The 72,089-nt window shown below is 33.7% G+C and overlaps 2 annotated features.

Annotated features, from left to right (window-relative positions):
• Positions 43,170-43,676: an enhancer, noted in NCBI's record as "OCT4-NANOG-H3K4me1 hESC enhancer chr13:58626281-58626787 (GRCh37/hg19 assembly coordinates)". NCBI's record gives its function as "activates a minimal SCP1, AML or CMV promoter by ChIP-STARR-seq in primed H9 embryonic stem cells {active_cell/tissue: H9 hESC(primed)}" and the evidence as "EXISTENCE:reporter gene assay evidence [ECO:0000049][PMID:30033119]".
• Positions 43,677-44,184: an enhancer, noted in NCBI's record as "OCT4-NANOG-H3K4me1 hESC enhancer chr13:58625773-58626280 (GRCh37/hg19 assembly coordinates)". NCBI's record gives its function as "activates a minimal SCP1, AML or CMV promoter by ChIP-STARR-seq in primed H9 embryonic stem cells {active_cell/tissue: H9 hESC(primed)}" and the evidence as "EXISTENCE:reporter gene assay evidence [ECO:0000049][PMID:30033119]".

Below are 72,089 nucleotides of genomic sequence, written 5' to 3'. Positions count from 1 at the left end.
ATTTTGCATGTATAAGGTTCAGGTATTGTCCGAGAGCATAAAAAGAGAAGCAAAGGGATGGAGAATTGGAAGCAAGACAGGTGGTATTAACATGATGTGAGTGACCATCAGGTTGTGCTTGCATAAGGGCAGTCAGAACCCACATAGACCTGCTCCTTACAGGGTCAGGTAGAACAAGAAACAGATGAGCCAAGAGAATTTGAAGTGGTGTGTAAGAGGCACTCTTTTGTCGTGGAGCCCTGATGTAGGTGGTTCACTCAGCCTGGAAAACACTTCCTCTCATACTGGCCAATTTCTACTCATGCTTTGGGATTCATCTCAAAGGTTACTTTCTTAAAGAAGTCTCCCATGACTTTCCCCTCTTCCTGTTTGGGAGCCTTAACAGCTTTCTTATCAGACCTTTATGTCCTCTCCTCTATCTAGCAAATATCAGAATTTGTTTTGATGTGTGCATTTGTAAAAATCTTTACTCAATATAAATCTCATTCTTCAGTTGGAAGATCCTTGAGGGAAGACATCATTTTTATTTAACAATATAGCCACCATAGCAATAAATGTTTGGAATTTAACAGATGATTAATGAATATTTGTTAAATTAATAAGCTAATTATATTTATAATAATTATACCTTTACCTTAATCTTCATAAAGAAAATAAAAAATATGTATAAAATATGTTTATATAAAATAAATTGCCTATTTAGCTTCACTTCATGTACAATATCAGGTGAATTTGGTACACAGTTAAGGCATGACTACGTATGATTTGTTTACAGGTAAATTCTGATAATTACATAGTACTTCTTGATGTCTTATGAAAAAAAGTCTTCTCACACAAGCATTCAAAGATTATCATTATGTTGATGAACATTATAGTGGCAGCAATCATTTTGATTTTTAATATTGTTATCAAAGGTAATTGCTGGCATTCTTTCAAGTTCTAAGAATAGAACTAATAACAAGATATATTATTGATTCAAATGAGAAAATAAAAATGAAAATACGTTTTCCTTTAATAGTATCTGTTGTTAAAATTAACTATTTAACTGCAGGTAAAACAATGATAAAATGATTATTGTAATCATTACATAAGTTGTAATGTTGAAAATATTACATACAAATAATATGTGGGAAAGTATTATAGGATAACTCGTTAACTTGTATCAGTGTAAAGATATCACAGAGTCCTCTGTTGGAATCTTCGTTCTAAAACTTGTTAGTTATTTCACTTCAATCAGGCTTATTAGCCTCTCTGATATTCTTTTTTTTGTATGTACAAAATTCACACTGCTGCATTTCTAGTACTCTAAGATGCCATAGAATGTAGGCCACATCATTGTTTTACACATCATTAATAAAAAACAAAAGGCCAATAATTACACTATGGTATTCCATCAATTTTAACATGAATCCTGATTTCAGAGATGTTAATAGAAAAAAGAATAAGAAATGATTACTGTATTTAAATTGATGAAATACGGTAGGCTTTTTTGATAATTAAATGAGATAATGAATGCACAAAGCTTAACACATGCCTGAAATGTCAATCTCAGTAATATCAGCAACACAAAAATATTTGGAAATCTCTACTATCTTTAAAATAACTGGGAAATATAATATAACCTGTCTAAATTTGGGGGTTGGGCATTCATATGTATTTTTGAATATTTTCTTTATTACTGGGTATATCAGGCATTGGTATAATCATTTTGCTTTTGATCATTTAATTTCTTTTGTCCTTTTCAATTCATTTCATTTGGTTTTAGAATTCAATTGTAGTGCTTTTGACTTAACAATAAAGAGAAGTAAAAGATTACAAAAGTGAAAACATTATCTAAATGGGTTTGCATTCAAAATGTTTGATATATAAGTTTATTCATTAAGTTGAAACGTGCTTACATATTTAAATAAATCATCCATGCTTATATTCTTAATTCTTCTTTGTCATTTATATTTCTGTCATATTTGTCAAATACTTTCAAGATTCGATCTTGAGATACAATTCTACTATGATGATCATATGTATATTTTTAAGCTACATGAATTTTTGAAGATCAGTCAGTATCTAAATGAAATAACAATTCACCATATATAATTTTGTGAAGTGTTTATTATTGTAGCTGTCTAGCTGAATAAATCAGTTAGGTTTTAACTCATTGTAACAGCATAGACTGAATGACCTACTTACATTACAATGAATTACTTTTGTTTTACAAACCTTTTTTGTAATATATCAGATGTCTAAACATAACACTTTCTGAATTAGCAATAAAACAAGATAGATGTCTGGTCCCTATGAATGACCAACAAGAATAACCTTTGTTGCCAAAAATAATAACTGGTTTTACTTTTAGTGTTTTATGTTGCATAGACCACATAGATCACTTGATGCCATAGGTCAGTTCTTCATCATCTCCTTCTACTTCTATTTTTTTTTAAATTTAGATGCCTCCTCTCCTCCAAATAACTGTAGAAAGTAAATTTTTAAAAGTGTGTCATTAGAAACAAACTCTGCAGAATAACACATTTATATAATAGTATAATCTCTGTGTTTACAACCAAAAAAATCTTTGGAGCTACAATGACAAAATGCTAACCTCCATTGGAGTTATTAAAATGTTGATTATTTCATATTTGTATATTGAAGAAAATAATGACAGTTTCCATTAAAAATGAGTAATGGCTTCAGTATGAAAAAGCAGAATAGGAAAAATGAATTACCTAATTGGGGTAATATTTGTTGTTATTATCAGACTCTAGCGCCAGCATTATAAACATAGTAAATGTGTTAACCTACACATATCTAAAAACCTCACATAACATGCACTTAAATAGATTCATATAAAACGTCACATACGAAAGCATTCTTATAAATAAGAAAAAGATATATCTTTACATTTTACAATGTCTGAATGTTCTGAAAGGATTTTTATCTCAAAATGAATATTCTAAAGATCCCCTTTTCAAATGTGTTAGTGAAATAATTGGGAGTGACAAGAACCAAACGCTGTCTCTATATTTCTGTAATTTCCTTCTTTCTTGACAGTAGGACCGTACATTAATTTCTTTGCTAGGGATGTAAATCCTCTAAATAAAGACAACCAAATAGTCTGAAATCCAAAGAGAAATGGGTATCTCCAAGTAGAGATATGATGTGAACAATGGCTTACCCCTAGCAGAGTATATAAGGAGTAGACACTGAGCAATATAGAAGTAAGCAGAAAAAAAATCCTCTTTAATTAATGGCCAAAGTATGGGCAGCATAAAATAATACAATCTACTCAACAGAAGTCAATAACTGAGATAACTGCAAAATATTCCAAATACTTAGAAATTAAACTACGCTTCTAAAAATCATGACCCGAAGAAAAAAATTATGCAATAATTGAGAAAATATCTTGAATTGTAAGAAAATTAAAATGCAATATGACAAAATGTTTGAGGAGCAGCTGAAGAAATACTTAAAGATAAATTTATAGCATTAAATACTTACATAAGTAAAAGGCCCTGAGTCAGTAACCTAATTTTTTACCTTAAGAACCTAGATAAATAAGAGCAAAGTATACTCAAAGCAAGTAGAAGGAAGAAAATAATGAAGATGAGATCAAAGATAAAAAGCAATAACTTCTGAATCCGGTTATTTTTAGATCCACTTTCTTGAGATATAATTTATACACAATAAACTGCACATTTAATGTGTACAATTTTATACATTTTCATATATGTATACACCTGTGTAATGATCACCACAGATAAAATAATGAGCTTATCTGCAGTGAACAATGATCTCTTCAAGATTCTGGTTTCAATACTTTTGAAAATATATATCCAGAAGTGGAATTGTTGGATCATATAGTAGTTCTATTTTTAGTGTTCTGAGGAACTTTCATACTATTTTCCATAGTAGCTATGCCATTTTACATTCCCACAATGTACAAGAGATACAAAATGTATCTTTAGTTTTTTTGACTTGTCCTAATAAGTGTGAAGTGATAGCTTGTTGTGGTTTTGATATCTGCACTTCCATGTTTACTGCAGTATTATTTACAATAGTTAAGATATGTAAATTACACAAATGCCCACTGATGAATGAATAAAGAAAATGTGGTATGTATCTGTGAGTGTGCATGGTGGTGAGTGGGTGGGTGTGGGGGTATGTGTATATAAACACACACACAAACACATGCACACACACATACACAATGGAATACTGTTCAGCCTTAAAAAATAAAGAATTTATACCATTTGTGACAACGTGGATGAACCTGGAAGACATCATACTAAGTGAAATAACCCAGTCTCAGAAACCCAAATTTTGTGTGATTAACCTGACATGAGATACAAAAAATAGTCAAACTCATAAAAGCAGAGAATAGATTGATGGTTGTCAGGGATGTGGGAAGATTGTGATGTTGCTCAATGGATAAAAATTTTAATTTGTAGGCTGAATAAATTCTAGAAATCTGCTGTATAGATTGTCTAAGGTAGATCTCATATTAAGTGTTCTTACCACACACACACACACACACACACACACACACACACACACACACACACAAAGGGACACAAATAAACTTTTAAAGGTGATGGACTATGTTTATTACCTTGGTGTGTGAAGCATGAGCTTCAGTAGAGCTGTTAAAAATTGTGAGGATACCCGTAACTCCTAAAGTTTTTTGTGCCCACTTATAATCTGTTAGTCCCTCTACACCATATTTCCATACTCCCACATTTCCAGACAACCACTGATTTTCTTTCTATCACTATAGATTCATTTACATTTTCTAACATGTACACTAACAGAATTATACAGTATATATTTCTTATGACTCCTACTCAATATAGTCATTTGGAGGTTTATGCTGTTGTATTCTAATTCATTCATTTTTATTGCTGAATAGAATTCCATTATGTGTATATAACACAGTTTGCTTTTTCATGCCTGCTGATAGACATTATGTTGTGCCCGGGTTTTGAGTATTAGCAATAAACTGCTATGAATATTCTTACGTAAGCCTTTGCTTGGATATAAGAATTTATATTTCTAAGATAAACATTAAGAGTGAAATAACTGGGTCATATGCTAGAAGTATTTTTAAAGTTTTATGTAATTTCCAAAATGGTTTCCAAAGTGATTGTACCATCTTACATTCCTACAGCAGTGTGTGAGAGTTTGAGTCATGCCATGTTCTCAGGAACATTTAGTGTGATCAGTATTATTAATTTTAAACATCCAAATTGGATTTTCATTATATTATGTTTTGATTTACTTAAAATTTTCCTAATGATTAGTAAAATGATGTGGGAAGTAAGTGCGCTTTGCCTATTTTTATGTGCTTATTTGTTACCCATATTTTTTGTGAGGTATCTATTCAAATCTTTCTACTTGTTTTAGGTTTTTCTTTCTTTATTATTATTGAGTTTTGAGATTTCATTATCTAGCTTGGATATGAGGCCTTTATCAAATATGTGATTTTTCAGATGACTTCTCTGAGTCTGTAGTTTTTCTTTATTTTAGTGAAGTTTTATTTTGATTTGACAAAAATAATTGTATATATGTGTGGGGTACAATGTGATGTTTTGATATGTGTATACAAATTTAACATTACCTCTCCCATTTATATGTTTTATGATTAGAATGTTTAAAATCTACTATTTAAAAAAAATTTAAATATATAATGCATTATTAACTATGGTCACCAGGCTGTTCAATAGATTCTCTTAAACTTATTCCTGGCGTCAATTTGGAACTTTGTACCCCATGACTAGCATGTGCTATTTTCCCATCTTCCCCACCTCCCAGCCTCTGGTAACCACGAATATAATTCTCTGCTTCTTCTACATGTTAAACTTTTTTTTTTTGAGGTGGAGTTTTGCTCTTGTTGCCCAGGCTGGAGTACAATGGTGCGATCTCGGCTCACCGCAGCCTCCGCGTCCTGGGTTCAAGTGATTCGCCTGCCTCAGCCTCCTGAGTAGTTAGGATTACAGGCATGCACCACCATGTTCTGCTAATTTGATATTTTTAGTAGGGACGCGGTTTCTCTGTGTTGGTCAGGCTGGTCTTAAACTCCCGACCTCAGGTGATCAGCCCGCCTTGGCCTCCCAAAGTCCTGGGATTACAGGTATCAGCCACCCACCCAGCCTACATGTTAAACTTTGAAAGATGTCATATATAAGTGTAATAATGCAGTATTGGTCTTTCTGTGCTTTGATTACTTCACTTAGCGTAATGTCCTTTGGGTTTATTCATACTGTTGCAAATGGTAGAATTTTCTTTTATTTTAAAGGCCATATAGTACTATATAGACAGTATCACTTTTCTTAATCCATTCATCCATTGATGGACACAGGTTGATTTGGTAGCTTGGCTATTGTGAATAATGTTGCAGTGAACACTGGAGTGCAGATATCTCTTCAATATATCAATTTCAGTTCCTTTGGCCATTTACTTAGAGGTGGGATTACTGGATCACAAGGTAATTTAGTTTGTCTTTTCATCCCGTTAATATATTTTAAAGAATAATAGCTCTTATTTTTTAATGAAAACCAATTTATTCACTTGTTTATGTTTAAGGTTTTTACTTTTGGTGTTATATTTTCACTTATATACATGGTGAAAATTCATAATCTACTTTCATTGTACAACTTCTTCTATACTTTGTACTATATTTAAATTTTAAGCTTTAAAATTGTGAATACTAAAGGAAGAGAATAAATCCAAAATTTTATTATCTTTTTGTTTCTTGTGGACTTTATTTTTATATAGCCAAACACATCCATAGGGAAAACTGTCATTATGTCACTATGTCACCATTCTTTCTTAACTGGCATATTAGCTGGTATCTTTTTATTTCCAATCATGTATTTAACCGACCAAACCTCAAATATTACCAAACCAAGCTCCAACTTTCCAACAGAAATGTAAAAATCAAATCTAATATTACCCTTCCACCTAAAAACTTCTATGCCCATCCCAAATTGCCTAAATTCTGAAGCTTAAAATTTAAGTGTCATGACATAGCATTCTTTCTCTTTGCTTTGTCTGAAAAGCTTTGTCTGAAAGAGGATATTATGGATTGATTTACTTAGCCTGCATTCCATACTTCTGGGATATTGTTCTTTATAGAAGAAGTTGGCAATATTAAAAAAAGATCCTGAGAATCTGGATTCTGAATGGTAGTTAAGTTTTTTTTTTTTCATTCATATGTATCCATTTGAGAGTTGGAAGGTAGAAGTGAGGTAGGTAGCATTTCCTTACTGCTATTTCTGCTAGCATTAGAAGTCTTAGAGAACAGATGATCAAGTGGCTGATGTGGCAATGCCTGGACTCAACCTCTCAGGATCTAATAATTAGCTTCATGAGTATGTCAATGGCAGCTATTGTTTCAGCCAGAGATCATTTTCATGGGAACTGTCAATCAATGGGTATCAGGTGGTGGTTATGCAATGGTTAGAGCAGTTACGGCATCTCAAGATTTGAATTGCAGCTACATTAAATTGGTTGTTTTTATATTAAACCCACTTAAAAATAGACTTCAGAATTTACTTTCCTCATCTCTTCACGATTTTTGCTTGCACATAATTTTGTGCAATAAATCAATTTTTCTTTAAAACACCTTAGAAAAGTTTTATTTACTGCATCACTGTCATATCAGAAGTTCAGGCATTGATTATTTGACCTGGTTGAGTATGTGGGAGCTGAAGAACAATCCTGATGCCACCTGAAAATGAGAAACTGGTAGTCTAAGAACATGTTAGCAAAATTGTTCTGTAATCAATCCACTGTGGTCACCTGGAATAAGGTATCTAAAAAACCAACTTTGAAAAAATAGGTCAATTGCAAATTAGAGCAAAAAATATGGAAACAAATATTTGGAGACTTTGTATTTATATGAATTTTCTGGGTATATTGTGTTCTGGTGCAAATAACCCCTTCAAGGAGCACAAAGTTTCAGTGCCTGGCTCTTCCTAGCACTTAAAGATAAAGTGGCTTATAAGATTCTGGATGTTGAAGGTAGTGTCATGCATTTGATTTGTTGCTCTGACTCATTCACTGAATGACAAACAAAAGTCAGAACAAGAGAAGGCCAGCTCATCTAGATTGCAGAGCTCTAGTGTTTGATGTGCCTTTTATTTAGGAGAACTAGAAGTTATCAACACCATCTGTGATCTCATAATCATTTGTGGAAATAATGAATGCAGTTGCTCCATAGATATGCAGATACATAAACACTTCAGTAATTTTACTCTACTATCCTTCATTATTTAAGCAAAGACGTACTTTAAAGATTTGCTTCATAATTTTGTTATAGCACCCCAAGTAGATTTTGACCAAACTAAAAGATGAATAATCTTCATCTGGAGTTTATAAAGGTGACTGATAGGACTGTGAATCTTTGTTATTGTGGAGAGGGTAAGTGAACCTTTCTTTATAAAATGGGTGGTTTTATAATGCTGAAGATATTACATTGGTACTATTGCTAAATTTGAGAAGTAAAAGTACATGTGGAAGTGTATATATGGATACTGAATACTGAAAAAGATGATCAGTGGAGAATATTGTGAGTTTGTTCAATTGTTTGTCATGGATAACTTCTTATATTGAAAGGTAATTGTCTTAAAATTAGGTTCTATTAATTAAATGATTTTTTATGATATTTGATGGAAAAGGTAAAATCCATCTTTTTGCTGCCCTTTCAGTGGGCAGTAGAAGTCACAGCAAGGTGAATAGTAAGTGGAAAACTTCATTGGTTGGATTCAGCGTTCCAGTATCTGGTGACTGCTTTGTGGATATTGAAAAGTCAACACATGAGCAGTGGCTCCTTTACTTCTGAAGCACGGCTTCAATAAAATAGTTTGCCCTGGCTGTCTATACCTCCTGGGGCAGTTTCATGATATATACTTCTCTAGCCATCTCAATGAACCTGTAAACTCTTAATTTCTTTTATTAGATCCCTCCCCCTTAAATGCCAAGAGTTGATAAGTTTCTTGCACTAATTTCATCTCTTCATTTCTGAATTCAAGTCTGTCTTTACCTACACTGTCTGATTCTTCAAGTTTTGGCCTTTTCCAAAGACACAATATTGTTTCATGGCTCAAGTTTTAGCACATATTTTTACAACTGCCTCAGTATTCCTCTTTACCATCTGTAAATTATATTCTCGCTTTTAAACAAAAAATTCTTTGGTGAAGTCTTTCCTGCAGAGTTGCTATTTGTACTTTGATGTCCTTATGGCTATTTTTACACACTCATATAGCACATATATAGCTTATGCTGTCATTATTTGTTCAAATTTTTTCCCTATATTACATTTCAAATTTCTTGAGAAGAAAATCTGTGCATTATTAGCTTTGTATCTCTCAATATCTAGCACATGTCCTGGCACATAGTAATAACTCTATATTTATTTTTTTTCCTTTGAGTACCTGAGAAGATACAATTTTTAACTTTATTAGTTTTAAATGGTATTCATATGATTGTTTTTAACATTTAAAAAAGTTTACTATATTTTACTTCCCTGTTATTTACTTACTACATTATTATTCTATCTTACTTAGATATCTCAGTGATTTACCTAGAATTAGAAATTAAAGAGTTGAAAGAAAAAAAAATCTTTCTAATCAGAACCCATTTCTAATTCCAGTTAGGTCAGATGGCTAGGGTTCTGTAGGTATTATGGGGTAGGAGAGGGAGTTGTTTTGAAAATAGAAAGTAACCACGGTATGCAAACTATTAAAGTCATAGCTAGTAGGGAGTCATTCAGATGGGGAAAGGTGATTTTCTGCCAATCTCCAGTGAGGTTTTCAAGTCCTCTCCCACTGAAGCCACAGATGGTATTTATGGGCAACCACAGGAAACAATGACAGACATATTGTGAAAAGCGGATAAGAGCCGCAACTCCAGCATATTCAGAGGTGTGTGAAACAGCAAATTTGTAAAGGAACTAATTGTAACAGGCTTACCTCCAATGGACAGTCTAGGCCTCAGAGATCCTAACTGCATACATACAGATAGTATTTCATTTAATTCTCAGGCAAGAGCTATTGAGTGGGGTTGGCCCAAACTGGTCTTCTTTTTCATGATGTCATAAAGAAGGGTCTTTCTCTTTTAGTGAAATTGCGTAGGCCTGTAAAGGTGAATTTAAGATCATCTGAGAGCAATTACTGAGGGATCACATTGAGAGGCATGTCAAAGGGATCCCAAAGGCAAGCAAACCTGAAGCAAGTTTTGAGAAGCAAAATGCAAAGCCAGAGGAGAGTTTGAGAATCATGAGGCATGAGAATAAGAATCAGCTGATCAGGTCACAAAAACAGGAATCATTGTGGGTGAATGATGCAGAGAGTGGGTCATTTCACTCCACTGGGGTTTTGCGATGATTGATAGGTCCATTTACGGGAATAGCAACTTTGCAGAGTCATAAAATGTGTGTTGGAAGGAAGTGATCTGTCTGCTTTGGAAACAAATAAACAGCTTCCACACAGAAAGACCCTAACCAGAATCAATACTGAAATAATTCTCTGAAAACTTTCTGTCAAAAGGTATATCAAGTGGTTAGCATAAAGATAAAAAGCATAGCCTATAGGTCAGCTCTTTCTGTTTTTGAATTCTATATTTGTTCTGTAAACTTTGTCAAGTTGTTTAACTATTCTAAACCTCTGTTTCCTCTTATAGAAAGTGTGCTAATGCCATTAATTTCTGAATATTAATTCTAATTGCTGAACATAAACTATATATTAATGTATACTTATGATTTATCTCACAGTGTCAAATCACATATTGGCAACAATTTATTTTTGTTATTTTATAAGTTTTTGAGCTAATAGAACTCTATCAGCTAAAATCAATGTACAACTTTTTAACTGACAGAATGTGATCAACTGTTGCAGGCAAATTCCTGGTCCCCACACATGAAAAACCAGCCTAATACTATCCTTTACAAAATGATTCAAAAAAACTGTTCTTGTTTTCAGGTGCCCTTCATTACCTCAGCCATTGACCCTCAAATTATTATCCTCCTTATCTATTTAAAACTAAATATTTCTGTAGTAGCAAAATGTAATTCTAGTTACCTTTCATTACATAGTCACAGAAAATTTAATCCCTATTAAATTGAGTTGCCACTTCACTTGATGGTTCTTTGAATCATATTTACTCAAGGAGGAAGGCTAAGTTTTTCTAAGGCCAAGTATTTTCAAGTTAATTAAACTTAAATTGCAGCAGTAGAATCTCTGAGAGAACTGGAGTCATGTGAAAGAAAGTCACCATTAAGTTTAATGTTTGCTCAGACTCAAGATTAGCCCGATTTTTGGCTTTAACAAAGTGTTACAATTCAGGAACTGTGCTGTTGAACTACTACCCAATATCCAATAAAGTAAGTGGATAATCAACCAAATTCATGAAGAGTAATGGTATATTGATTAAGCAGTTCTACAATCTTTCTTTAGATTATACTCAAACAGACATTCTGAAAAGTCAATGACAAAGTGGGAGTCAAATAAAGGAAATCTTTATAGTGTTTCCATTGATTCTAGAAAGGGCTTGGAGGCTTAACGTCCATCAGAGCTCCCAGTTGGATACTTTGATCCTGGCTATCAGAGAAGTAGATCAAAATTCAAGTAAAAGTAAAATATAAATTTATAAAAGATTATCTTATATTCAAGAAATTTAAATATAAGCATAATTATTTAAGAAACTGCTTTTTGCATTTCTAGTATTTTTTTGTCAATGTGATATTACGGTATGCACAAATTGTGTTTGTTTTACAAATCAGCTGTAATTCATGCATATTTATATATAATGCATTTAAATATATATGTGTGTATGTATATATACACACATACATATAATTTATATAATATATAAAGACATGGCATATATCTTTACTCTCTGTGTCTTCTCTACTCAGGAAAGTTTGCACTGCGGAGGTCAAAACACATATATAGCATGGCATCTAGCTCTAAATACAACATACATTTGTGTCCATACTATAGACAAATATTAATGTTTACTGTTAGTACATGACAGCTCTGCAAATGCTGAGGAATATATGATATATGTGCTTATACAACACACATATACATGATCTAAGTTTCAACCAAAAGAATATAATTTGAGTATTTTCAATAATGTTTTATTTCATTTGAACTAAAGTAGAAAATATTGTGAAAATATATTTTCTGCATTTAAATTTCTAAGAAAGCTTACAAAAATCTTTTCAAAATTTGGGGGAAAATTAATAAAAAGACAGTAAACACAAGAAAAAATGGTCTATTTTCTGCTTTCTGTGTGTGTGCTACTATATGCTACTGGAATGATATAAACAGAGCAGGATTGAGATTTTAAGATGATATCATAAGTGCCCTCTGGAGATGGCACTAGAACGACTGCCCCAGCCCTCCAGCTCTTAATGGATCTCTTTTTCTAAAGATTTCTCTAGTCATGCTGATTCCAAAGTACAATGACCCAACATAGAGCCAGTTACAATAAAAGATGAAGAATTTCTACCATCCTCCATTAAATCATGGGCCAACTCTCTGCAACCACGGCAGTGTCTTTCTACTCTCAGAAGCGAAGAGAATTAGGCTTCTCATGAATATGTGTGCTGGTTAACGTAGCAGAGCTTTCTTCATTGTTTCTTAATGTGGTCATTACTATTTCATTTTAAAAAGCAATTCACCACACTAGTGACTACAATACAGTCACCCTCAATTGAAATACAGCCCATAATCATACAGATTCAGATACAACAGGAGTTAAGTCATTTCTCTCAAAACTGGTATAAAATAAAAAATGCACTGGACAAGTTAAACAGGCAAGAAGATTTTATTTTAAATTATTGCAATAGGGGTTAAGACTATTGCAATAGAAAAGAGATACTGAACTCAACTCCACTAACGGAAAAAAAGGCAGGAGAGTTTTTAAGCACTGAATGTAATCAACTGTTGCAGGCAAATCCTCCAGTGGAAAAGCACTGGAAGATGTAAGAATGGAGGGTGGTTAGTGTGATTGAGTCATCTGTATTTGTGACCTGGCACTTATTGAAGTTAGGCATCTACCTTCCCACAGAGACTGAGATAGAGACACTATCTTTCTGATGATTACTTTCAACGGGTTGGCTCTCAGGTCCTTGAGAAAGACATCACTGGGTTGTAAAACTGACAAGAGGTTGGGAGAAGGTGGACATCTCAAAGAGGCAGAGAAAGAATTTATAATGGTATGTTTTCTAAATTAAATGCCCTAACAAAGAAAATCGGGACCTATACTCAGGAAGAAAGCTGTCTGAAGTATAGTCAAGCTGAGGAGAACTTTAAGACCCTCTAGGTAACCATCATGTGAATAAAGATACTAATCTCTAGCCATAACCTAGGTAATACCTAGAGAAGGCTAAAACAAATGGAGCATTAAAAAGCCAACCTTAAACCTTCCACAGAAGATAAATGTTTTTATTTATTGTCTTATGGAATTTACTTTACATTATCCCATGCCTGCCCCCTACATAGAGTTCATTGTACCACACTTCATTTCCTCTAGATTTTTCACTGTATTCTCTCTACTTAGTTTGCACCGTAGAGGTCAGAACACACATATAGCACATAGCATGGGTATATAATTGATCATTATTACTGTGATAGGATATTGGTGCAAATCTTAAGTAATTTCACATAATGAAGTTATGGGGAAAAAGGAAAATATGTGAATAATTTTCTCAAAGTCAAAGTAAAAAAGAACAAAAGAAAAATATGAAAATTACAGTAGCCAAGTAAATGAAGAAATCCACAGGTTTGTTTGTTTCTTTTTTTTCTGAAATTTACTGGTAATTGAGGGTAATTCTTGTTTTTAATTTTGTTTTAGTTAATTAGAAAATTGTTGTAATTTGCCAATTCATTTATTTTCTTCATGTAAACAGAAATTAACTCTGCTTTAAGTTGTAAATGGAGTCAGTGAAATGAAAATTACAAAAACTTTGTCATCAACACTGTTTATCCAGTAAGTGTAACAGCTGTCAAATATTATGTACTTCAAATGTCACCCCAGAACCTAAAAAGAATTGTGGCCATGAAGAGATCTGGTGATGACTGACAAATCATGCTCAGAAGTTGTGAGTACAGCAGGTACCATCTGTGAGAAACTGAGCCTCGCAGACTTTAAAGAACATAATCAGCAGCTTATGGAGTAAATGCCCCATAAGCTGCTCTCTGAGTGAGCCCCACCTTGACATGGCAGTAGAAAGGGAAGATATTGTAATGTAAAACCCTGTATTTATATAGATCATTCCTTGAAAAGCTCTTAAATCCTTAACAGATTCTGAGCTCATCAATCCTTAAATTCCAATGGAATAAGAATTATAGACGCATGTAATCCTCAAAATAATTATTTAGTGATCCAAAAACCACAATTTTCTAGTGGCCCCTCTGTTTTATGAATAGTTATGTGATCCTGATAAGGGGATTACTTTTGTTAGAAAAACTCGATACCCAGGGAATTTAGAAAAAAAACAAAAGAGTACAGAGATTTATCCTGTTTTAATATACGTATTTGTGTAAGGTTCTTTAAATCCTTTTTTGAACTCTGTAGTAAGTAAACAAGCACACAATCACAATGGGGAATTACTACGTTTAGGTGGAATTCATGATAATTCATACACAAATGATAGCACAACTCTGCCAGACATGCTTACTGGGAGTAACACATTTCCTGAATAACTGATTAGTCATATGCAATGTTGCTAATTTGTCTTTTCTATATTTTCATTTATATCCATTGCTTATGTCATTACCGTAGCAGAGGCCCACTTAGCATCCTCATACAACACTCAGTCTCCACTACCCCGGGAATGGAATGCAAGATCCAACATACCAGAGATCTTTGTGTTTTGTTCACTAATGAATACCAAGGTGCTAAAATCATGCCTGGCTTACAATAGAGACTAAATACAAATTTGTCAAAGGAATGAACAGATGAATAAATAAGAAATGAATAAAATAATTTCCTAACATTCTGTCTTGCAACTCTACAATGCATTCTACACCTTGAACTAATATCTTCACTGTATTTATATCAAACCAGAGTCAGTATTTTGTAAGAAATTATTTTTGTCATTTTGTTTCTTTTGATTAGAATGGCTTCCCAATATCTGTTATATGTAAAAATCCAAAGAAATCTACAAGAAAAAACTGAAATTTTAAATAAACCATAATACTTTCTTACAATATAGCCCTTAAGAATCACTTTCTCTTGTCAATTTTTATTGGAATTTATAATTTATCTTCCAAATACAAATTTAACATTATTAAATTGAATATAAGATAAAGTATATGCAAATTAAAAATTATTTATATAAAAACACAAAATAAATTTTTTTCTTTGTCTTTTCTGTTTTTTAAAATAAACATGGAGACGGGGTCTCACTATGCTGCCCAGGCTGATCTCGAACTCCTGAGCTCAAGTGATCCTGCTCGGCCTCCCAAAGTGCAGGGATTAAAGGCATGAGCCACCATGCCCAGCCTCAAAATAATTTGTATACAACATCAAAAAGCCCACCACTAAGAAATTATCTTTATTAATATTTAAAGATCATCAACTTATGTGATATGCAGATGACATTTTTAAATAGAAAAAATAAGCAAATGAAAGAAAGGAGAAATTGATCTATACAAAGTATATTTTAGAAAACATTAATCATATTTTAATTTTAGTGAAAATTATTGAATTTAATTTTGCTTGCATGTAAACAAGCACCAATTAACAAAACAAAATGGAGTATATTGTGGAAGTATAATTATTTCATTGCAACGAAGTATTAATTCCTCAATCTTGTCTGCAAGGCATAGAAAAATAACTCTAGAGCCACTAATCTTTGCAAACTGCATGTCCTACATTAGAGAATATCTATTTTTCAATAAGAATAATGATGCGAAATATAGAAATTAACTATTTCCTAGTTTTCAAATACTCAATAACTTTTTCTTCTTTGAAAAACTCTGATGTCCATAATTGCTTGTCTCTGTTTCTATATGATTGTCAGTTGCTCACCCATGAATGGATAAATAGGTAGATGAATGGGTGAAAAGGATTGATGAATGCATTGATAGATATTGGTCATCCATACTTCTACCTGGATTCTATATTTCAGAATTTGTTTCTTTGATTTACCCTTTGACTGGCTAGATTTCATCATTATTTTATTTTCAAAAATGGCTCAATATATTTTTTGTTGGTTTCTGGTTTGTAAAAGGATACATAGACAGGGATCATGCTCTCCCCCTTCAGAATTTTGTAAGTAACTTTTTACTACCTTCAGATATTGCATTGTTATGCAGAATCTGAAATCCAGCTCATGAAAAAATATTTGAAGTGGCAAAAAAAAATCTTCAATAAACTGGGTAAGTTGGTTATATGAATGCAAGAATTAATATGTAGGTTTAGAAAAAAACATAAAACATAAACAGAACTTAATTTTTCTGTAGTGGATAGCATGTAGGTATATAAATATTAAACAGAGTATATAGAGATAAAGAAGACCTTATAAAGAAGGCAGAGTGGACAACTCAAAATTTTGTTTTTGAGAGAGAGAAATTTGCATAGAAATTGAGATAATAACAGTGATGTCATCCTATTAATCTTTCACAATCTGCAGAGGATAAAAACAGGCTATCAATATAGCAAACACAATAAGCAGAAAGCTTGCACCGCAAGACTTCTTTCCAAGTACACAATAGAGCATTGTTAACTATCATCATCATACTATGCATTAGATCTCCAGAAATTATCCAGCTTGCATAAGTGGAAATTTGCACCCTTTGGCTAACATCACTCCTTTTCCCTTTTCTTCCCCCATACCCTGACAACCACCATTCCTCTTTCTGCTTCTACAAATTTGACTCTTCTACTTTCCACATACAAGTAATATCATTCAGTATTTCTCTTTCTTTGTCTTGCTTACTTATAATTTGCTAAGAGGATAGATCTTAAATCTCAACACACACTTTACACACACACACATGCACACTGGTAAGTATGTAGAGAAAATAGATATGTTAATTAGGTTGATTATGGTGATCATTTCACAAGGTATATGTATATCCAAACGTCAAATTGTATATTTTAAATACATACAATTTTTATATGTCAATGACATCTCAATAAAAAAATTTCCTAAGAATTTCTTCAAGGGTTTCGTCAAAAATAGTAAATAACTTATTAGCAATGATATACAAAAACACTGTCAGGAATTCTGGCTAATCTAAGAGTCAAACTGATTTAGGACTTAAGAAAAACTTACGAGCTATAGGGAGAACTCAGAGAAGCAGAAATTTTACCATGATTATCTGCTTTCCTTAATCTCTTTACTTTTTCAATATGTAATTCTCTTCTTATATATAACAGGATTCAAAAAGGCTGAAATTAAGAGGACGATATATCTGTCACTTAGATTTTTCTATTCTGATTTACAATATCCAATATGTATTTTTTATTTAAAAAGCATGATAGATAAAAATAGTCAATTATCACAAATGTTTCGGCAGAGTGAGACAGTTTGCTCAATTTCTTGTGAGTGGTTTTGAAATATAAAAGACAAAAGAGTAAGTTTTTCACATACGACAATGTCTTTGAATTGAATAGCAACTGCCTATTGTAAAATGCACCACAAACTCAATAGTCAGATTACCTGATTTTAATTTTGAGGTTCAATTACTAGTTGCGTACTCTGCCAATCATTTAACCTTTTGGGGGTCAGTTATTTTTCTATTGATTTTTCTCCCAGTGTAACTCTGAAGGTTGAAAAATATACTGGAGATGAGAACACTTGGAAAGCGTAAAGCACTTACCAGTATACACAATAATTATGAGTATTTTTTCAGTAAAATTGTGTGTTGAGAAATGAAAATAAACTGGAATATTTTTGTAGGTTTTAATATTACTGTAGCTCAATAGAAATTTCCTATATGTTTGCTATTTAGGGAAGTTAAAGATTAAATAAAATACATATTGTTCATTATTTTTTATTTTCTATTTGATCTGTCAACAAGAGCAACTCTGCTAATAGAGAAACAGAATTAGTTGCATGAACAAAGTTGTATGAGATTTTATATTTTCTAAATAGAGATAGAAAAATTTCTACAATTGTATGAATAATTTACATGCCAGAAAGTTGCTATAGATTTGTATCCTAATTATTCAAATAATCAAGTTATTGTCCTCCAAAATGTTGAGTTTTTAAAAGTTGGGAAAAAAATCCATTCAGATTTTATGAGAAAAAAATTCTAATTTTCCTCCTTACCGATCTTAAGTATCAGCTTAAATCACATAAGTTAAATGGAAAGTTTACGTTATCTTTTACCTAAATATTGCATAAGTATCAAAATATAATTTGTGATAAATTAAATTGAAAATGTCCTAAACAGAATTATTTTCTCTCTAGTTTTACACATACATCTTTTTAATTTTAATGTGAAAATGAAATAAAGCAAAAGTCAACTAGTATTTCTATGTATACCTGTCAATTTTGAATACAGTAAACGTATAATATTACATAAAATAAAATATCTTAGCGAATTTAACATCAAGGAAAAAATGAACTACCTACCAATAGAACTGTTTTAGAATTTAATGTTTATGGAGCTTTGTTTCATGTTCTGGGGAGAATATAAAATAATTGAATTCAAGTATTCTCTCCTCAAGTAGATTAATATCTAACTAACTATATCAAACTGTTTGAGAGCAATTGAATAGATGCATTATACTATGAGAGAAAAAAGATTAGTAAAGCATGATTTAATCAAGTGCAATCTTATAGAGTAGATATGAACTGAATTTTAAAGTATTGATGTGATTTAGGCAGAAAAAGAGAAAAGGCACAGCGCATAAAAAGCTAGCAAATTTATTGGGAAATAATGAGGAGGAATTTCTTACTGGAATCGAGGGTAATATTGGAGATTCAGGAAAAATTGATTTAGGGGAAAGTTAGCATAGAAAAGATGGTTAGCCAATAAAATTCATTGAATTCAAAGGAATATAATAATGAAAATAATATATTAAGCTCTTTATCATAATGGTGAATATTTCATGTAAAATGATTATATGAAGTACGTGGTAAGGAAATGGAGACAAGCCGGCTAGGTAGGAGCTTCTGTCTCACTAGACAGCAGAATGAATACATCAATTGTGCCATTACACATAGCTCCTATTAATTTAGTACTTATAATGTGTTATGCAGTGACTGAACACATGCATGTTAATTATTTTTTTTTAATTTTTTCTAAAATTGGAAATGTAGAGGTCATTATCTTCATTTATAAGATGAGAACACTGAAAATTAGAAAGGTTTTAAGATTTTTCCGAGACTACACAGGGTTAGGTCTTAGATTTTAATCCCATCTGCTTAGTTTAAAATGCAGGCTTTTTATATCACACTTTCTGCTTCTTAACATGATAACCAATTTCTCAGTGGAAAAGGAACATCTAAGACATTTTGGAAGAAGTAAAGTAGAATATGGTGATGAATTAGATGAGGGAACTCAAACACTGGAAAGTTAAAGATGACTTGAAATCTCTCACTTTGGCTTAGAATAAATGAATGGAACTATGGCAGTAGGAGAAGAGTTGAAAAAGATATATATTCCAACAATTTTGGTAACAAAGCTTTCCGTAATATCTTGCCAACAACAATTGATGGCTGTAACTAACAATCTCTTTTAGATCCTCTTCCCTTAGAGATACAGATTCATGTGATAAATCATCTACTTCCAAAATTGCTCTGGGACAAACATTAATCAAATATTTGCCACTGGATAACAAAAATTTCCATTCTTCTAGTAAGTACGTCCCGTATTTCGAGTTATTAGATGATGGCTGCCCTAGGAAGTGTATCATCTTAGATAAGGCAGAGACCGTTCTTTCAGTTCAGGAAAATTATTGGTCAAGTCTAACATCTGAGGGCTGTCATATAGTGACACCTTCAGTGGCTGGACAAATACATCTTTAATCCTGAAAGAGAATTTGGGCACATAACACAGTGTCCACCACACTTAATATGCATTAGCTATTTTCATATTTATAACTCTTAACAATGTCAGGTATCATCATTTTCAAATTTTATACACAAGAATATTTACATTTAGAGAATTAATTTTTACTTGTTTGAGCTGTTTTAGCTAAGTAAAAGGATGAACATACATTTGGATCTTTTTTATCCAAAACTATAACTGCATTCCCAATATTTATTCTACTATATTATGTAGTCAGATACAGTCTAAGTCTGCTATAATCTATCTGTAAGATTTGAGAAATTAGGAAGGCTATGTTGTAGCATCAGATCTTATTCAGTCATGTCTCCCAGAGGGTGAGTTTTGTTGTTTTTTTTTTACTATTGGCTGGGTTCTATTGCTATTACACTACATTTTGTGATGATTTATCCATCAAAGCTAGAGTAAGAAAGAAAGCTATGGTATTATAAAACTGGCAAATTAGAAGTTAACCAGTGTTTTCTAAGACAGGCTCACAATAAAAGAATATCTAAAAGTAGATTGGAGGTTTCTTTATTTCTCAAAGACATAGACCTGAAAATTAGGGTAACACATTTCTCATGAAGTTTAAATGAGGTTTATTCTATTAGATCAGTTTTTGATGCCTTTAAAACTATTTCTCCTACTTGTAGCAGAAGGCATTCAGTTGGCCAGTCAGAAATAATTACAGATCAACAAATAGCTGTAACTATACTTTTAATTTGAGCTCTCTTTTAGACCTAGGGCTTCTTACTATATGTTTCACTATGTGACCTTTTTCTTCTCTTATTATTACCTATTTTACTATTCACCACTCTGCTTACAATTTGCAAAAACCAAGCTCTGAAGATTTTCTCACTGTGTTCCCCTAATCCTAGAATAGTATTATCCTCTCAATTAATCACACATTTTTATTCATCTTCAGATAAATTTAGAAATCTTAATAATTCCCTAAAATTATTTTGAGTAGTTCTCCAAAGGACTCATCCTTTAAAATCAACTCTTTCTATGCCAACTACTAGTGGGAAATTGTGTTCAAAAGGCTGTGCTTCTGGTTTACACTGTTATTCAACAATTTTATGTACTGTATATCTGTATGTATAATACATATGTATTAAAAATAATCTGTTTCATTATCTTTGAACATGAGGCCCTAAAGCATAATTTCTCTGTAATTTCTTTTTGCAATGCTCAATAAAAAAGAAATAATAAACAAAGAAATAATTTTAATGATGAAGTAAATTTAGATTGTATTTGAAAAAACTATACTTCTAAACAGAACATGATTATTAGAAGTACCAATGATCTGTCAAAAGGAGTATTGATTAATATAGTTTCGGCACATACCTGGAGATGGAAACATAAAGAAACTGAAACATCACAGAGGCTATTTAAAAAAAGGGGGCATGAGGTTTGAACATGGAAAGGATTGGGAGAGGAAGGGAAGATATTATGATATATTTTAGCTGTTAAGACCCTGAGGGAAAGGTTAGTATTATGGGTGAGTATAACATGTAAGGAAATTGAAAAAAGTCATGCTGTTTTAGAGGAAGGGAAAATACTAGCTTACTGGTGGATAGTTAAGTAGTTCATGGTGAGTTTTTAAGTATTTTTTAAGAAAAATTAGGAAGGTGGTGCATAAAAGAAAGAAGTGATAAGTGCTATCATAGGTAGGAAAATTCTAAATACAGTGATGGCGGGCAGCTGTGACATGGCCAAAAGCCAAATGTGAGAGCCACAATGAGGAACACAAACTTGAGACCTAGACTTTCTGGCTTCAAATTCCACTTGTGATATTGGGCATGCACTTAACTTCTTTGGCCATAGGTTCCTTATGTGTTATTTAAGAATATTAATAGTGGTACCTTATAGATACGTTCAGATTAGAGGGTAAATTATCAAATAAGACTTAGAACAATATGTGGCAAATTTTAAGCTATTTAGAAGTATTTGTAAATATATAATCAACAAATACATAAAAATAGGCAGGTAAATACATAGGTTGATGATACATAGAAAGTATCACAAATGATTCAAAAGTTTTCAGCCTAAATTTCGTATTAGATAGGAAAATGTACTGCTATGGAAGATAAAGTGATAGACTGCAAATAGGGCTCAAGGTTCTTCCCTTCCATTCCCATGACCCGTTAATTCTGTGATAACTCTGAGACTGATTTTGACCCATTTGATTTGGAAAAAAATGAGAGAAGCTCTAGCTTCTCTCAAGCTAGAGAGAGCTCAAGCATCAAACGTTCATGTGCACTAGAGCTTGCTCTTGTGGTGTGTTCATGCATTCCTTCTCGCACTGCTATAAAGAAACGCCTGAGACTGGGTAATTTATAAAGGAAACAGGATTAATTGGCTCATGGTTCTGCAGGCTGTATAGGAAGCATAGCAGCATCTGCTTCTGGGGAGGCCTCAGGGAGCTTTTACTCATGTTGGAAAGCAAAGTGGGAGCTAGCACTTTAAGTGGCTGTAGCAGGAGGAACAGAGAGGGGGGAGGTGCTACACACTTTTAAACAACCAGATCTCATGAAAACTCACTATTACCACAACAGTGCCAAGGCGGGGTTGTGTTAAACCATGACAAACTGCCCCCATGATCCAATCACCTCCCACCAGGGCCTACCTCCAACATTGGGGTTTACAATTCAACATGAGATTTGGGTGAGGGACACAGATCCAAACTATATCACTTTGTAAGCATTGGACCGTAATGTAAACAAACCTGAGCCATTCTACTAGAGTACGCAAAACTGCATGGGAGCAGAACAAACACAGCTTAGTTGTCAATCTGTCAGAAAACAAGCATGTGATTAGATGATTTTTTGTTTGTTTGTTTGTTTTTGAGACGGTGTCTTGCTCAGTCGCCCAGGCTGGAGTGCAGTGGTGCCATCTCGGCTCACTGCAAGCTCCGCCTCCCGGGTTCACGCCATTCTCCTGCCTCAGCCTCCCGAGTAGCTGGGACTACAGGCACCCACCACCACGCCCGGCTAATTTTTTTTGTATTTTTAATAGAGACGGGGTTTCGCCAAGATGGTCTTGATCTCCTGACCTCGTGATCCACCCTCCTCTGCCTCCCAAAGTGCTGGGATTACAGGCGTGAGCTACCGCGCCCGCCGTGATTAGGTGATCTTATACCACCTATCTGTAGGCTGACCAGTTGGCTAGCCAAAAACAAATGAGCACAGCAGGTATTTTTTTTTTCAGGTGGAGTCTCGCTCGAGCACAGCAGGTATTACTCCAGCTACCTCTGAACAGAAAAACCTCCTGATCCTTCCAAATCTCCCACAGAACATGAGCTAAGTGATTGTGATTTGTGGTGATTTTAGATAGAGGCTAATTGATTCAGGAACTGATGCCTAGCAGGGTAATACCATAACAAAAACCTGGAATATGTAACATTGGCTTTGTGACTTGGTAGCAGACAAAGGCTGGAGAAGTGGTGAGAAAAATATAAATCAAAGTATGAAACAAGAGATCACACACCAAAGAGAGGGGAAGAGAATTTTCAGGATGACAGAAAAGTAAGCCCAGGATGAGAGCAGTGCAAAGGACCTAGTGAGCAAATAGGTAAGACTACAGTAGGAAGTCAGAAGGCTCCAGAGGGCCACCTCCAGGAAAAAAAGTAAATAAATGGAAATGATAAGTTATCACAACAGATTTCTCCATATATCAATTTAAATGGAGATAATTTGGGTGAGTTTTTAAAAGTATAGGGAGACTATTTAGATGTGAAATTATAATTAATAAAAGAGAGGTGGTATATAATTAAATTACAATTAAACATTTTTTTGGGAAAATTTGTGTGAGAAATTTAAGAAATGGATAGTGTATCACTTGACCCAGCCGTAATGATATTCACATAGACACAGTAATTAAAATATGAAATATAAATTTAATAAAATTTGAGAGATAATTACATTGGTAGGATGAAGGATTTTATGTATAAGTAAACTAGTGTTCTTGTTTACCATCACAGAGAGTCAACACACAATGTCAAAATTGAATCTACATGTAAATGCTTATGATAATTTATAGTAGCCTGACATTAACTCCAAAGTTTAGGTGAAATGACTAAAATACTGATTTCCTCTTGGAAAGGAGATAAAATGGGAAAGCTTGGGGAACTTTTAAACATTACTTTAATTTTTAAAGTTATTTTCCTATGATACTATAAAATAAAATAAAATTGTAATTATCTACTTATAGCATATGCTGTGGATTGAATTGTAGCAATCATGCTGTAATTGAATTCATCCCTAAATTCTTATGTTGAAGCCCCATTGTGAATCCTATGTGATGGTACTTGGTGATGGGGCTTTGGAGAGGTGATTAGGTTTAGCCGAGGTCATGAGAGTGGGACCCTCATGATGGAATTAGTGTCCTTACAAGAAGATACATCAGGCCAGGTGCGGTGGCTCATGCCTGTAAACCCAGCACTTAAGGAGACTAAGGCAGAAGGATCGCTTGAGCCCAGTAGTTTGAGACCAGCCCTGGCAATATAGTGAGATAGCATTTCTATTAAAACTAAAACAAACAAAACACCACAAAACAAAAACTCAGCCAGGCATAGTGGCACACATCTGTAACCTCAGCTACTTGGGAGGCTGCAGTGAAAGGACTGATTGAGCCTAAGAGGAGGGTGAGGCTGCAGTGAGCCATGGTTGTGCCACCTGCACTTCAGGCTGGATGACAAATCAAGACCATGTCTCAAAAAAAAAAAAAAAAAAGAGAGAGAGAGAGACCCCAGAGAGAGCTTGAGCTTGCTATCTTACTCCACTAAGTGAGGAGAACCAAGGAAGAAAGTGTCAGTCTATATAACAGAGGAAGAGAGTCCTTAGCGGAATCAAACATGCTGGCATCCTGATCTTGGACTTCTAGCTTCCAGAACTCTGAGAAAATAAATTTCTGTTGTTTAAGCCACTCAACTTATGGAATTTTGTTATGGCAGCCTGAACTGACTGAAACAACATGGTAACAACATTCTAATTCAAGCTCCCCACCAAAAATAGCCAATAAAGCTAGATAAAATACAAAAATAGGTATTGGAAGGCAGTTAAGGTGGTCAGATTTGAGGAACCAAGATATTAGAAAGAGGTAAAATTTGTTGTGGTGAAGCTGACATTTTCTGCTTTTTTTTTCTTCAGTGTACTTGCTAATATATAAGGAGCAAAGAGGAAAGTCAAGAAGAGGCAGGGGCTTGGAGATTTTGTCAGTCTCACGGGTTCAGAGCATTACAGCTTGTGTTCTTTAGAGACATACACTCAGAGTTTGGGGGCAAGATACTTATAAGACTTGATGCCTGTGAAAGTAAGGTGGTGGAAGCAAGATATGTCAGAGAAAATGGTCAAAGTACAATGCAGTCTAAAAAAAGCATGAGTCAACCCAGTAGAAAGTTCTGGAGTAAGAAAAGACTGTTATTTGTTTTCTGGCTCTAGTCGAAATGGCTAGATCTCTACCCATTGCATTGCTTAGTCCCCAAAATGGGCTGCTTTGGCAAGGAGGTGATTTGCTGCTTTTCTGAAGGAAAGGTAGACACCGAGGGAGCTGCTAGCTAGAAGATAACTGCCAACAATCCCCTTCCCAAGTCTGGGCACTCGTCCTTCTTTCAAGGGGATCTTGGTACTGCACTCCCTCTTCTTTCACATTTCAACTTTTGTGCAGCCTGAATCCACTTCTCCATATACAGTGACGAAGCAGCTCCTCTCGAGGACCTGTTTTCCTGAGCAGAAACTTAGAAAGGTGAGTTTAGGCAGAAGAACCACGGTTCCTACCCCTTAGGTAGATCTGGGATCCTCAATTGACACTCATTATGTCCCAACTCCACTATCCAGTCTCAATTTTTCCTTACTGGCTTAACTGTGACCCAGACACACATCTTGGAGAGGGCTTACCTCCTCCTGGTTACCATATCCTGTTCAGGATATCCTTTCCTGAATATGGTATCAACACAATTGAGCAAGGTGATACCAAGAGGCACCCAAGTGGATCATCTTTTTTGCATACATATTCCTTCTTGGTCCTTCCCTCCTTCTGATGATCACGGTTAGTTGCCACTGCTAGGAAAGTGATTCACTTGTTGGCTTCTGGTCCATGAACACAAGGAGCCCGAAGTACTCAGTGGCAGTGGGAGTTCATGATTCATTTATATCTCCTGGACTTGCAACATTGCAGAGTCCAAAGTGGCTCACTGGGAGAGATGCTGAGTATGACCATTTCTCTTTCCACTGCTTGGTTCCTGACCCATGTATTCTTTTTATTGGCAACAAGGCCATACAATAACTTTTGACTCAATATATGTAATATCCTGGAGGATGATACCACATCCTGAGAGAGTATTGCCTTCAGTTGGGCTCCTCATTTGTGCTTTCAGCAAAGCTATCTCAACATTTTATCAAGCCAGCAACTTTTTGTGATGTGAAGGTAGAATCTTACCAGGGCATAGACACCAAATTCAGGGTTAACTCTTGCATATTCTTTCATTAAGAAGTTGATTCCCTAGTCTAACATGATATTATGTGGGAGCTCACGCTGGAGGATCAAACACTCTCTATTGCTGGTAGGTTTGACATTTTGTGATGTAGCAGCTAGATCAGGTTTGGTCACTTAAAGTTTATGCTTTTGTGCGTGTACTTAGGCTCCAATTCTGCCAGAATTTCCACTCTATTTATGGGCCCATCATGCCAGCACTGGTGGACAAAGATAAACATAGGCTGATACCAACTGGCATGGTCATTTTCTGTACATGGCTGTTTAATGCCTCTTCCACAGTAAATGATCTCTGATGGGCATTGATATGAAATGCAAAGATCATCACATTTCTAGTCCAATTTCATGGGTTTATCCATAAACCTTTCCTTTAGGTTTCCATCTCCTTGACTATCCTGACTCTCCTTTTTTCGTTAAAACTTTTGGATCCCTGACCAGCCTGCCAAGCCATTTTCCCACTGCTCATGAATCTATATATTATAATTTCAGGCCACTTATTTTTCTATTTATTCTTCCAAACCAAGTTAATGACCAGATCCACTACCTGAATTTCTGATGATTCTGAGGATTTTATCTCACAAATGTCTAAAACTGTACTCTTTAGTTGAACCGTAATGCAATGACCATACATTGTTATGGTCTGAACTCACACACTGAGGTGACAGATTTGTAAACCAAGATTGGGCACTTTCCTCTTCTTTCTCCTGGTCATAGCCATGAACAGCTTGAAGTGTGCCAGTGCTGCAGTGGTCTAGGCTGCCTGCTTATGCAGCTTGCTCATGTTCCCTGTCCCTGCTAGTGCTTGATCCTGCATATACCACTCCATCATACAATGGATTGTATGTGGACTTCCCCTGCCTTAGATCTTTGTGAGTTTTGCAGAATCCAGTTCATGACAGGTGATTTTTGCTGCATGGTTACTCAGTGTCCTGTGGTTAGAGAGTCTTTCTCTTCCAGAGTTCAATAGCACGAGGTATTGTTTTTCAAAAAGTGACAATGGCTTACAGATGACATGGACTTGCTCGAGAACCCCTGCAATGGGATTTTTCCCACTAGATCTTGCCACAAGCATCTTTTATCACCACTGATACTTCTAAAATCATAGGGTCAGTGAGATTGTACGACAAAGCTGCCTCCACCTTATTTTGGACCCAGAACAAAGTCTTTCTTGCTCTGAGTCCCATTCAAACAAAGCTGGCAGATTTTTGTGTCATTCAAAAAATGGAGCAGGTAAGTGTCCCCATGCATAGAACAGACTGACTCTCATCATAAAGAAGCACACCTGGGACTGTGATTTGTTCTTTGGTTTAGAAACTGCAAGATTTAATCATTATCTTTACTATAAGGGGATGTTTTGGCACACTCTGACCACCAGAACCCCTACATTTTATGAGTGTGGCAGGCTTCTGAATCTTCACCAGATTTATGTTTTTAACCTTTAGAAATGCATGTATCTTTTCAAGTTCTAAGTCACTGCTTTCTCATTCTGCCCAACTGATATAATGGTATTGATATAATGATTCAATATGATATGCTAAGACCATCTGAACAGTCCAGATTTTTTTGAACTATATTATAAAAGAAAGTGGGAGAATGTACATAGGCCTGGAACAAAACTATAAGTGTATAATTTGTCCTTTTTATGTTAATTAAAAAAATTCTGACTCTAATTAGGATAAAAAAGAGCACATTTTCAAAATCAATTGTTGCATATCATTTATCTGCGACCTTACTACATATAACACTCACCTAACACATCTGTCACTGTCACAGTCATTGTGATTGGGGCTACTACTGGATGAGCTTGAGTTAGTCTTTAGTCACCCAGCATCCATCCATTTCTGCAGGGGCAAAGTTGGTAAATTAAACCAAGATATGATGAGTCCACTATCTCTATATAAATACTTAAGGATGATTTTTTATCTCCATCGTAGCTTGCAGGAAATTATGTTGCTTTTATTTTATTAAACGTTGGTCACTTCCACCTGGCCTTTTCCATTATGATTAATAATAAAAAATTAAGAAAATAAACACAGCAAACTAAGTTAACCAAGACAAATTTAGTTCCTTTAAAATATTCATAAAATTGTATAAATGCTTAGAAAAGAACATTAAAACAGACAGAGGGAGAGAAAACTCAATATCAGTAAGGGGGATAAAAAAAGAGACTAAATAAAGATATTAAAATCAAAATAAAATATATGCAACTCTGCTGAAAAAATTGAAAAGTTAAAGGAAATGAGAAAATTTCTTGCAAAACACTCAGCAAAACTGACTCAAGAAGAAATATAAAATTCAAAAAGTCCTATGTTTCTTAAAGAGATGTAGTCAATAATTCAAGCATTCCCTTAAAGTGAACTCCATATAGGTTTACCAGAAGATTGTTCCAAATATTTAGGAAAGAATATTATAATTATTATACAATTATTTCAGAAAACAGAAAAACAAAGAATAATCTATAAACCTGTTTATGAGACATCCATACTCTTTATATAAAGCTTGGCAAGGACATTACAATAAAGGCAAAAATCAGGCCACCTTCTCCTATGAACAAAGATGCAAAAAACTAATAAAATATTAGCAGATGTAGTATTGAAATACATGAAAAAGATGGTATATCACAATAGCTTAGATTTATTTGAAGAATACTAGGTTGACTTGACTTATGAACCAATGTTTCAAAAAGTTAAAATAATTTTCTTGATTTGATAAGAGTTAGCTACAAAAAAATATGTAAAGCATCATGTTTTAATAGTGAAGTAATGAAAACTTCCCCTGACTTTAGGAATAAGACTGGAGTGACCACTATTAATGCTTTTGTTCATCACTATCCTGGGAGAACCTTGCTGATGCATCAAGGAAAGAATAATAAATGTCCCAAGGATTAGAGAGAACCTTGCTGATGCATCAAGGAAAGAATAATAAATGTCCCAAGGATTAGAGAGGAAGAAAATAATATTATGTGATGATGATATGATTGTTTAAGAAGAAAATTCAAAATAATCTACAGATAAATTATAAAATAAACAACTGAATTTGAGAATTTTACTCAAAGATGACCAATATACAAATAGCAATTTTATTTCTACATACTAACAACAAATGATTAGAACACTTAAAAATAATATGCATTTAATGCATAGTAATTAATCTAACAAACATGAACAACCTACGTATTAATGTAACAAAAGCTTTCAAGACATCTATTTGTCAGTGTCCCCAATATTATAAATATGTTAAATTCCCACAAATTTATTGGATTTAATGTAAAACCAATCAAAATATAATCAGTGTTTCTAAAATTGATGAAATAACTCTTAAATTTATGTAATTGCAAATAGGCAAGAATAGGCAAACAGATCTTGAAGGAGAGCAATGAAGTTGGAGAATTTGGTCTATCATATATCATGAATTATTATGATGCAAATGAAATTACGATAATAGGGTAATATCACAGGGAAGAAAAATAGACTAATGTAGCAAAATAGAGTCAAGAAAAAATATTTTAATGCAAAATTTATGAAAATATTCAATAATGCAGTACAATGAATAAAGGGTGACATTTCAAATTAAAGATGCTGGACCAAGTGGGTATCAATGTGGAAAACAAATAATCTTGACCCTCATCTCCTCAACTACACAAGTACCGATTTCACATCAATAAGAAACTAAGCTTCAAATGTAAAACAATAACTCTGAGAAAATATTACAGAAAAGTGTTTTTATGATTTAGGCTAGGCAAAGATATTTTAATATTAAAATCACAAATAACCAATACACACCTACAAAAGAAGAAACTAAAGAAGACAATAAGAAGTGGTGTTAACATAAAGTAAATGGAACTCTCATACCTTGCCAATGGGTATAAAGCTTGGACCAACCATTGTGGAAAACCCTTTGATAGTAAATACTTAATAAAGTTAAACATACGTATAATCTCACTTATAGGAATTTCATTTCTTTCTATTTACATAAAATAAACTAATACAGCCGAACCTCCAAAGACATGTATTAATATGAATGTATTCACATGTATTAGTCTGTCTCATGCTGCTAATAAACCCGAGAGTGGGTAATTTATTAAAAAAGAGTTTTAATTGACTCACAATTCAGCATGGATTGGGAGTCCTCAGGAAACTTACAATCATGGCGGAAGTGGAAGCAAACATGTCCTTCACATGGCAGCTGTGAGAAGAAGAATAAGTGCCCAGTGAAGGAGAAAACTCCTTATAAAGCTATCAGATCTCATGAGAACTAACTCACTATTATGCTATTATGAAAACAAGATGGGAAAACTGCCCCCACAATTCAATTATCTCCACCTGGTCCCTCCCACAACACATGGGGATTATGGGAACTACAATTTGAGATGAGATTTGGATGGGGACACAGCCAAACCATATCATCACGTACAGCAGCATTTGCAATCAGCCCAATCTGAATTCTGTTTACATGTTCATCAACTGTAAAATAAGCAATGCAACTGTGGTATATTCACAAAGAGGAATATTACATAGCAATGAAAATGAATGAAGTTTTGTTGTGCAACCACAACCTGTTGTGCAACCAATTCTTCTTGTGTAAGAAATATCACATACTAATGATTACTGGAAAACAGCAAAGAAAAAATCCCACGGTATTTGTAATTCAATTTATAACGATCAAAACAGGTAAAATTAATTTATGACATTAAAAGTCAAAATAGTGGTTACCTATGCTAGAATTTTTTTTTTTTTGTGGGAAGGGTCAGAGTCTCACTTTGTCACTCAGGCTGGAGTGCAGTGGCATGATCTCAGCTCATTGCAACCTCTGCCTCCCAGGTTCAAGCAATTCTCCTGCCTCAGCACCCTCTAGTAGCTGGGATTACAGGCACGTGCACCACACTGGACTATTTTTTGTATTTTTAGTAGAGACGGGGTTTCACCATGTTGGCCAGGCTGGTCTTGAACTTCTGACCTCAGATGATCCACCTGGCTTAGCCTCCCAAAGTGGTGGGATTACAGGCGTGAGCCACTTCACCCGGTCTAGAAAATGTTTTGACAGTACAGAAGCACATGGGAGGCTTCTTGAGTCTAGATGACATCCCCTTTTCTCAATCTATATAGTTATATGAATCTATCAGACTACACACTTATGAGTAATACATTTTCTTCACTTATGTCACCCTTCAATAAAAAATAACTTTGAAAAGAAACTAACAAAAGATTTTGGGCTGGAATTATTAGATTTTAAAATCAATACTGGCTCAATAAATGAAACGGTAATGCAGCATCTGCTTAGTTGACTAAATCCTTGGAGGAGGAATGGCTAATCAGATTGATCTCATTCTATGACCTTGATCTGACCACACTTTTGTAGGGTTGGTCATGGTGTGTTACGGTGTTTTTCCCCTGCCCTTCTTTCTTCCTCACGCTTTCCTGTTTATATGTAAAGTTTCACAACTTTTTTGTGCTATGTAATCTTCAAATGTAATAATATTTAAACATTTATATTCATTAAAAAATCTTTAATGTAAAATTTTATTTTCTCAGCAATGAGATTTCTTTTTTCTTGGGTCTGCCTACAGGTGGCAAGATATTTGGTTTGAGTTCAGACTGACCAAAAATGTCTATTTTTTTCAGCATTCTGGAGTTAAAACACACACTGAGTTTATTAACAGAGACCTTTCTGCCAGGATTGGAACACAAGCTTTGCTAATAATTAAGGAGTATTTATATCTTTCAGCATGGTCTATTAAGTGCATGTTTCTTTCAGAAGTTCGCTAACCTACAAGTAGTGGCTAGACCAAATGATTATTCAGTTACCCCTTGGCACAGTGATGAAAATAACATCTAACAGTGTCACAAATCAAGAAAACACCAGTTAATATAGTCCATACTGCAATGGCAAAATCTGAAACTTGTATCCTTTGATTGATGTAAAACAGAGAAATCTTATTTTAACAGTTACAAGATAACAGCAAGTGTCCTAAAACAGTATTGCCATTCTAGTAGTTTCCTTTGGACAGATATTTTTTCTGCTAATTGAATTATAGTCGAGTTTGGACCTGTAGCTGGATCTTATGGTAATAAATAAAATTAAACATATAAAAGGCATTGTCCCTTAATTCTCTGTAGACATGGCTATGAAAGCATAAATAACAAATGCTCAAAACCTTGTCTCTAGTAATATCCTGCTTTTCAGGTTTATCCCTATGTTATTTAGATAAACAGAATTTAGAAACAGGAAAGAAATGGAGGGAGAAGACCCTTTTCAGCACTAGAGCTCACCACAAAGTAAAAGCAAAGAAATCAACATCATGTAGTATTTAAGAAAGTATTTTGGGAGGCTGAGGTGGGAGGATCGCCTAAGCTAAGTAGTTTGAGGGCGCAGTGGGCTGTGATGGTGCTACTGAACTCCCAGCCTGAGCAACAGAGCAAGACCCTGTTTCTAATAAATAAATAATAGAAAAATTATACAACTCTACAGAATTGCATTATGTTACTCCAGCACTACTGTAAGTAGATGTGATGTGGATACTATTTGACCATTTTTCTATCTCCTTCAATGACTTGCTGTTTAAACATCATAATAGCAGCAAGTAAGCACAGAGTAAGACCAATTCCAGCCCAGAAGAGAGGAAATACGTAGTGTGAGTCTTCTGGGGATGTATGACTCAGGCAGGAGGAAAAATTAAGTTTTTCTGTTTGGTCTGTTGGAAGTATTCATCTTCCTCACACAGGACTGAATTTTGTTCTGTTTGAATGTCATTATGTAAGGTCCAATAAGTCTGTCATTGTTTACAGTAATTTGGTCAAGAAGGATCCAAGTTTTTCATATTTCAGAGAGTGAAACAGCATTCAAATAGCAAATCACATCAGAATAAATATTATGAAAAATACAATATGACAAGACACAATACAATATGACTAGACTGTACATTCTTTAGAACAAAAATATTCTGATGTTTTTCAGACTCTTTCTCCAGAATTCACTGGGCTGTATTTTGATCAAAAGTTCAAACGTTCCCTTAAGAGAATCTGTGTATGCCGCTTCACTTGGAATTTCATCCAGCAGTGTGGTCACCTTTCACACAGTGTGCAAGGTCTTAGGAGCATGGTGCTGGATACATAATGTTATCATCTGCTTTTGATCCATTAGCCTTTGGGACCTGTTGGCCCTTCAGCACCATGGATCATGGTGCTACCCCTGACCTTACGTGCTCCACTCCTCATCACCATAAATTCAACTTATCCCTACATTTTCCTGTGTAAGCGTATTCAAATAGAAATATCAGCTGAATAATTGACCTGTTAAATCCAAATATAATTCTGGTTCACATATATATTGTCACATCCATCATTTCTCCTTATGTCTATTGGAAATTGTTTTGGAAGGAGGCTCCTTTGAAGACCCAAGTTACAGGATTTTAAAATTTGAATATTATTTAAAAGCCTACGAATACATGCCAATTATTAAAATTGACAAATGAAGTTACATACTTCTTTGTGTCAGCCACTCTCTTCAATACTCAGATATTCTACCCTTGACACAATAAATAGAGTCCTTGGCCTAAAAGGGTGCCTATGGAGAGAAAGAAATTTAAAATTCATGTAGCCAAAGCCTTTGAGTTTCCCATATTTATCCAGAGAAAGTGTCCTGGTAGAAGACACTGGCAGAAGGAGATTCCTGGAGACCAGTGACATTTCTACAAGGCCCCTTAAAATGTAAGAGAAATAATCTGATAGTGTTATAGATTTCTTCTGACTGTGTCAATGAAATCTGACATTACAATCAACCCTTGACACTGTTCTATATGATCTAATACATTGTTCTAAGAACAATGCCTACAAACTTTCCTCTTTTTGTATTTTTTATTTGATAGTAACATATCCCACTGACTTGTTCTTTGATTGTCCCATGCACAGGGCTGGGATGCAGTGGTTGTATGGTAAATAGCACTAAATATGAAGTTTAAAATGTGGTTTAAAGTTCTGGCACTTATTATGTCCTATACTAGAAAACTGCTTACCCTCACTAAATGGTAGTTCTTTTGTAAAACAGAGAATAAGAATTTATTCTCTTTAAGTTGAGCTTTTGTGATGATCATATGAAACAATTTATATGGAAGTATGTTTATAATTAAAAATTTTTGTCCAAAATGTAATGCAATGTTATTAATATTTTTCATAATCACTAGTATCTTGTATCATTGACTTGAATGTAAGAAAGATATAGAATTATAGGTCAAATAGTACAGGTCTCATAAAGTAGATTGATATTAATAATTTTAAAAAATTATAAAATAAGAAATACGTAGGATGAATTCAATTTCCAGTGTATATATTTTTAGTAGGAAGGTAGTATCAACAGTTAGTGCTCTTAGTGACAAGTATTAATTCCAGGTAACTTAAGGCAAATGAGGATTTTCATAAGAAATGGGAGGTAAATTGGGGAACTTGCAGAATCAAACAAAGTCTGGGAGGGCAGTCTTGGGGACTGCTGAGATTATGAAAGCTCCTGAGAGCTACGAAGCAGAAAGCAGGAAGAAAACCACCATCTATAGCAGGAATGACTAGTCAGTTTACCTTGAAAAGTACATCTCTGTTGCTGTGATCATCTCCATGCCTTCAGCTCCCACCAGTGATAATCACTTCATTATGATAAGGATCTCATTATCAGTTGGTCACACACCAGCTACAGGCTGTCTCAAGTATGGATGGATAAAGGATCTGGCCCACCAGGCATCTAATGAAAAAAGTGGGAAGTAGAATTAGAGAACTAGACGGTACTTTTCTAGCAAGACTACACTCTGTGGAAGAGAATCAATTCCCTTCGAAAATATCAGGTGCTATTAGAAAATAATAGTGCCTAGAGACCCAAGACTAATGATGGTCCCCTTTAGACAGTCACTATTTTCCCTGGTATGTCATGGGAATAAAATTTCTATGTAATGGAATTTATAAACTGGAAAGTCATTAATAAAAATTCTGTGCCAGTATTCTAATTGTGAGGGCTTTCAGATTCTTGTACTTTTTGTTTTGTTTCTTCCCCCTCTAAGCTACTATAATTTATTATTCAGAATAAAGACAAAACATTTTCTCATCTAAAAGATGAAGAGCTTGACTACTGCTTATCAACTTAAAGCAGTTTGGGGAAAATGTGTGAGAAACTTTGGAAATTTATTTCGTTTTCTAAAGAACGCTATCTCAGTACCCATATTCAACTTCCTGAAAATCTAATCACATTAAATATTCTCTATTGATTTCAAAATCATGAGTGTTATTTTCTCTTATTTTTTTTGTCATGAGAATAGCTTTAATTCCTGATATTTTGGGCAGTTAGAAAAGTAACTTTCTAAATATAAAAGTTAACAATTTTCCTTTTTTGTTGTTGAGTAAAGCTGGACATAGATATAGGGTCAATTATGGTTGATTGAAAAATGCCAAGTTACATTTCATTACACTAACTCTGATTATTATAGAAACTATCCAAAAAATGTAAATAATGCCTAAAATGCTGATTAAGTAAAATACTAACAGGGACAGTTTTTCAGGAGAAATGACTCAGGAATGTTTGGTATCAGAGGGATTAAAGTGAATGTTCTAGAATTAAGTTTTTAAATGCAAATCCATATTTAAATAGATAAAAGACATTATTTAGAAGAGGTTAAAAATCGAAGCTTTATAAGTTATTGAATTTAATAATAATAAAAGTTACTTTTTCCATGAGATGACTTGGTTTTTTCTAAACTCTAAGCCTTTTCCCAATGAAAAATAAAGTTCCAGAAATCTTACTTGGAAGTTGTTAGTGCCATTTTGCAAACATTTTGAGGATTTGGAAAAAAAAACAAGTCCCCACTACTTTGGCTTCCTGTTTTCAAATCTGTTCTTAGGGCTGCTTTTCAAATCTTTTAACAAACAAAACTATGTTTGATTCCTCAAGTCATGTGTTTATCAAGTAAGGTTGCTATTTTTTTCTTAATGACACAAAAAGATTTTAAGGTTGTTGAAGACAATTGATATATGAAACATTAATGAATAAATCAGGGAAGGGCTTCATTTATATCACTATTAGTCTTGTCTACTGAAAAATTCAGATGCTTTAAAAATATTTCAATATTAAGTATAGTCATTTCTTCATATGTTTTATATTTTTTGTGAGAAAAGATGATCTGTTATTAGTGCTTACAGGAATGCTTATTTATCACGTTACTCTGGCATAAAGTCTTATGGAATAAAGATATTTTGTCCTGTGTTTGAGAATAATTTTTGAGGATGGGAAATAACTGCTTTTTTGTTTAGAAAGGAAAATAAGAAATAATTGATGACATGCCATCAACTTAAAAAATGAACAGGGAAACAAAACATCAAATTAAAAATAACTAGATTACAATCAAAATACAAACAGAAATAATCACATTAAAAATGCTACCATCATTATTGAGAAGAAAACTGCTATATTTAATAAGAAAAGGACAGTTGGTAACACCAAACATACAAACGACTTTGTGGAGACAGCTTTACAAATTATCTTTAATTCACCATGAAATCTTGGGTCAGAAAAGGTATATTCTTGAATTTCAGGATATTGGAAATAATTCTTAATGAAATATTGGTCTTGTATTTTATTTTAATTAGTCAACTATTTTATACTATTTTAATATATTGTGTTTTTTCATAGTATGTGGAAATACATTTTTAAAATACGGTTCCAAAGATAACACCATAATAATTTTCCCATAATATGTATTTTCTCTTAAAAGAATGTAATTCTCTACAAACTGGCATCCTTCCACATCTTTTACGAGAACATATTTCAATTTTTAAAAGTGTTTGATTATTTGCTAATGTATCCAAGAGCTTAGGCAGAAGTTTCTTCATCATCTTAACTCCATCTGCTCTTGTTCCTGCCATGTTTGGCAAAATTTTTAAGCACTAAGTTTAACTAACAGAAAATCATTAATACTTCACCATACTATTGATATTTGGGTAACCTAACTTTAAAAGGAAATGTTTTATTTCACATATTAAACAGAAAACTTACTTTGCCTTTTAGTAATTTTTTTGTGACTTTAGAAAAGGATTTTGTTGGTTGATTCTTAAAAGTATTTCTGCTAAGTATTTTTTCCTCGTTTTAGAAATCAAAACCTTACACATTGCTGATGTTAACTTAATAGATTGATGAGCTCTGTAGCTAGTAGCCAGAAGAGTTCAACTCTTTTTTTCTACTAAGTCATTAATCCTCTTGCATAGCATCTAGGTTTTGTGATACTGAACAACAGGTCTCCATGAAGAAATATATTCTATTTCTCCATCATAACTGTAGGTTAGCATCATTAAAGTGGAAAAAAAAGCAGCCAGACTCCAGCTTGACACTGGGTCAAGTATTGCAGCTCACTTTCTGGAACACTTCCCATCGATGCAATTTGTCTCTTTCTCACTACAAAGATCTGAAGATCATTATCCAAATGGAAAAAGCCACTAGGGAATGGAAAATTTGATCATTCAAAAATAAAAATGAGTATTTTGCTTCACCTATTGGGAAAGTATGCCAGCTTTGAGTTTAAAAGTAAAATAAAAAAAGAATGAAAGATTATCTGGCTTTCTAGTGTTTTGAAATTGTCTCCTAAATCTCTTAAAATAATGGCCAGGAGAGCACAGCATTATTGCTAGTCTTTCAGGCAGCTTTTAGGACACATTGTCTTCGTGCTAGGTCCTAGCAGGTATTTCACTAATGTTGTTAGAATACCAATTCATATCTATGAAATATTTTATATTTTATTTGAAAATTCTTTTTATGTTTGCTTATGGCATCTTTTAGAAGTAAATACAATTGTTTTGATATTATCAGAATTTGTTTGCTCTTAGTCATTGTTAGAGCTCTTGTAAGAATAAGTTATATAGTCTCAGTAAAATAAACTAGTGGATCACAATGAACAATAACTAGTGGACAACTAGTGGTCCAAATATAAAAGAAAACCAAAAATGCATTGACTATATAGATACAATTTTTTATTTTTAAAAGTTTTCTTAATCAAAACTCACCCCATATTATTTTAAACAAATATATTGTAAATTATGTGCTTACACATTATTTTTAAAGCTGAAAAGTTTTTAACATGTAAAAATATTTTCAATTAATAAAATCAAATACATTATTTCAGAAATCAATTAATTGAGGATACTGAACTATTACTTTATAGGGGCTACCATTCATTATAGAAATAGAAATTCATAATTAGATTTATGCCTTGATTACATAGTCTTTGCTTATAATCTATTTTAAATAAAAAAGAAATGCTCTACAACAGTTTGACCTTATGTGTCTCCAGAGTTAACCAAACTGCAAGGTTACCGGGCAGTTCTCCAGGCTGCCAAGTCTACCCAAGACTTCTAACACCAAACATAAGTTCAGGATTTTTCTGAGACCACATTCAGATATGATAATTCACTAGCAAGACTCACAGGACCAACTGAAATGGTATACTCACAGTATGTTTATTATAAGGAAAAAGATACAAATTAAAACTAACCAAAAGAAAAAACACATAGGGCAGGGTGCGGGAGGGGCCCAAACAGGAAGCTTCTGCTTATTCACTCACTGTGGAGACACAGACTGTCTCACCTCCTCTTCACTATTACATGTGATAGTATGTACAGAGTTTTGCCAGCCGGGGAAGCTCACCTGACCTTCAGAATTTTTATTGAGGCTTCATTACCTAGGCATGATTGGTTGATGCATGACTCATTCGGTTGAACCTTAACCACCACCCCCAAAAGGTGTGACATATTATATAGCCTCATGGGCCTACCTGAGTGACCTTCTGAGCATAAACTTTCAGGTACCCAGCGTTAATAACAAGAGATGGTCCTGTCCCTTGGAAAATTACAAGAGTTTGGAGGTTAGCCAAGGACAAGGCCAGACCTCTCTTTGGGCGAGATCAAATTCCTTACTACATAAAGGAGCAATAGTTTCATAGCATTCTTTACCTACATGACATGGGTAGAGAGTTACAGCAATCTGTCATATGATTTAGGCCTAAATAAGCACATTTTGCAAGAAAATAACCAATAACACCAATACTGTTAAAAGATACTTTTCAGAATTGTATATTTATATATTTGTTTCTAATTTAATAAAAATAAAATTAACTTGATACTAAAGCTTTTAAGATGAGAGCACAGCAGAATTATTTATGAAACTGATTATAAAGTGTATTTTCCTCATTTTCACTTACTTCATAGACTCAAAATTAAGACTCTTGATTCACCTTTAGGAAAGTAATATTTATTCATGTGACACTGCACAATTACTGTTCTCTTTATTTGATTGGAAGAAAGGAAAGAAAGATTAGTTTAGAAATCCATATACTCACAAATAACAGATAAGTGCAAAGAGGATACGTAAATCCCACCAGCAGATTGGCAATCAAGCAATGCACACTGTTGTAAATATGGATTGTTTACAAGATCATATTTTCCATATGTATGTTCTAATTTATTTGGTGTCTTTCCAAATGATTAAACTTACTGGGAGTTTACCCAAAACAGTTCTGATATGTAGGATCAGGCATAGCAAATTTTATCAATCTGTCTTTTGACTGAGTTCACTATTATTGGCTTTCAGTATTTTTTGCCATATGAATATCTCTGTCTTACTTTTGGAGAAATCAACGCGCTAATTTTGTCATAAATAGAAAATTAAATTTATTGATGATTCATGTGAGTTTTATAGTAAATGTAAAAATGCTAGCACTTCGAATGTATTAATAGTAAGTAAGATCTGGATTAGAAATCCTTGTCAAGCAGATTCAGTGTTTGATGACATATATTAACCAGAACACTAACATCTGGATAAGTATATAGTGGAGACAGTTTGTAGAGGTATGTATCAGATGAATTTTCATGTCATTGCATTGTTTTATACCCTTAAGTTCATGTAACTGGGAATTTATGCCCTTATGTTCATCTGGGAATACAGATGACTTAGAAAAGAATGAAATATTTGTCAGTGTGAGAGATTCCAAAAAGGAAATAAATGGTATTTATTATGTATGGTTTAAAATTTCAATTGATATTAAACATTAAATATAGCAGAGACAGGATTTTAAAATATTATTAAATATTATGTTGACTAATATTTCTTAAGAAGGAATAAATGGGTAATAAGTAAGTTAGTACAAATGGCCCCCAAAATAATGATCAATAAAGGAACAATATTTTGCCATTTTGTAAGGATAACAACTAAATTACAGAAATTCTATTGCGTGTTTACTATTACAAGTTAGGTTGGGTAGCTCTTTATTACTGGATATTTGATAATTTTTTTTTATTTTTAGAATTGGATTTATATAATAGTCACTTTCCTTTAGTGTGTTGTCTAAAACTAGCTGCATGCTTACTGGAAGAAATAAGGAGTTTTTCCCTTTTACTGAATAGGTTGACTTCTTCTGGATTTATCTGTGACTTTCATTTAAAAAGATTGTCCATAGCCTAAATAAGCACACATACAATGTGTTTGACATTTTATTTGCATTTTCTTACCCAGATAATACTGTATAAAAATATGGACAGTCAAAATGGTAGTTTTTCATACATGATTCCTGATATTTTAATTTTTAAACTGGTTAAGTTAGTGTTAGGTAGAAATAAGTGTAGAATAATGGTGTTTATTAGAAAAGCACAATATTAATTCTGTATTATGTAAAGTTAAAAGGTATAAACAGCCATGAGAACGAAGCAAGGGGTACACAGACATCTTGGCTTCAGCTAAGTAAAGATGGTGATTTCTGGCTTTGAGTAACTGTGAGAAGAAAACAACAACAACAAAAAAGCAGATATATAAAGGCGTAAATAATGACAGGCCTGTGAGAGTATCATCCTGCTTCACTAGACCTAGGGGTTTCATTAAGCATATATTTTTAATATGGTTTAGACATACATAAAACAACCATAATTATATATTAAGAAAGCAAGATGTTATTCCAATTCATAGGCATTATTAGATACTTTTACCAGTAAGATAAAGAAATTAGAATAAAAGACTGTTGGAGAATGTTCAAATAGAGCTCATAAAATGGTGCTTTATTTAATGGAACAGATGAAACATTACTGGGATAGAAATTAAACTACTTGATTATTGGATCATTCTTGGTCAAATTTCTTTTTAACAATTCACTGGAAATTACATCTTCAAGCAGTTCAACATAGAGTCTTATTTCTGAAACACCAACCTTTCCTTCATTTCTTGAAAATGAAGTTTCATAATGGATCAATACTATGTGTTTTCTAGTTTGTTTAGTAATTTAAGGTTTATATTTGATGGCTAACTGAAGCTCTTTGCTCTTCCCTTCCCTTTGAATATAGATTGACTGAACTATCAGGGTAAAAATAAACATAGTATGTTATCCAGCCAATCATCCAATATATGAATGATAATTAGTTGGCAAATGAAGTTTAACTTCAGTTCTTATGAATATTATTTCTAGGTACCTGATATTTAAACAACCAGAGGAGAAATTTTAATTTTTTAAAAATAAATTATCGAAGCAGTATTTTCCCTTCAATAGGATAACAATAAAAATTAAAACATCTTATTTACTTTCATAAGTAATTTACATAAGTAAATTTCAATCATAAAATCCAAAGGAGAAAAATGACCTTGAAATTAATCTAGTATACTCAGTCATCCAATACATGAATTTTTTCCCACATATTCGTATCAGACTGTCATTCATCCATGTATACTGTCTTCAGTAGGAACAAAAAAAGGATAGTATAATTAGTACTGCTTAAGTGACTGTCTTTCACAATAATATTTAATGGCTCCACACTGCCTAAACAATATAATATAAATTATTTAAGACCAAATTACTTAATATCATGTGTCTCACACACAATTTGTCTCCTTCAGCCAAATTTCTTCCCCTTCAGAACCAATTTTGACCTTCTATAGTAATGTTCTCACATTACTATAAAAAATACCTGAGACTGGGTCATTTATAAAGAAGAGATATTTAATTGGGTCATGATTCTGCAAGCTCTAAAGGAAGCATTGGAGCTTCTACTTCTGGGAGGCCTCAGGAAACTTAAAATCATGGCAGAAGGCAAAGGGAAAGCAGGCATGTCTTACATGGCTGGAGCAGGAGCAAGAGAGAGAGGGCAGGTGCCACATACTTTTAAACTACCAGATCTTGCAATTACTTACTCATTCACTATCACAAGAACTGTAACAAGGAGACGGTGCTAAGCCATTCATGAAGAATCCACCCTCATGATCCAATTAGCTCCCACTAGTCCGCACCTCCAACACTGGGGATTACAATTTGACAAGAGATTTGGGTATGAACACAGATCTAAATCGTATTATTCTGCCCCTGGCCCTTCCCAAATTTCATATTCTTCTCACATTGCAAAATACAATCATCTTTTCTCAACAGTCCTCCAAAATTTTAACTCATCCCAGCATTAACTCAAAAGTCCACAGTCAAAAATCTCATCTAAGACAAGACAAGTCCCTTCAATCTATGAGCCTGTCAAATAAAAACATGTTAGTTACTTTCAAGATATTATGGGGGTATAAGCGTTGGGTAAATACTCCTGCTCCAAAAGGAAGAAATCATCCAAGAGAATGAGTGGGGCTACAGGCCCCACTCAAATCTGAAACTCAACAGGGCTATCATTAAATCTTAAAGCTCCAAAATGATCTTTGACTCCATATCTCATATCCAGGGCACATTGGTGTAAGGAGTGGGCTCCCAAACTCTGCTCCTGTGGTTTTGCAGAGTTTAGTCCTGTGGCTGCTCTCAAGGGCTGACGTTTAACGCCTGTGGCTTTTCCAGGTGACAGGTGCAAGCTGTTGGTGTATCTACCACTCTGGGGTCTGCAGGACAGTGACCCTCTTCTCACAGCTGCATTAGGAGGCAGTGCTCCAGTAAGGACTCCGTGTGGGGGCTTCAGACCCACTTTTCCCCCTTTGCACTGCCCTAGTAGAGATTCTCTATGAGGGCTCTGCCCCTGCAGCAGACTTCTTCTTTGACATCAAGACTTTTCCATACATCCTCTGAAATCTAGGTGGAGGCTCCGAAGCCTCAACTCTTGCACTCTGGGCACCAGCAGGCTTAACCCTATGTGGAAGGTGCCAAGGCTTACAGCTTGCACCTTCTGAAGCAGCAGCCCAAGCTGTACCTGGGCCGTTTTGAGCTACAACTGGAGCTGGAGCAGTTGGGATGCAGGGAGCAGGGCCATGAGGATGCTGAGGCTGTGCAGGGTAGCAAGGCCCTGGCCACGACACGAAACCATTCTGTCCTTGTAGGCCTCTAAGCCCATGATGGGAGGGGTTGCAAAGAAAGTCCATGAAATGCCTTAGAAGCCTTTTAACCATTGTCTTGGCTATCGGCAATTGGCTCCTCTTTACCTATGCAAATTTCTGCAGCCTGCTGGAATTCTTCCCCCAAAATGAGCTTTTCCTTTCTACCACATGGTAAGACTGCAAATTTTCCAAGCTTTTATGCTCTGCTTCCCTTTTAAATGTAAGTTCTAGTTTTTTTGCTCACACACGAGCATAAGTTGTTAGAAGCAGCCAGTCCACCTGCTAAAAGCTTTGTTGCTTAGACATTTCTTCCACCGTATACCCTATATCATTTCTCTCAAGTTTAAAGTTTCACAGACCCCTACGGCAGAGGCACAATCCGAGCTCTTTGCCAAGGTGTAACAAAAGTGACCTTTGTTCCAGTTCCCAATAAATACCTCATTTCCATCTGATACCTTCTCAGCCTGGACTTTGTTGTCCATATCACTATCAGTACTTTGGTCATAACAACTTAGCAAGTCTCTAGGAATTTCCAAATTTTTCCTCATCTTCCTGTCTTTTCTGAGCACTCCACACTCTTACAACCTCTGCCTGTTACTCAGTTCCAAAGCTGCTGCCACATTTTCAGGTATCTTTATAATAATACCCCACTCTCATTACCAATTTTCTGTATGAATCCAGTCTTGCATTGCTATTAAGAAATATCTGAGACTTAGTAATTTATAATAAAAAGAGGTTAATTGGCTCATGGTTCTTCAGGCTGTAAAGGAAGCATAGTAGCTTGTTTCTGGGGGAGCCTCAGAAAACTTACAATCATGACAGAAGTCAAAGGGAAAGCAGGCATGTCTTACGTGAACAGACCAGCAGCAAGAGAGGGGAGGTGCCACACACTTTTAAACAACCAGATCTCACAATTACTCACTCATTCACTATCTCAGGAACACCACTAAGGGGATGGTGCTAAAGCATTCATGAAGGATCCACCCCAATAATCCAATCACCTCCCACCAGGCTCCACCTCCAACACTGGGGATTATAATTCAACATGAGATTTGGACAGGGACACAGATCCAAACCATATCATGTTAATAGTACTATTAATAGTGTATTATATGCATATCAAGTTTTTATATAAAACTCTAAGGCTTTTAAAATTTTCTTGTGCAATGATAAATGATAGGTTTCTCGTTTAGGTAACTCATTAATCAAGTTATTGTTATTTGCATTTAGTAGTATATTATGAGTGGTATGTTATATTCATTTAACTTCATTACATAGGAAGGAATTGAAATATTCAAATTTTTAGAAGTTTTCCAGTATGTTTATATGCTACAGTTTTTACTAGTTTTTTTAAGCAGCTTTTTTGAGGTATAATTGATACGCAAAAAACCTCATATATTTAACTTGATACAAGCTAGTGTCTTTGGACATACCCATGAAACTATCAGGACTATCAAAGTAACAGACATAGCCATTCCCTCTAAGAGTTTTCTTATACCTCTTTGTGTTCTGTTTTTATTTTAATTTTAATTTTTTTATTTTAGGGACATTTAACATGAGATCTATCCTATCAACAAAATTTAAAGTAAACAATCTACTATTGTTAACTATAGGCGTTTTGTTGTATAGCAGATCTCTAGAACATATCCATTTTTACTAGCTGTATTATTAAACAATTCAAGAGCCTATTCATGACTTTTTTCCCAAATATTTGAATAAGTGATTTTGTTATGCTTTGAAAATTTGTGTTACAATTTTCTTCTTGGTGTCAGAATAATTTATATCAATTTCACGCAGAAATAAAGTAAGTTTCTTATATGGTGAATTATGATTGTACATGCCACGTTGTTAAGTATATTTGTGACAGAAGAGAGTTGATGTTTCTACTAGATTTTAAAATCCCCTGCTTAATTGTAAGTTAAGTGTGATTATTGGAAGAATTTCCCACACGCTAGCTTCTTATTCCATCCTTGTCAAATCTACATTTTACTTCAATATTCCCATATAGCTCTACACGTAGTGCTGGGGAGAAAAAATATGTCCACCTTATTTTTTGATTTCTGGCTTTTGCCAGAAGTTCTGAGTTTGTAGACGTGCCACGCAAGTTAAAACAATAGATAGTAGAAATTTTGCTGGAAAACTTTCATGCCTTAAGGTAACTTCATAATAAGAAAACAACAGTGAACCATATAAATATCTCTCCCTTTAAGTCAAACCAAGTGCATTTCCAACTCAACTTCCCTTAGACAAACTCCAAATTGCCAACAGTCACTCCAAGGCCACTAATACAAGGAAGATTAAGATGGAGGTGAAGTTGAAGTGAAATATTACAGTTAATTTCACTTAATAAAATTTAAAATGTCACAAAAATATGTGATGATGGGAATACAGTGTTAGATCCCTCATCACCACCTCTACCAGGGTCTTGGACAGGATATATGTAATGGATTCCTTTAAATTTAAGCACTATTCTATGCTTAATGATATTTTATGATACATGGTAAATTCACTTCTGAATATGTTCTATCCCCAGGTTGGGTGAAAAAAACATCTCTTAACTTTATTTGCTTATTTATTTATTTATATACATATAGACTCAACCTGCTCTTCTGTCTTTATATTCCTAGGGACATGATTTAACCCTTTGTAACAATATATAATAGTGCTTCCTCTAAATTTAATTTTCCATCTCTATTGACAGTCTGTACTTTGAGGCAATGCAGGAGAGCTTGTCTATTACTTTGAATGGTGGTTGCCTTAGTATTACATTGCATGCTATTCTGTCATTCAAAGAAGACATTGTGTAAATATCTCAGAATCAGTAAGGATTTGGAGCCCTCACCAAAACCAGAATAGTAAGGTAAATTTCAGAAATGAACTAGGGAATTGTCCAAACTTGGAAGGAAATGAAAACAAAATTATAAATTTTCATAGAATTTTATTTGGGTCATGGAAACAAATCTTAAAGGTATTTCTAGTATCAATTCTCATAGCGTTACAGATATAAAAGATGCTCAGTAAATGTTTTAATTGTTAGTCTAAAAAAATCTATCAAAAAATAAATGGAAGTAGTAAACATTTTGTGTTCTACCACAAGGCAGAGAAGACCTTTCCTGCCCTTAAGTTGATTCTGGCTTTCTCTTTTGTGTTCCCTGGAGTGAGTCAGCATTAAGGCTGATTAAGCCAGTTGTTAAAATTAAATTGCACTTGTCAAAATAAATGAACTAAGTACCAACAAAGGAATTTGAGGGTTTTTTTCTACCTCTTGCTTTGTTTTTTCTTTTTTGTAAAGTAATAGCATTTGGTAACCTTCAGTGTGTATATTAATAACAAGTAATCACATTGATAATGATAAGCTGAGGATAGGTATTGATTATTGATTACTAAGAAAGTGTAATACATGTGCTAGTTATTTTCTACATATAATGCACAAAGAAAAAATGCTTCCTATTAAAAGGCTATTTTTGATATAAATTTTTCCTTGGAAAATAATTGGATATCTCAGAATAGACAAGAATCTCTTCTTTTAGTAGAAAGCTTTCCGAATTTCAGGGTGGAGGAAACATTGTCTACAAATGAGGTAAATGTAATGATAACCTTAAGAAGTTATAGTACAGAAGGAATAGCAGTGTTAAGACTTGTTTTAATATGATGATTACTGCCACTAACAAGCTCTATGAATTTACCCAGTCATTTCAAATCTCAAAGATTCAATCTCATCACTTATTAAATGCAAGTATAAACACTACATAGTATTTAAAAAATAGTACATCCATTAAAATGCCTGATATTGTTATTATTATTATTATTATTTGAGACGGAGTCTCACTCTGTCTCCCAGGCTGGATTGCAGTGGCACTCCATGCACTCTGCTCACTACAACTTCCACCTTCCGGGTTCAAGCGATTTTCCTCCCTCAGCCTCCCGAGTAGCTGGGATCACAGGTGCCCGCCACCATGCCCAGCTAATTTTTGTATTTTTAGTAGAGACGAGGTTTCATCATCTTGGCCAGGCTGGTCTCAAACTCCTGATCTCAGGGTGATCCACCCACCTCGGCCTCCCAGAGTGCTGGGATTACTGGTGTGAGCCACCACATCCAGCACCTGATACTATTTTTGATTCAACCTTCTCTATCTGCTTAAAAGAAATATGCTTACTGTTGCTGCTTCTGAGGAAGACAGTCTGCCTTATTTCACGTTTGGTCTTTCTCCTTTATATGTGACAGTGCAACATGCAAAGTTTATGGGCTTTATGTGAGTTCTCCATTCTTTGGATTGGTTAGACAATTTCCCTGAAAAGGAAAGGGTACCAAGAAAGGAATCCTCAAGTATCTGAAAAATGTATTGGTCCCTAGAATAATAAATGTTGCCCCAGGTCTATTGATTCTAAGGGGAAAGGCATAATGAAAAAGGTAGGTGTTTTATTTATTCAGAGGCCGTTAAAATGTTCTTTTAAAGTAAATTTTGTTATTATTCCCTAAGAACTTATATGTGGCCAGCCTTTCTAAACTGGTAGAAAGAATCATTCCCAATATATGGGTAAGTTATATTTTCCAATTAGTAATTTAAATATTTAAAGAGTAAAATTAATTTTAAGACTTTCTCACTGAATGATGCCCCCATCTATATGTCCTTCAAACATTTATTTCTTCCTCAACAAATCACAGATATTATAGCTGAAAGCCAATAATATTTTTAAATTAATAAACGTGTTGGCATTTATATTTGCTGTTTCCTGTGCATAAGCACTTTAAGCAAATCATTATTTAATCTTTCCAAAAGCTCTATTCAACAAATATTCTTTATTTGACTACTAGACAAGGTACTGTCCTGGGCACTAGGGTGTGCAATGATGGATAAACAATCAAACAAAAAATAATAAATAACTCATATAGTTTATTTGTTACATGGGAATGTGATTATTCACATTCTCCAGAGCAAGAAACAACAGGCTGACAGGGATTAAGTGTGTTCCAGGGAATTAGTGACTGAAACCATTTGAATCAAGATCTATGGTGACTTGAAAGCTCTTGCACCTTACTACTTCCTCACCATGTAAATCTAGTGTACCATAGAAATTCAACTAATTTTGATTGATTTTATTAATATTATTCATTTTGTGTTTTTAATTTTAAAACAAAACATTTATTTTTGTATTATACAGTCATTTCAGCCTCCTTAAAGGCAGAGACTATGACTTATTAAATTTGGATCTTCGAGTCCTGGAAAAAAAGCCTGGTGCATAGTAGGAGTTCAATAAATATTTACTGAATTTTTTTTTACCTTTGATGAAACCAAAAGCTTAAAGAGGTAGAGTGATTTGCGCAAAATTGTCCAACTAGATGTTGACCATCATATTCTATGACCTTACTATGTATATCTTTCATTTTCCTAATCTGCTGTTAATGCAATCCCTCCTTCTTTGTTTCTTGGGTTCCTCAGTCCCCTATTTATGTCCATGACCCATTAATTTCCACCCCTCCACATTCCTAATACTCAGCTCTCTCACTCACCTTGTTCCTCCTCCTCCTTGTACTTTCAGCTACCATCTCTTTAACGCCTCCACCTATGACACTCCACACCAGACCACAGTCACTCAAGGGTCAGCAGCTGTCACACAGCAGAAACAAAGATTTAAATTTATTAAAGTCATCCCCAGAGAGGTAAGAAGGTAGCGTCTGAAACCTATAGTACCTTACTTATGTCTTTTCTGTGGTGTGCATCATGTTTTGCCATTTAAATAAATAATTATTCATTTATATGGGTTTCTCACTGCCTCCTAGATTGCAATACAATTTATAGAGTGAGATCGTGTCTTACTTTTTGTCTATGCTTTGCAGCATATAGCAGAGTGGCTCATTCACAGTAACTGCTCAACAAATATTTGTTGACTATTCGATTTTCTTGTTTAAAAAGTTAGTGTTTGTGAATCTAAAAAGGTTCCCCTAACCCATCTAGTTTGGAATCATCAATCATTTTCTATTTCCTTATCTTAATAAATTTGGTTTTCCAAATCTCTGAAGGGCTAGTGACTTTCTTGTTTTTTCTTTCCAACAAAAAGGATAGCTAAAATGCCACTGTGTATCATTATTCATAATTTTTATATCTACAACTTAAGATTATTCATAGGTCTCTACCAGTCCCAAACTTTTTAAGTAAAGGTTTATTGTGATTTACTGCATCTTATAAATGATGCCCATCTCTACATGAGGGAAAAAACATTTCAGAGAAGTAATATTTTTAAGCCTTGTCAATTCTTCTGAATAAATGACAGAGAATAAAACCAAGGAAATAGTGAAAACATTGAAATAAATAGAAAGGATATAATGTATAAAACATTTGTTCCTAAAGCTCTATTTTCATATGATTTAGATAGCTGCTTAATTAATGAAAAGCTTAAGCTAAATATCTGTAAATTACAAGGTTAGCCAAAAAAAATTATTTATGTTATCTCTTAATGCTAACACCCATATTTTAAAATAAAATACACATAAAAAAGTGTTCCTAAACCTTCAGCTCTTTATATTTTAAAATTCTTGAATGCATTATCCTAAAGCACATGCAAAAAGAGATGACAAGAAAACCCTTAAGTCTAACCTCTAAAGAATAGACGATCTAATTAAAATCAAGACATTCATACAAACATGGCAAGAGACATATTGGTTATGCATTTATCAAATTGTAAAAAATAAAATGATTAATAATGTACATGTTTCTCAATATTTTATAAATGAGTGCACTCTATTTATTTCAAGACATCACTGTACTATGCTCAAGTCCATGAAGCTCTACTCAACAATTGCTGTTGAATCTAGTTCAAACACTCAACTGATTATCTTCCTTTTTCATCCAACCATGCAGACCTGCCAATTTGATGAGCAGCCACAACCTCTTTTAGCCAACCATAAGGAATGTGAATCAGTCAGAAATGATTCTGATTGATCAAATATTGTTTTTACAAACCAGGATTCATTAAATAATTATTTCCCTTTACTATTTTATTTATTTCATAACAAATTTTGGAGCAGATTTGTTGTGAACTTTAAATCATCTTCCTTATCATACTAAATTCAATACATTCCTTGAAATATATAAGATTACTTCTTGATTTCCGAGTGATGGTAATACTCATTAGTTATCTGAGGGAATTTGGTTGAAGTATCTAACAACTTTATATCTTAGTTTTAAAATCAGTTAGTAAGAGAGACATGAATAAGACTATTCCCAGTATCCCTTTCAGCCCTAGATTTCTATTACTTAATTTCTGTTATTTGCTCATGATCTATTCTCAAGAGCTACTCAATGAAAGAAAAAAGACCTGAAATAATGGAATTTCTAGGCCACATGTTTGTTAAAGGTTAGAGGAATAAAAGTCTTATTCTTAGTTATTGTGGGAAACCCAACGTACTTTATGTAGTAATATCACTTTTTCAGAAAATGTATTCAGTCAACTGAGTACCCAATTAATTAGTTTTCACACTGTGCCATTTGTAGATCCTCTACCATTCAATTATTTCAAAGATTTTCAGCCTTCATAGGCATATTGACACTTTTTCTTAGCACCTGGATGCTGTACTGTACCCTTTATATATCATGATGAAGGAAGGGCAATTGATTGTTATGATTATGTGGTCCAGAATTGATTCAGGGCTGAGTTTTGTTGCTCTTGTGTCCTGAAATATCTAAGGAAGAAAAAATCTCTATAGCAAACTAAGGAATCAAATGACCTCTAAGGATTTTCACTGTTCTATAATTCTATGAGTAGCTGCCTAGAAATGGGAAACCCTGCCCCATTTTCCCCAGGACACTAAAACAGTAGGTGTGATTATTTCAGGAAATCAGGTGATAGATTTGAGGTTAAACAACAATCCGCAGTGTTTTTTCACATGTCTACCCTAGGAAACTAAAACCGAAAGCAAGGCAGCCAAATAGGTCAAATAAATTAAACTAAATCTATAAAAAGAGACTTAGGCTTCCAGGTTTCCAAGTTAATTTTTTTCCAAGTTAATTTATTTGAATAAATATCACAGGGAGGAAAACCAAGAAAAAGGAAGACAGAAAATAACAAAGCAAATACCCTTTTAGTTGAAAAGATTGTTCTGAAGATTATATGAAGTGTGCTGTCATGAGCCTTAAATAAAAAGAATATATCAAGTATATGTTTTACAGGACCTGAGCCAAATGAGGAGTATGTTTGGTTGCACCCATATTCTAGTCACAGAGCATAGTACTGCTCAAATTTACAACCCAGGGACAAGCTTGGCCCAATAGACTATATTTACACCGAAATATATTTAAAACTTAATTTTAATACTTTTGATCTAATACTGAACTTATCATACATATTATTTAATAACTTTCTCTTGGATCTGTGGTGATCAAATGATCCAAAATCTTAAATATAAGATCAAGTATTTAATATTAAATATACTTGAGAATATAATTATGGCAAATATCCAGAACAGAAATCTTATGAAAAGAAGACAAGATCTACCTTTTCTGTGCATCAGACTTTGTTGAAATCAGGGTTTAGGGTCAGAAAAGGGTATAAAGGATAAGACATTCAATCTTTCTGAAGAAAATTTTTATGAATTATCAGGTAGTAAAGCAATGATCAGGGATGGTATTTTTCATAAAACATCAAGGCTCTTCCATAAAGGGATTGTTTGGAGGTAAAATTAAATATTTGTGGATTTTTAAATATTGGTTTATGTATTGTTCCTCTGACACACTATTTTATTTATTACTTGGTTCATTTCTTATATAAAATCCCATGTCATCTGGCACTTACTAGCCTTTGACAGTAGCCATGGTCCTGCCAGGTTCAGTATTTCATGCTAGCTTTGCTGTTTTCTCAAATGAGCCTATATTTTTTATCATTGACTTCCCAGAATCCAACACAAGACTCGTCATATTACAGCTACTCAATACTTTTTTATTTAGTTGAATCTATCACTTTGATAAAGTTTTTATATTGCACTTAGAAATTTGTGAAGTAGTCACTAAAAGCAGTTCAGTGATCCAAGCAGTGTAGTCAAAAATCTGAAAATTTCTGATAACTCTGATCCAAAAAATTTTTGTAAGTAAACAACAAAGTATACCCATGTCCTTAAAACGGAAGTGACTGGCATCCATTGGTTGACATTATTTTCTACCAAATATAACTAATCTTGAAGGTGGATGGACAATTACCCATGTGCAAGAGTGCATTAAACAAAGTTCAAACTGGTTGATTTCTTGTAGGGACACTTTTCAACCTGAGATAAAAGATAAATAGCTTATTAAAATTTCATCAAGAAATATACAGTGGGACTATTAGTATTTATAATGTTTTTAAAGTTGTCTGCATTAGAGAATATTCAATAATTACACTGTAGATTTGAGAGCATTTCTTTGATAACAATTATATTTAGAATTGCTTCTTCTGTTCCCGTTGCCTTTTGCACATATCTGAGCTACAGAAATATTTACATTGTATGTATCTACTTCTCAGGTTTGCTTCTTTATTTAATATTCAGATTGAGAATCTGAACATTTCTTGCCTCTGAACAATCAATCTAAATAAAAGGATTCAATGAAAATTCTTCTAGGATATAAGATAAAATTATAACTTTGATGCTCCATGTTTACTTGACCTTTTTGTTATGAATTCTCAAATATTTTATGTAAGTGAGCTTTTTCTTTCATTCTTCCAAATTAGCACAATTAAACCTATATTGAGTCAAGATTTCTTCAATTATAAGCATTAACTTGAAAATGGGATTACACATGTAGCCATTTTTTGAGATTTTATAATTCGTTGGTTACAAACATTAAACAAATGTTTCCAGTAATTGCAGTTAACCCTGCCGTTTCACCATTGGATAGTAGTTTCCCTTAATAAGAGCTGATTTTATTTGCATAACTTTTCAGTGATTCTTGGATTTTTTAGAGGAGTCTCATTCTAGCTCTTAAAAGCTCATTCCTATTCATTTTCAAAAACCTTTCTCATACTTTATCTAAAGCCCATCTCCTCTCCCTTAATATCAGACTAGACTTGTGGCTCTGGTGAACGTAAGTTCTAGGTATTCTCACTCTCTTTCTCCAACTTCCTATACTAGTTCCTCTAGGTCTGGATTGGTTGGAATGAAGAAGAAGGTCTGAGACACTTCGTTAGTTGACCTACCATGATCAAGTTGCAGTCTTCTTTTTAGTTGGCTGTCATTTCCATCTTTGATTATGGTATATGGGTTTAGTGTATATAGTTAATGGCTTCAATGGGCCTCGGTGAAGTGGGGCTGCCACAAATGAAGCTCATCTAGATACATATCGTCCCCAAGGGTGCTAAACCATATCCTTGGCTAGAGTTTTCTGGAAATTAACACCACTTTTCTCTTATGCATACACTTTTGGTCCCATCTGTAGTATTCCCAGGAAAGAAAATGGTCCCAAACTCACGTACAGCTTACACCCAGTCAGTGTAGAGTTTCCCTGTGAATAAATAAAACTTCGTAAATCTATGGAACTGGGAACCAAGTGCCTTATTTTCTAGCAGCCATGAGCTGTCATCATTTGTCCTTGATTCTCATTTTTCTCATTTTAATTTCACAAGAGAAGATCAGAAAATGTCAGTTTCACTCTTTGCAGAAATCTCTAAATTTTGTGATCTCTCTCTCACTCTCTTAATTCCTGAAAGGGGATGAAATATTCTCTTTGTAGATATAGAATAAACCCAAAAGGCTCCCTTTTCTTTTTAACCCTTTTGCTAAATTGACTATAATCTATGAGGGATGTAGTGATGATTTTGTAGACTGCTGCTTTTCAGCAAACTTAACATGGCTTCATTGAAAACACACTACACACAGACACAGACACACATACATACACACATGCACACACACACACACACACACACACACACACACACACACACTTTTCTTGGGACTCTCAGTTTCAAGATTCTACCATTTCCAAACTTACTCTCTAGCACCTCCATACCTTAGGTTCATCAGTTACTGTCATCTGCTTTAGTCACTTTATTTCCATGATTGTAAATATTTGAAATTGAATTGACTTGGAAAATTAACTTGTGTAGCTACAGATGAAGAATATTAACACATTTTTGACATTTTGTATTATTTTTCTAAGTCTATGACCCTGACACTTAATGGAGAACTATTGCCAACAGTACAATGATTAGTTCAGGGTGTGTCAAAATAGATTTTTGTACACATTTCTCCAAAGAAAGATAATGGTTAGATATTATATTAAATAATAAGGTTATTAAAATCCAAACACATGATGGAACAGGCTGAGAAATCAGCTCCAATTATTATGTTATTTCAACATAACAACATATTCTAACTTAAAAGCAAAGACATAACATATCATCTGAATTCATAGTGTTTTCACAAGTTAAAGCCGACCCATAGTGAAGGCAGGCTTTATATTCTACATGTGGTCACTGCCATCCTACCTAGTATGATTATGATTTCTCCTTTTATTTATTTGTATAGAATAAAACTCACTCTTTTTGGTATTCAGTTCTATAAACTTTGACACAGACAACTGAGTTACAACCACCACAACATGATATAGAAGAGTTCTCCCACCTTCTAATGCATTGTACTCCGTGTCTCCTCTTCCCACCTAATGGCAAATACTAATTTGTTTTCTGTTTCTATAATATGACCTTGTTCAGAATGTCATATAAATAACATAACATAGTGTATAATTCTGCCTTTTGAGTATGGATTCTTCTACTTAGCATAACATATTTGAGATTCATCCCTTTTGTATATATCACTACATTATTCCTTTTTAGTGCTATGTAGTATTTCATCCTATGGACCAGAATTTGTTTATCTATTGAACAATGAAGGATATTTAGATTGTCTTCAGTTTGGAGAAATTATGAATAAAGATGCTATAAACATCTGTGTTCAGTTTTTACATCAACATAAATTTTCATTGCTCTTTGGTTGGGATTGCTGGGTCATTTAGAAAACATATGTTTAACTTTATAGGCAATTGCCTAAATATTTTCCAAAGTGACTTTAACATATTGCCTTCTCACCAGGAACATATGAGAATTATAGTTGTTCTGACCCGTGAAATAACTTCATGTCATCAATCTTTTTCAATTTTAGCCATTCCATAGGTATACACTTGTATCTCATCACAGTTTCATGTACATTTGTCCCAGTGACTAACTATACTGAGCATCTTTCCATGCGCTCATTTATCATCTGCATATTGTCTTTGGTGAATTGTCCAAATATTTGCCCATTTAAACAATGATGTTACTTATTTTCTTATTATTGCATTTTAAAAGCTCTTTATATATTCTAGGTACACATTCTTTGTCAGATATAGATAGATAGATAGATAGATACACACACATATATACATATATGTATATATATACATATATATATATATAAACATGTTCTCAATTCTGTGGCTTGTTTTTCATTCCTTTATTTCAAGTGTCTTTTGCAGATAAGTTTTTAATTTTGATAAAATTAAATTTCTTATTTCAAAACAATATCGTGATTTTGGTTTTTTATTTATCTTGTAGCTATGCTTAACGTACGATAACATTTTCACACTTAGGAATGTATGTTGTAACAACTTAAATGAAAAAATATAAAAACAAATTTTATAATAAGTAACAATGTTTTAAAGTAGTCCAAACAAATAATTGTGGATATAGTCAAGATGAGTTGCTTTGAAGATGATTGTGGCATCATAAAATGTTTTTCAGGGTAAACCATGTAGCCTCCCTTCCTTCATTTGGAAATAGTCAAGGGATATAAGTAATAATCCACAATACACTTGCTTAAAAAAAGCCTGGATAAACCTAATGTTCTTCAAAGCCTCCACTTGAAATTTTAAAAAAAAGTTCTGTCTTGACTATATTTTTTCAACAATTGTTATATGTAATGCCTTATTTTATTTATTGTTACAGAGAAGATAGTTTTTACTACATCATCTTAAGAGTACATAAAGACTTTTATCATGGGACATACTGATTGGAATTGTATTAGTATATCTCAAAAGTATGCATTTATTGCACAGTTACCATAATCAGGGCACTTTGTAAGGAAACATAGGAGATCCCATGGCTTAACTAGATATTGGCTAGGGGATATTTGAAAGGAACTTCAATGTGGGAAACCAAAACAGATGGAGAAGTGTGAAAAAAAAAAGGTTGTTAGTGGGAAAATATGATATACATAACAAAAAAGGTGAAAATAACTAATGGATTATAATAATAGCATATTGTACATGAATAGACAGAATGAAATATGCCACTTATTAACATGTTTTGGATTGAATGTAAATCACTATCATGTTATCAAGGAGTAGATAAGTATATTTCATGATTATGTTTTGGTGAGCCCTTATCTCATAATTGTGTGTTGGGAATTTTCATTATCAAAATATTTTGAGATACCAGAGGGAATAATGAATCAAAAAGAAAGATTAAAGAGTAATAAAATTTGATTTTTGATTATGGGTTTCAAAATTAAATACACCTAAGTGGGTGAAATATAGCTGCTTAGGTAAAAGATTAAACTATCAAAACAAAGAGGAGTATTTGTTTTTTCATCTCCATAAGATTGCATAATCAGCAGAGATAATTCATCAATCATTCTGGATACCCTAGAAACTCAAAAAATTCTAAATTTATATAATAAAAAGTAATTAGAAGAATATACGTTGTATTAGAGTAAAATACACTTAATTTATCAGGTGACTTTTTTTTTATCGCCCTAAGGCTTTATCAATGCCTTGTGAGCCCTTTAAGCTTCTTATAAAACGTACATTTAAACTTTTCCTCTTCTGATGGGCAATCTGTTCTCATCTCTAAAGAGTAAATTAATTTTAATGCCCTGAGTCCTGAAATTATGATTAAGGATTACTGAATAAATAGTGTGCTTAGTAGAATTCAAAGACATGTTCCTTATAATTAAAAACTAGTTGGTCAATAATTACTGAGTTCTGAGGGAGAGTAATTCTAATGGGAGGGTTGGTAGGAATGTTAGAAATTAAAAGCCTATTGGGAAGGAGAATTACATAAATTTTTTCACCTCCACACATGGAAGAATATTCCTGTTGCTATAACATGATATATCAGAGAACTGTCATTTGAGTTTACAGGGAAAACAGAAAAAATTCTTAATTAAAATAAATTAATGCCAAACATGTGAATTATGCTTATTTCTGACTAGAATACCTATGTATTTTCTATTAATACGATATCATTATAGAAAGGTTATTGAAAGTCTACCTACCAAGTATTAAATGACTTGCTATTGAATCAGCATTTTTTAGTCAAAATTTTAAATTTAATTTTTATTTTTATATTACAGGTTACATTTACTTATGCATATTAATTATTTGGACATTGTTCATGAGATACAGCAAAACTTATTTTTTTCATGTTTATCCCTGTCTTGGACTTTCTGATACTGGCTGTGATTCAACATGTATGTCTTAAGGATACTCAAAGTTAATGCCCCAGTATGGAAAGTCACCGTCCAAATTTACATAATAATAGACTCTAAACATGCATGATATTTATAATTATTTTCATTGAGATAATATAAAATCAAAATCATAAAATCTGTATTATTTTTGTTTTAGAGTAATAATATATATAGTTTTGAGACATGGTCTCACTCTATTGCCCAGTTTGGTGTTCAGTAGAGGGATTATAGCTCACTATAACCTCATACTACTGGGCTCAAGTGAACCTCCCACCTCAGCCTCTTAAGTAGCTGAGACTACAGGTGTATACTGCAATGTCTGGTTATTTATTTATTCATTTATTTGGTAGAGATGGGGTCTTGCTGTGTTGTCCAGGCTGGTCTCAAACTCCTGGTCTCCAGTAATCCTCCCATCTTGGTCCCTTAAACATCTTGGTTACAAGTGTGAACCACTGTGCCCAGCCTAGAATAATAACATTATTAAAATTTCATTAAATTTGAGTCAATAAAAATATAGGTTGAATCAAACTGAAGCAATAAAGTATTAAACTTTGATTTCATCTGCTGTTTCTACCATTGTTGTAATGATGTAGCACTTTTTTACCCAGCCACAGACTCTGGAAGGGGAATAAGTGGGAGTTCGAGAATGGTAAGGCTAAATAAGTCACAGCAGAAATCAGGAATATGTCTTTCTCTTACTATATCTTATCTAATTTTGGAAACCCCCTAAATATTTCCATTCCCTACTCTTTCTGCTACCTATTAATGACAATGTCAGAAGTAAAGAGTGACCAGTTGGCGCCCACTGAAATCATCATTAGTCTTGACAGTGACTACTAATATCTTTATTAACAGTGCTGGACAATGAGAAAGGCACTAATAGCTACCTGGGGTGTTGTGTTCTGGAGATGCCAAAGGTGAAAGTTCTAACCTTTTTGCTTCAGAAATTGTCAGAAATTCTGACACTACTTTGTTTTTTCAAAATTGCATAAAATGCACACTGCAATGTGTAAAAACCATTTTTTCCCCTTACTTTTGTTGTTTACAGGCTTCTTGATTTAAGATTAATTCATGACTTCAGGGGATTAACACAGGAAGATCTAACAGGCCCTGTGATGCACTGACACCTTTCTAAAAGTGTGTTTCTTTAGACATGATTTTTCAACTACACTTGTGCATCTACAGTCTACTTTAGGTGATGTAGCCCAAGAGATCCTTTATTCCTTTATGGAAAAATAATGAGGCTGAAGATTGGGCAGGAAGACATGGCACTAATCCCCATATGTATCTAGACATGACTAAACCCTGGTAAATATGTAGATTAGAATCAATCTGACATGCCATTGCAATGAGTTTCTTTTCCAAGACCATTTACTTGATATTTTAAACATCAAACATTTAATCTATCTTGAAAAATGGCAATGTAATTTCCATAAATTTAATTTGCAAGGTAGAACCTTTTCAAGAGCGTTATCAGGCCGACTAGATGAGAATTATATGATCACAGAAATCCACACTGAAACTTGAAGGGCCAACTGTCACACATGCACTATTCTAGACTTTTCAGACCATCTGGATGTAATTCTTAAGTATTCATCTGCAACTGCAATTTTTGTTATGGTTTAAGGTCAACTTTAAGACCTAAGCTGGCCAGGCATGGTGGCTCATGCCTGTAATCCCAGCACTTTGGGAGGCTGAGGCAGGCGGATCACGAGGTCAAGAGATCAAGATCATCCTGGCTAACATGGTGAAACTCCATCTCTACTAAAAATACAAACATTAGCTGGGCGTGGTGGCTTACGCCTGTAGTCCTAGCTACTCAGGAGTCTGAGGCAGGAGAATCACTTGAACGTGAGAGGTGGAGGTTGCAGTGAGCCCAGATCACGCCACCGCACTCCAGCCTGGCAACAGAGTGAGACTGTCAAAAAAAAAAAAAACAAAAACAAACAAACAAACAAACAAAACCTGAGCCAAGATCTAACATGTATTAATCTGGAGATGGATCAATCTTTTTTAATGAAATTGTAAAGATTACATATATGGAATAAAACATTGTCTTTTTGATACTTAAGTGATACATAAATATGGAGTTAAAAGCCTGTTAAATATTAAAGCTCTATTGTCTGGAAATAGCTTATATATCATTAGATAAATCCAGAGGTTCTTTGTAGACTGGTACACAAATAAGAATGAAGACAATTTTCTTCCTCTGATTTTTCACGTGAAGTTTGTAGAGAAGAACTTGGCTTTGTATCACAGAAAAAACCTCAGATATCTGAACAATATTGGTGATAACTGGGAGAAAAATATCTGAGAACCAGTATCTCATTTACACAAAATTGTGTAAATGAGAATGCAGCTGGTAAGTGTTTCAAGAATGATTTCAATAATGTTTCAAGAATGATTCTAAGAGGTTATAACAATTACACACATTCAAAATTTAGATGCCATTTAAGATATCTGTAACAAAATACATTTCCTTAGAATTGTCACTAAGTGCTTGATACTGTGTTGTTTCATATGGAATGACCTAGCACTAATAGCTAAAATATGCACATAAAGCAAATGTTGGCTTAAAAATGATAGAAGAGATACATTTCATATTACATTAGAAATACTTTACCTGAGTTCAGCTTTTGTTTTTAGTGGATACCTGTGATAAATAAATTTGAAACAATTCTGCTTCAAGATTAGATGAGATGGCTATTTATCTCCAAAGAAAATAAATATTAATTAAAATTATCATTTATTATTTAAAATTTTATTTACTTATACCCTTAAAGTTGAATATTTTATTTTCCACCTTAATTCCAGTCTATAACTGCAAGGAATATTTGTTTTAGTGTTACAGTTTAATCATTTAAAACCTGAAATATATTTGCAAGGCTACTCAAAGTATGGTGTTGGACTGGTTACTCATCCCAAATTTTGTTACCAGTCTATGACCCGTTAAAGAACTTATGGTAAAATGTAAAGCAACATAGTCACTCAGCTCATTGTTTAGTTTATTAGAACTTTCTTTCGCTTTACTTAACAAGATATTCTTGATGAAGGAAGCAGTGCATCCATTTACATACTACTTCTAACTTCTTATCTCTTCGTAAGTTCTGCACTTCCAGTGGAACCGCATGTGTTCTGTTCACTTTTCCCCCTACTTCACTTACTTCAGTAGTGGTGTACTTCCCTTTGACGACTTGCAAGAAAGCTTGACTTCTACATAGACTTCATTTCTTATTATTTCTAGTAGATTTCTCCTTTTCAGTATGCTTTGATATATGGTCTATAGAGTAAAGTTTGGAATTCAAAAGCACCATTTCTTCTTAGGGGCTCTTAGCTTCTTTTCATGTGGTATGATAATGAGACTTTGATTTTATTCAGTATGCCGTTCATACTAGCTTAGCCACTACATTTCTCATAATTTATTTTTGAAATTTACTATTGATATAAAGAACTACTGCTGTAGTACCCTAAAATGATCTTGAAAGCTTAAAATAATTTGTCTGTGGTTAAATAAAAATAAGAGACATATGGGATAAATGAGCCTTCAATACAGTTTTATGCATATAAAAGCGTAGGAGCATTCTCTTGGATCAGAGTTCTGCCAAAACCAAGCTCATGAAGGCAAACTTGATTTGTAGCATGTTTCTGGTTTTATATGATTATTTATTCTTGTCATAGATGATGGAGCAATAGATGTGAGCAAACCTAGTCACTAGAATTACTGTGGACAATGAGCCTAAAGAAATTAATTTAAAAAATAACAAAACTTGAAGCACTAGATAATATATCCAGCATTTCCTCCTTATTTATACATATTACATGTATACAAATGCAGAAATGCATTGTACAGATATAAGAAATGTATTTGTGTATTTATTATTTTGCTTTCAATTTTTGTAAGTAAAAACTGTATATAGAGTCAATTTTGTTCCTATATCAGAGTATCCTTTCAAAAGATTTATCATGAAGTGAATTATTTGCATAATTTTTCTGATTTTTTCACACAAATTTCAGAATTAGGAAAAGAAACTAAATAAATCAGGCTATCCTATCTCTATATAATAGGATATTTGGGTTATGTTGCTTTCATTTTACATGAATATAGAACAAGGGAATAAACCAGTTCTATAATTGATTCTTATATCCAATGCTTCCAACTATTATTGAAGACAATGAGTCCCATGGTAAGAAAGCTTGACTGTAGTATAGCCATTTAATGTGTACACACACATGCACATGCACCCACACACACACAGAGACACACACTCCCAGCAGTAATTACTTCCTATTGTTGAGATAATTTCTTCCTGTCTAAACAGAAGCTGCTGACCTAGTGAAAAATTTTATTGGTTAGATGATTATATTCCCATATATACACACATATACAGTCATCAAACCATAGCAGATCCTCTTATTTCATATAGTTTTTAAGAAAATGGAGACTAAGAATTCCAAAAGACAATAAACCATTTAGTTAATTTTATGACATATCTGGTTTTAGCATTTGTAGCTTCAATAAAACATATGTTACACCCCTAATAAAACCTGAGTAATGCTGTATCTGTCACCTCTTTCTGCACTTGGAAGTAGTGCACAAGTTATTACCTCGAGAACAGTTGTTCCTGTCTCCTGTGCAGATCCATATCATTCTCAAATTTGCATTCTGATAGAGAAGCAACAAATGTTACTTAAATCTCATGAAGTGTGCTAATTATGCCAAGCTCCGTGAAATTATGGGTGAGAGAGCCAAAAGGAATTCTACAGCTGTATCTTGGGTCTCTTGAGCATATCTTGTCAGATAAATGTCTTTATTACTTATATGATAACCTTAAAATTGCTTTTTTCCCCTAAGTGGTATTCCCTAAACCTCAGTGATATGGAAATTCTCACACAAGGCTAAATAGCAAATACACTTTGTGTTATTTATACAAATAATGGTGATATCTTTAGAGAAACAAGTTGAAATTCACTTTTGAAACTGAATTGAACACGTTTTATCAGTTTTACTTCATTATAAATATTTTCTCTTGTTTTCTTTGCACAGGGTCTGAAAGATAGAGAAGGAAATAGGAAATAATCTTATATCCTTTCCCTCTAATTATAAAAGGAAGAGACTTTGGAGCATGACTGTGTACATGCCCATCTCTGGCCTCTACTGGAAGAATTGAGGATGGTCTCCTCATATATGCAAAGCATGGGAATGTAGAAGTATTTGCCACCAAGGTTTTCTAGATTACATGTACCCCAAAAAGCACAACTATATGTGGGTAGGGAGCATTTAATATGATTCTTCTTCCTCTTAGTTAAAAAAAACTTAAAGTGGAAAAAAAAAACACATATGAAAGTGCAGCTTTTAACTGGTACCATTTCCTCTTTCTTTTTGTTTAAATCATATCTGGCCCCGTATGGGAGTGTAAGATAGTTCTGGGCTCAGTTTCCAGAATTAGACAGCCTGCTTGGGTTTGAATCCCTGCTCAGTCACTTGCTGGCTGTGAGAACTTGGACAAATTAATTAACGTTTCTATGTCTCAGTCTCTTCTACTGTAATTAGAATGATAATAATAGTTACTTCATATGGTTGCTGTGAGAATTAGAAGCATTAATATATGTAATGAGCTTAGACCAGGGCTTGGCACATAGCAGCCACTGTTGAAATGTTATCATTGTTATTACAAGAATCTTGGAGCATCAGTTCTGTACAGAAGAAATGGAAATGTTCCTATTTATTATATCCCAAATGTTCTCATGTATTAAGCGTACAGTTTAATCTCTGAGAGACTGTCATTGTCAGAGAGTGAGCTCAACAGAGAATTTCTTACTGAGAAAGGCATTCCTATGCAAAATATTAAATTTTATTTCCCCAATAGGGGCCATTCTCCACCCTCAGAAAGCAGCAACTCGGAGAAAGTCACCCTGTGACTGGGAAAATCTCAATCCATTGGAAATCCATATCACATGTCAGACCCATCGAAGAGACAAATCTAATCCTTTTGGCTGAAAAATAGCTTGCAGCAGCCGGTTGTCCTTAGTTTACTAATATTTGGAAGAATGGTTTGGTTTGGCAATCAATGTCCTAGAGCCACCCAAGACCTTGATATTATCATTTTTCTTTGAAGCCATAAAGAGGATTACTGCAGAAGCAGATAGTCTGTAATTTTATACAATAACTTGCAGTTTTACTTGTCACCAAGTTTATTGTGCTGGAAGCACACCGTCTCTGTTTTCTAAAGATCCTTGTTGAAATTTAATTACTTGGAGTCGATTTTTTAAGTCTCAGATTTTATATATGCTTGCTAACCAAGATTTCATTTACAATAAAAATGTGTGCCCTTTAAAATAAAAAGTTATAACAAAAAGTATATACTGCACCAGTTAATACTTTATTATTTACCAAGTGCTTTTAAAAACATCATTCATTTGGTTTTAAAAATAAGCCTGCAAGATAACAAGAACAGTGTTTTTCAGCCCTTTTTAATGGATGTGGATCTTATTTTACAAGATGCCCTCACTTGTTTAAGTTCACAAAGCCAGCATGTGGGAGAACAAAGTCTTGAACCCAAACTGCCACCAAATTCAGTATTAACTATATGAGATATTTGAGAGAGAGAGCACTTAAAGATAAACTGAAAATCATCATTTCTTTTTTTCTTATTATACTTTAAGTTTTAGGGTACATGTGCACATTGTGCAGGTTAGTTACATATGTATACATGTGCCATGCTGGTGCACTGCACCCACTAACTCGTCATCTAGCATTAGGTATATCTCCCAATGCTATCCCTCCCCCCTCCCCCAACCCCACCACGGTCCCCAGAGTGTGATATTCCCCTTCCTGTGTCCATGTGATCTCATTGTTCAATTCCCACCTATGAGTGAGAATATGCGGTGTTTGGTTTTTTGTTCTTGCGATAGTTTACTGAGAATGATGATTTCCAATTTCATCCATGTCCCTACAAAGGACATGAACTCATCATTTTTTATGGCTGCATAGTATTCCATGGTGTATATGTGCCACATTTTCTTAATCCAGTCTATCATTGTTGGACATTTGGGTTGGTTCCAGCTCATCATCCCTGGCCATCAGAGAAATGCAAATCAAAACCACAATGAGATACCATCTCACACCAGTTAGAATGGCAATCATTAAAATGTCAGGAAACAACAGGTGCTGGCGAGGATGTGGAGAAATAGGAACACTTTTACACTGCTGGTGGGACTGTAAACTAGTTCAACCATTGTGGAAGTCAGTGTGGCGATTCCTCAGGGATCTAGAACTAGAAATACCATTTGACCCAGCCATCCCATTACTGGGTATATACCCAAAGGAATATAAATCTTGCTGCTATAAAGACACATGCACACGTATGAAAATCATCATTTCTTGATGGCTGTTCTAAAAATCTTAGTCCATTTTAGATATCACAGATACTAGAATTAGGTTATTTTAATTTTAAAAATGGATCCACATAATGCCAATAATTTAAAACTTATTAGTTTTAGAAGATCTCAAAATTACAACAATATTTTAGAGAACAAAGTGAATTAAAACAATGTAGTGATTGCATGATAGATTTCTTACTAATAATTTTCCAAGGACATTACATTTTCCTTAAAGAAGATCAAAAAGTGGGTGAAGGACATGAACAGACACTTCTCAAAAGAAGACATTTATGCAGCCAAAAGACACATGAAAAAATGCTCACCATCACTGGCCATCAGAGAAATGCAAATCAAAACCACAATGAGATATCATCTCACACCAGTTAGAATGGCAATCATTAAAAAGTCAGGAAACAACAGGTGCTGGAGAGGATGTGGAGAAATAGGAACACTTTTACACTGTTGGTGGGACTGTAAACTAGTTCAACCATTGTGGAAGTCAGTGTGGTGATTCCTCAGGGATCTAGAACTAGAAATACCATTTGACCCAGCCATCCCATTACTGGGTACATACCCAAAGGATTATAAATCATGCTGCTATAAAGACACATGCACATGTATGTTTATTGTGGCACTATTCACAATAGCAAAGACTTCGAACCAACCCAAATGTCCAACAATGATAGAATGGATTAAGAAAATGTGGCGCATATACACTATGCAGCCATAAAAATGATGAGTTCATGTCCTTTGTAGGGACATGGATGAAATTGGAAATCATCATTCTCAGTAAACTATCGCAAGAACAAAAAACCAAACACCGCATATTCTCACTCATAGGTGGGAATTGAACAATGAGAACACATGGACACAGGAAGGGGAACATCACACTCTGGGGACTGTTGTGGGGTGAGGGGAGGGGGGAGGGATAGCATTGGGAGATATACCTAATGCTGGATGACGAGTTAGTGGGTGCAGCGCACCAGCATGTCACATGTATACATATGTAACTAACCTGCACATTGTGCACATGTACCCTAAAACTTAAAGTATATAATAATAATAAATAAAAAAGAAGATCACTTAAAGTAAAAAAGAGATATGTTCCTTTTAAAATCACAGTTATTCAGTTTCAATAGCATTTTGTCAGATTATGAGCATAAACAATATAAAGAATTTTAAATAATCAACTCATTTTATAAGATGTAAAAACACATTTATTTGTGATTGTAGGAAGTCCTATAAAATAAATATTTAATGCTGAAGATGCTAAAGATTTGCCCTTTTATGAAAATGTAAAAGACTTACAACAGAAAGAGGAAAGAAAATACAGGTTATAATAAACCAGAATACTCTAAATGTACCTAAACTAAGAGAGAGAATATCATTTCCAGGAGAAATGGATGTAACTAGCTTTCTGTCAGAAAAAAAAAAAAAAAAAAAAAAAAAACTACACATGGCTCAGTTTCTGATTACTCTTCTCCTTTTGGTAATACAAACTAAAATTTCCATAGCAAGCTTCTAAACAAAAATTTATCAACAAGTAACGATATTATTTCTCATAGTGTTTAAACCCACAAACACTTTTCATTCATTCATTCTTCCATTATTTATTGAGAATCTCTTATATGGAGATGTTCTGCTGGTATTCAAGAAAAATAGATAGATAAGTAAAGTCATAGAACATGAACACACCAGGATAGAGAGTGGCACAGACAGATGAAGCATATAAAACTAAGTACATGTAAAGACACAGAGATAACAGCATGTTGAAAGTACAAAGAACACGAGTACTTAAAATCCTAGGGGAAGAGCTCAAAGTTTACTGAAGACATTGTCATTAGAACAGAATTTGAAAGCCTGAATAAGAATTACAGAGGTCAAAGGAGAAGCAATGCTGACAGATGGGGACATTTCAAGCTAGCCTAAGCAAAAACATGGAAAAATGAATAATTTCAAATTTTACCTTCATGCTATTTGCAAAGAATTAAGACCAATATTGTCTAGCAGGAGAATGAGATGAATGGCATGTAATGACAATGTAGAACAGTGGAGGTAGATCATGAGGGATTTTATTATACAAATATATAATGGAAAGACAGAAGGAAAATAAAGAATTTTAATGAACATCAAAAATATAATATTATTTTGGATTTAAGGTGAGTACTTTGGTAGTTATTGACAAGGTGGATATGAAAGGAATAAAACTGACGGTAGATGGGAATGCAGGGTAAAAGCAGTTGAAATACAGTCATCTTGAATGGGACTGTGGCGGTCGAGATAGTATGAGGAAACTGATTCAGGAAGTATTTAGCATTTCATACCAATGACAAATTGTTAAAATGTGAGAGAAGAGTGCTAAACCGTGGATGAATTTTAGTTTTCTAGTCTGGGGAGAGTAGAGGTGTTCTTATTGACGCCTACTTTAGAAAATCCACAAAACGAACCTAACGCAGGGAATGATATGATGTGTACTTGTTAAGGATTTGTGGTATCTCTGAGATAATCCTGAAGGACTGCAGTCAGCTCCTCTATGTGTGAGTCCAAATTTTTTAAGATACATTGAGAATGGAGTTTGGGACATAGTGTCATCAGCATCTACAACAGAAATTTTATAGGTATCTTCCTAGGAGGTCTGAATGAGAATCACCTACAGTGCTTATTAAACATGCAGAATTCAAGAACATCTCACCCAGAGATTCTGATACAGTAGTCCTGGAAGAGAGCTTGGTAGTTCTAAGTAACAGAGATGCCTCAGGAAGATAAGATAGAGTGAAATGAGACTGAGAATGACAATACCACTGGTATGCACTAACATTTAAAGAAAAATAATAAATTAGAAAACAGAAAAGAAAAGAATTCTAGGCTGGAGGTTCATAAAATAGATCATTTAGATTTTTAAGGGTGAGTGTGTCTCTGTGTTTATGCTTATGTACAGAAAACATATTTACACTTTGTAGATTATCCTATATAGTCCAATGGACATACATATATGATATAAAGATATACAAGACTATATAGTATAAAGGCATTTTATGTAATTTGTACAGACCTTTTGTAAGAGTGAAAAATTACATTTTCATTAGCTTCTGCACTTAAAGATTAGATTTCCCCTTGGACAACAAAGTATTTTCTTTCCTAATAAAGTGATTTGTATTTATTTAAGTTCTGAGTGAGTGGAATATTTTGAGGCACAAATGTGAAATGCCATTTCAAAGTGTGAGATTCTTAGATTCCTTTTTTAAAAATAATGTAAGTAGGTAATGGGAATGTTCTTATTCTTAAATATTCTCATGGTTGACTGACATAAAATTTCCCCAATCTATAGTAAATTATAAAAATTTAAAACTACATAGGTAAAGTAAATGTGGTTTGGGTTCAGTTTAGAAGGCAGTGAGGTAATTGAGTGCAATATATATCATTTTTTAACATTTATGAGAAAGACATAAGGGAATGAGGAGTGAAGAAACACTTTACCTTCAAAAATAAACATTACCTTAGATAATAATATCGTTGCAAAATTACCATTTAAATGCACATTGTATGGCAATTAGCTGACTAAAGTTTAACAAATATGCTACTCTGAGATAATAATAATGTATTGTTTTGAAAGTTATACATATCATTTATAATTTTTAAGCCATCACTGTTAATCCACTGAAAATATAATCATGCCTATTGAAACCCCTGCTACATTCCTTTCCCCTCACCTAATTAAATGTGACATTGAAATATTTACTACTCAGTCAGACACATGGATATGTGATCTATTAATACTTGAAAAACATACATATTTTTAAAAATTATACAGTACTTGTCTTCTGACTGTGTATGTATATGTTTGTGTTTGTGTGTGTGTGTTTGTGTATCTGTCAAAATGTGCTTCGCTCTTCCTAGAACTCACTGTATAGTACAAAAACTTTGTGTTAAAGCCCTAGATATTCTTTAACTTATGTTATTACAACTGTACTATTTTTTATCCCTAAACTGAATATGATAATAATAGCCAGATTTGGGAATCTGTGCTGTCAACGATAAAGATATTATAAATTTACCTTATGCTAGATTCACATCCTCAGGGCTTTGCCAGAAGTGAGATTCTTTGCTTTCAACTGACCATCCAGCCAACCACTTTGCTCTAAATTCCTGAGAGATTAGCACATGAGTACTTCAGTCAAATACATGCTGAAGTCTGGATTGATTTCTGCAGCAAACTCCAAATATTTCTCATATTATTTAACATAGTTCACTTTGACTCCTTTACTCTCTCCTCTTCTCACCTAAATTCAGGTCAAGAGACAGATGGCAGAAAATACTATGAATGCTGTTTCTTAATGCTCATTCTTGTTCCAAGTAATTTCCCAAAGCAAAGAATTGCCATAAGGCAAAATCAAAGTGCAAAACCAAACACATTTAAAAAACAACAAAAGAGATCTAGGAGGAAAAAAATAATTTTGCCCTAAGTTTTTTCTCATATTATGCCTAATACAGATTCATCATTTTGTCTTATTTTTTTCCCTTGGCACATTATCTGAAGCAACAGTGAGGTGAAAGGTGGTTGATTGTAGTATTAATCAAGTGAAATGATATAGGAAAGTATTTTATAAATTGCAAAATTTTAAAATAATATGAATCAAAACTATTTTGAATAGTGAATAAAAACAGCACTCTCATTCAGTTTGGAAGTATGCATATCCTCTACCATTAAATAATAAATTAGCTTGATATGGACCACTCAGAAACCATAAGTAGTTCCAGAGTTTGAAGATAGTATACAATTAGGAAAAATCAATACATTCAGTTTGATTTTCTCTGTCTTGCCTTTTCTAGCAGAACATCCTATTAATCAAGCCTGATTGCTGGGGGCAGGGATGGAGTTGTACCAGATTTTAAAGATAAAATTTCTTTGAGAGAAATAAATTACTTGTTTTCTCATATGACAAAGTAAATGGAAATGAAAAAGAGAGGTAAACAAAATCTCATTTAAAAAAATGTACTGAGTAATATGACTATTCTGAATGATCTTAAACATTCTTTTCTGAATTAATTTCCATAGTAGAGAAAATCTATGACAATGTTCCACTCTCAATGTTCAAAGCTTTCCTGTAATGGTAAACTCTACAGTAGTGACCTATCTCATATTTAAATGTTTTGATTCTTGCAGTTAATGGTGACATTATTGTCCATGCCTCATCAAGTGAATTGGTATTAGACTAGGTTCCATCAATACTAACAAGAAAATTGACAGCAGATCTGTGAATGAAAAGATGACTAGGAGTCATACCGACAAATCTCAGAACAAAGCTAAAATCACCAATACAGCATCAAAGAATATTCGAGAAACAGTTGAAATAAGAAAGAGAAAGGCTATTGTCTGAGACAGATGTGTAACACCTGTGATGGAAACTCCCTCACGCCAGCATTTATCAATCAAAGCCTTTTAAAACATTCAAACACATCCTATAGTCTACAAAATGTGCCTGGATGAGGAAACCCATTTTAAATATAAATTTAATGCCTTCAAATAAAGTTTTTTTCAAAGTATAGATTTTATTTAACTGATGTTTAAAAGTATCATTCTTTACAGACTTCACTGAAAATTTCATTTATTTTTTTAAAAATACTTTCATTGGGCCCAGAGAGGGGACTCATACCTGTAAATCCCAGCATTTTGGGAGGCTGAGGCTTGCAGATCACTTAAGGTCAGGAGTTCAAGATCAGCCTGGCCAACATAGTGAAACCCTGTCTCTCCTAAAACTTTGAAAAAAAAAAAAAAAAGAAAGAAAAAGAAAAGCTGGGCGTGGTGGCCGGATCCTGTAGTCCCAGCTACTCTGGAGGCTGAGGCACAAGAATCACTTGAACTCGGGAGGCAGAGGTTGTGGTGAGCGGAGATGGCGTCACTGCACTCCAGCCAGGGAGACACAGCAAAACACTGTCTCAAAAACAAAAAACAACAACAAAAATGAAATCAAGTCAAAATACTTTCATTCATATAGTTAAGTTATAATATTTTTGTTTTCATAATAAACGTTCGAATTTCTGGTATGTAAATTAAGCTTTAATAACTAAACTCCAAAACATAACACTGTATTTTCAAGAATAAGGGTTTTTTACTTAATCAGATATTAGGTAGGAAATAAATATGGTTTTATCTTTCTGGTATCATTTATAGATGTTATCAACTCTATTTTTCATCCAGAGTCATTAATTCCCCAAAGGAAAAAAGTACTTCATTTGAAAGAATTATGCAAAATAGATTTATTTATTTGCACACAATTCAGGTTGTGCTCTGGCAGTGTGATTAATTTATGCAAATATGATAATTCTGAAAACATTGTATTACAAAATATCTAACCATTCCCTTAAACTCTCTATGCATGTGGCCACATACCTTAATAAATTCATCTAAGCAATCATCCTGTTGGAGAAATATTTTGTAAAACCAACTT

The sequence above is a fragment of the Homo sapiens genome, chromosome 13 (assembly GCF_000001405.40).
Source record: "Homo sapiens chromosome 13, GRCh38.p14 Primary Assembly".
Classification (NCBI taxonomy): Eukaryota; Metazoa; Chordata; class Mammalia; order Primates; family Hominidae; genus Homo; species Homo sapiens.
Note: the sequence above shows the minus strand (reverse complement) of the source record. Positions and strands in the feature narration are given on the sequence as shown.